Genomic DNA, 72,089 nt, shown 5'->3' with positions numbered 1-72,089 from the left:
ATTTGGAAGTATCCCCAGTTAGCGTGTGTTGGAACAAGCATAACTTAATCAAATCATCCACTAAAGAGTTGGATGAATACCACAAGTGATACATGGTAATATGAGTGGATGGATTCTCTCCAATATTTATTCAAATTTGGTGATATCAGAAGGTAATTTCACAGACATAGGTGACCACTAGTGATCAAGTCTAATGGGGTCATTTTTCAACTTGGCCAGATCCAGTAAATCAAGAGAGGATATAAATGGATTGTGAATTTGACTAAATGAGTCATAGGTAGGATAATTACTTGACCAAACTTGATGTCTGTTATGAAACCAACTCACAAAAATATAGAAAAGAGAGATCAACGCCTTCAAAATAAGCCTGTTTTAGGGGGAAACCTCCTTTCATTACACAAATGAATAATTCTTACATGATACAAATGACAAGACCTCCTTTCTATATATCGAAGTCTAAGGGGTCATAATATAATCAGAGCTGACATAAAAATAATAATGTAAGGGCACAACAATAACAATAGTGGGCTTCTATGGGGCACAATAATGACAATATGGGGACTACATGGGCACAACAATATAATAATGGGGTTTCACTAATAATAATAAGGGGTTACACTAGTAGTATAGGGACCTAACATGCCCCTCTCCTTCAAAGAGTGTTGTCCTCAATGCTTGAGTAGTTCTGGAAGCTTTTGTATAAAATTCTCTTCCTCCCATGTGCAATCTTCAGCGAGTAAGTTCTTCCACTTGATGAGATACTCTGGAATTGATCTATTTCATCGCAGTCGATTCCTTGTTTCTATGACTACTTTGGGTTCCAATATGGTTTTTCCTTCTTCGTCAAGTTATGGTAATATTGTTTGAACTAGGATCTTTTGCAACTTTTGAATGAGTGCCCACACTTCTTCGTCATTGTTCCATTCATCCTTTTCTTCATTTATCCAATCTAGTTGGATCATAGAAATGGCACAAAACAATGCTTCCACATCCTCATCCTTTCTTGAGAGTACATCTGCAACAACATTTTTCTCCCCTTTTTTGTAGACGATTTCAAAGTCATAACCCAACATCTTTGTGACCCATTTTTGTTGTTCTTCTGAAGATAACATTTTTTCTAAAAAGTATTTAAGACTATCATGATCTGTTTTTACCTTTACGTGTCTTCCCATTAAGTTAGGTCTGATGTTTGGAGGAACATTTCCTGGAATCAAATGAATAGCATGATCATGATCACAAATATGTGGGAGGCCTTTGGCAGTCTCAAATACCTTTTAATGATTCTCCAAGAATTTTTGGAGATCCGGAGAAATAGATGATTTCAATGTGGGAACCTCTAGTGAACATAATTGTGAAATTACGCCTTGTTGTTCATCCTTTAAAGCTTTGTAATTCAATTAGAGTTGATTATCTTTCCCAGCTTCCATGCGATACCCCTTAATTCAATTTCCTTTCCTTTCGAACATGAAAAGGTCTTGAAAATTAAAAGCTATTGTACCCAAGGATTGTAGCCATTGGACTCCTAGTACAACATCAACACCATCCATTGGAATGGAAATCATTGGGCTATTCAATACATATTCTCCCATGGACAACTTGATATTATGGAACTTTCCAGAGAAATTTATGGTTCCTCCACTTGAAATCGTCACTTGACACTCTGGTGTTGGATATAGGAAGCAATTCAATTCCTTGGCTATGTTACAATGAATAAAATTATGGATACTGCCTGAATCAATCAACACTGTTACCTTTTTCTTCTTGATATGTGCTTATATATTAATATTTTGAGGAGTGGTAATTCCGGCCAATGCATTACAAGATATGGTCAGATTCATTTCTTCTTTCTCGATATGGTCTTTCACTTCTTGAACCTTTTTCTTCTTGATATGTCCTTCTATCTTGAGAGTTTGAGGAGTGGTAATTCTTTCCAATTCTTTACAAGATATGGTCTAATTCATTTCTTCTTTCTCTGGGGTTGGTTCCTAGTGTATATCCTCTTCTTTTGATGTTTCTTGATCCTTTTCTTTCTCCTCTTCACAATATATGTAAAACAATTTCTTCTCAGCACACTTATGACCTTTGGTGTATTTTCTATCACAAATGTAACAAGGCCCTTTTTCTCTTTTTTCTTCCAATTGTTGTGGTGTAAACCTTGTAGGTTGTGGAAAGCTAGGAGAAAAAACACTTCCATATTTATAGTTGTGAGTGATAGGATTCCTTGTTTCCATAATTCCACTTTCAATTTTTCTTGCCAACCTGAATGCCTTCTCTAATGAATCAGGTTCCCAAAGATGAACCTCATGTTGAATGTTATCCTTTAAAGTCCCCATGAAGACATCAATCCTTTTCTTCTTTGAAATATCATTTATCCTTATATTCAATTTTTGGAAGTCCTCAATGTGCTCTGCTATTGAACCCTTTTGTTTGAGATTTATCAATTGGATAAAGAAGGTGTTTCTCATTGTATCCTCATAATGTGCTATCATTTCCTCTATGAGAATTGACCAGGTGACAAGTGGTTTATGAGAAAAAATCCCTCTATACCATACAAACGGATTTGGTTCTAAATATAAAGATGCAATATGTACCTTTCGTCATAGTTTTACATCATGTAGATCAAAATATTGCTCCATCTGTAGTATCCAATTTACCGTATCCTTGCCATCAAACTTCCTCATATCACATTTACTTGATTTTCTTCTATACCATCCATCTTAGCATCCATGCCATTCATCTTAGATTCCACGCCATCCATATTAACTTGCATTCTATTCATATTAGCTTCCACACCATTCATCTTAACTTCCATGCCTTTCTTTAAACCATCAATCTTAGCTTTTGTTACCTTTTGTGAGAGTGAAATTTGTTGCACTTGGTCTCGTAATTTTGATATATCATGTTGCATTTCTTCCTCTTATTCATGAGTCATTCTAGGGGAAACGACACTTCCATCCTTATAGTATTCATAACATTTGGTATCAGAGCTTTGGATTCTAGGGTTTCGCTGCTCCAAACAGGCCATCGTGGAATTTTCGCTATAAATTTTTTTCTACGACGTTTAAGAATCTAAAAAAACCCATTTGAGTCAAAATTGTTCTGAACCTTGGATCCGAATTTCAGATCTTATATCTCTATATGTTCGAAGATATGATATGAGGAAGTTAGTGTTTTTGCAGACTCCCGAATTACATTCCAAATAGGTGACCTTGGGAAAATCGTCATAACTTTCTCTCTGAGAATTAGATTTCAATTTCGTAAGAAGTTACAAAAATGGGACGGATTTTAGTTTTCCGTGTATCCTTTTTAGATCCGAAGGTCAAAATATTGACACGTGGCACGTCGTACAAGTTTTCTCCACTGAAAAATTATATAATCAGGTCATCGTGGGAGGTTGGACATAACTCTTTCTTGGAGAATCCAATTTTGATCAGACTGGTGGAATTGGAAAGAGGACTCAGAGGGGTACCTTAGGAAGCAATTTTAGATTGTGGAGATCCGCAATTATAGAGATACAATATATTCAATATCGAGCTTCTACGAAGTGAAAAAAGGTGTTTAGTTTTTTTAAAATTTTACATAAGTTTGAGTTGAAAAATTAGTTTGAATTTCAAAGGGAATAGTGAAGCATAATTATCATTAATTGGTGCCCTGAAGAAAGAAAATGGAAACACATAGTAATCAACCTGAAAGCTCTGATTCCAAATGTTATGAAACCAACTCACAAAAAGATAGAAAATAGATATCAACGCCTTCAAAATAAGCCTCTTCGAGGGGGCAACCTCCTTTACATTACACAAATGAATAATTCTTGCATGATACAAATGGAAATACCTTATTTCTATATATGGGAGTCTAAGGGGTCATAATATAATCAAAGCCGACATAAAAATAATAATGTAAGGGAACAACAATAACAATAGTGGGCTTCTATGGGCACAATAATAACAATATGGGGACTACATGGCCACAACAATATAATAAGGGGGTTGCCCTAGTAATAATAAGGGTTACACTAGTAGTATTGGGACCTAACAATGTACCCCCATATAAAGAGTATGATGTAACTATTTTTGGCTTTGGTAAGGTTTTGTCCCAACATATAAATGATGTGGGCTAGAATGAATGATGAAAGGATCCTCCCCTCAGGATAAATTCCCCCAGAGAGTATTAGACCCCCAAGAGCATGAATGATAATAGCGTTGTACCTAACAGGAAAGGATGTACCAACTTGAGTAGTAGCATTGACATGAGGGTAACTCATAGAAGTTACGATACTAGCAGCAGGGTTTCCCCCTAGTAAACTAACCATTATAGGAAAAGTATTAGAAGTTGGAATCCATCCAAACAATGAACTGTACTAGGATTGTGACATACTTGAAGCAATGTTTCCCCTAGGCTGGCTAGGATCAACTGATGAGCCCCCCCACACATTTCCAGAAGTTACCATTCCTGACTCAGAAATAAGAATCATAGGTTGAGAAAAGTTAGGGGAGAATATTCCCGAACATATAGGTTGACTCAGATTAAAAACCATAGCTGGTGTAGATGAAGGAGTTGGCATGAATCCTCTAGGGAAATTTATGGGAGCTATAGATGTGATCTGTTATGCAAACTTGAAGGTGATAAAAAATATGCAAGTAAGATGTTATGTCTTTTAGGCAATGGATCACTTTTCAAAAGCACATAAAATAATTGTTTTAAAACTTAGTTAAAAACATAAAAATAAAGACAAATATACCATATCAGAAACATAAGACAACAAAATGATAAAGGAGTTCACCCATCTCCTGGGATACATCTCCTAGTCTAGCTTCCAATGTTGGGCCTCTTTCATTAAGTGCTAAAGTGCTTAGAATGTAAAAATTATGCCTCCAATGGATCCAAAATAGTAAAAAACCCTAATTTGGGCTCTTGTTGGGCTCAATTTGGCCAAAATTTGAAGTATTTATGCTTTATAGAAGTTTTTCTACTAACCTCTCTACAAAATGGATTGCTCTGCTCGTTGTTCTACGAATTCTACAATTCTAGGGTCCGTTGAGCGCCATTGTCACCTAGATTGGGCAATATTCCCGCCGGTTTGGGTGCAATTTTTTGGTTCCTTTAAATGCGTAATAAGTTCTATCGGCAGAAAATTTGGGCCACATGGGGCCATGCACCCGAGGGATGGGGCTAATCAACTGCCCTCATCAACATAGCCCCCAGGTCCATCATTATTAGGTTCCATGGCACATATAACCTGAGGTTGGTCCCTACATTTCTGCACCCACTTACAAGCACCCCATGCGATCCGCTTCCAGTTACATGACTATGTTTAGACCGCGGGATGGTGCTAATCCATGAGCCCTTGGTGGATCCACCTATGCTCTCATGGGTCATAGTGACCAGGGGCCAGAGGCTTAGCCTCGGACCCCTCCACAACTTCAAACTGCGGAAAATTCAAATAACATTTCACTACTATGGTTTACTAAGTAACACCCTTGGCATTGCGGTAGAGTGATGTATTTCGTGTTCAGAGGTCCCGTGTTCAAATCTGGTCAGGCCTTCAACCAACCCATACCAAAATTTTACACTGTGTTGGGATGTCACATGGCAGTCCATGACTGGGCCACGTGGCATCCCACCATTTGTCCACTTAAAATCTCCAACCACAAATCAGAACTTTCCAAATCAAACCAATCACATGAGGCCACCTGGAAACCTTCCATTGGTCCAAGAATCTCATTCAAATTGCACAGTCAACTTGTTGAGACATCGTACAGACTGCCCAGTCAGCAGTCCTACACTCAACCTAAAAAAATTTCACATGTTTGGGAAAACGATTAGAATGCGATATCGGGATCATACGATATCGGTTTTGAGTTCAAGTTGTGTTTGATTTAGGCCATTGAGATCTATGCTTTGGCACTAGTTTCAATCACTTTTGAAAACTTTACTGAGCCCTTGGATCACTCCACCCCACTGGAAGCTTTTGGACCTCCAAAATAATATTTTCACTCAACAAACAGATGAGGGTACAATTCCCTCACCCTTCCAATATCAATCCATTTGGCTTTGCTTTGATTTTTAGCTTTGAGCCCCACACAAAGGTACTCCACATTCCCTCCTCTTGAAGTTCTTAGTTTTCTGTCAAGGATAGTATCTTGTTGCAATTATTCAAGAAATTCAGGAGAGAAATATTTTATTGAAGGAATTTGAACATTCTCTCCTTAATCATTAATAAAAGGAGGCTCATATAATCTCAAATTCTCAACATTAACAACTACATACATTTGCATATATGGAGGAAAATCCAACTGGAAGGCATTATTACCAATCTTTTCTAGAATCTTAAAATTCCCATACCTTATTGGTTTCATTTTTTTACCTTCTCCTTGCTAATGTAAATCCAAACTTCATCTCCAACCTGAAAACTATGGTCAACACGATGCTTATCATGCCTTGTCTTGTACTTGGCTTGACTCTTTTCCAGATGTTCTTGAACCATCTAATGCACCAATTGAAATCGTTCAATGAATCACTTGGCCTTATCAATGTCACTATTTCCATCAATAGCAACATCTTATAAAATCTAAAGGATATTTTGGTGAGTATCCAAAGCATGCATCAAATGGAGATGCTTGAGTCGATGAATGCTTGGCCCTGTTGTAAGCATGCTGAATGTAGTATAAATGTTCATCCCAAAGCTTAGGATGTTAACTATAATAACCACGAAGAATATGTACTATTTCTCTTTTCACCACTTCCATCTGACCATCAGTTTATGGATTTAATGTTGTACCCTTTTTTAACTTGATGTCTATGAGTCCCCATAAGTTTGACCAAAATTTCCTGACAAATTGAGAATCTCGATCATAAATAATGGATTTGGGTAACCCAAAATGCACCCATACATTTTGAAAGAACATTTGTACTGCTTTTTCAACTGTAAACTACTTCTTACAAGGAATAAAAATACACATTTTTCTTAAACAATCCACCACAACATAAAGATAATCATGATTTTTTCTAGACATAGGTAGCCCTCCTACAAATTCCATAGAATCACTTTCCCAAGGACATGAAGGAACAAGAAGTGGAGTATAAAATCCTAAATTTATATTGCTAGGCTTACTAGTAGCACATAAATAACATACTCTTATAGATTGTGACGCACTTTCATTCATACGAGGCCAATAACAATACCTTTTTAATTGTGCCACCGTCTTGCCTACACCAAAATGGCCAACAATAAGAGAAGTATGTGCTTCCCTTATGATGTTGACTCTTTCACCCTGTGGAATGCATAACTTGCTAATATGATACAAAATTTTATCATGAACATGGTAATATAATTCCTCTACTTGGTTTCCTTGACACAAAGTTGCATATACATCTTTAAAATCTGCATCTAAAGCATACTGTTCAACATAGCTCTCATGCATGATAGAATTATGCTTAAGAATAACTGATGCACTAACAATTGGTCTAGATAGCATATCAACAACTTTGTTATAGATACCTTTCTTATACCTTATCACCAAGTGGAATTGCTACAAGAAACCCATCCATTTGAAATGCCTCGGTTTTTGTAGCTTGGTTTGTGATTGCAAGTAGTGCAATGGTTGATGATCATTGTTAATGATAGTTTCCTTTCTCATAAAATAGTGTTTCCATTTTTTTCACACTTTGCACCAAAGCATACAATTCTTTTTCATATGTTGGATAGTTAACTACTGCACCATTAAAATCTCCAGAATGGTAACAAATGGGCTTACCATGTTGCATCAAGACCGCTCCCATATAATAGTCACTTGCATCGGTTTGTATATCAAATGGATGTCTTAAATCAGGAAGTGCAAGTACTTCTACTTTCCTCCCCACTAAAAAACCTATTTCACACTTGTCAAGCCATGTAATGGAGCTGCAATTGACGAGAATTTAGAAATGAACTTTCTCCAATATTGGGCTTCTCCCAAAAAGCTCCTAACCTCTGTTACATTATTGGGTTTAGGCCAATGAACAATGACTTTTACCTTTGAGGGATTTATCTTCAATTCATCCCATCCAACAATATGACCCAAATATATCAACGAGGTTTTTCCAAATTCATGTTTAGACATCTTTAAAAACAACTTTTCTTTCTTTAAGACATCTAGGACTTGCCTAACATGCTAGACATGTTATTCACGAGTTTTGATAAAAATCAATATGTCATCTAAGTATACTATCACAAATTCATAAAGAAAATCTCTTAAGACATCATTCATAACTCTCATTAATGTTGCAGGAGCACTACACAACCCAAATGGCATAACAAACCATTCCAACAAACCTTGCTTTGTTTTGAAATCTGTCTTCCATATTTCTCCTTCAACAATCCTAATCTAATGATAGCCACTTCTCAAGTCCAACTTATTGAAATAAACAACATCTTTCAATTGATCAAGTAAATCATCAATTCGAGGAAGAGGGTAATGATTCTTTATCGTAATCTTGTCCAAGGCTCTGAAATCCACACACATACACCATGTACCATCTTTCTTTGGTATTAAAACAATTAGAGACCCACATGACAATGTGATTGGTTTGATGACCCATTTATCAAGCCCATATCGGATTTGTTTATTAAGTTATGCATTCTCCATGACTGACATCCTGTACACGCCAATGTTTGGAAGAGGAAAATATTGCTGTAATTGGATCTCATGTTGGATTCCTCTTTTAGGAGGCAATCCTTTAGGTTCCTAAAACATCTTACCATAGGTGTTTACAACCTCAATAAAATCAGATTTAATATTGCATCACATCCTTGGAAGACTTCATTTCCAACATTCTCTTTGGGTTTTATCATGAAGAGTACAAAATTATTACTAGAATTAACAAGCCTCTTCATTTTTCCAACATTCACAAGCGATAAATTCAATTTCTTTCTATGTGCTCTAAAAATGTACTTAGTCCCATTTTTAAACAAGCGATATTTTTTCTCATGGCGATGAAAGATGGCTCTCCTACATATAGATATGGGCTTCCCAAAACAATACCATAAATGTCAAGTGGAATTATATCAAGCTCTACCTCATCTATAAAGTTTGCAGTGATGGAAAATTTTAGTTTACATCTTTTCGTCACATGCAATTTTTCATTGTCACATATCCAACCTAAAGGATAAGGTTTAGGATGAGGAATGGTTTCCAAGTTTAATTTATTAACAATGTCTTCATAAGGTTTTCTTGTGGTCCACTATCAAACAAAGTATCTATCGTGGTATGTTTTGAACTGACTATAATGTGGAAAAGCTCTATTTTTTCTTTTTCATGTTGAGTTCCATTGAGGTTACTAGAAGAACTAGTACTTGTAATAGAGTACTTACGTTTAAATCCCATGGATGTGATCTTTGTTTCATCCCCAAAATTGGAACCTAAATCATGTTGTTTAGTTGCAACAATCTTTTGTTTCCCTTTGCTATTAAACTTTTTGGGCAGGATAAATTTTCCAATAGTGGTCTTCATCATGGCCTTCTTTTGAACAATGTTTACATGAGAGTTTTTCTCCCTCCTTCTTGCTTTTAAATGAGTTGCCTATACACAAACTTCATCTAGTTTTGTAGGGTTAAACATGAGAATTGTATGTCTCAAATAACTATGTAAACCTCCAATGTATTTCAGTAGAGTGTCTTGGTAAATATATACCCAAAATCAAAGCTCTTTTCCTAAATTCTTGAGTATAGCTTTGCACATTTTGACCCTTAGCTTGCATAAGTTTTTCCAATCCATTATAGCTTTTTACATGTATGCTGATGGATAAAATTGTCTTTTTATTGCAACAAAAAATCATTTCAAGAGGATAAAACCTTACCACTTTTCTTCATGTCCTTTTGAGTTTTGGCCTCCCACCAAATGAGTGTTTCACTTTCCAACCTAAGAGAATCAAGCTGAAATTTGGTTTCATCATCATTGGCTATTTGTATCCTACAATACACTTCAATCTAACAAACCCAATTATCTAATTTCTCAGCATTTACATCTCCATTGTACATAGGAAATTAAAACTTTATGTAAATCTTTAAAAAAGGAGTTTTACCATGTCCCTTTGGAGAATTTGGAGGTGTTTATGAAGGGGTAGAAGTAGAAGAAGATGATGATGATGATGGAGGTGAAGGTGGTGGCTTGTCACCATTCCCCTTTTGGAGGTTTGTCTCCTTTTCCTCCATATCTTTTTATAGGTTTTGAGCTATCTCCTTGCAACCTTGAGTTCCTCTCCTCATAAAGAAATTTCACCATTTCAAACATTTCAAAGAAATCTTTTCTGAAAGTTCTCCCATCTTTAGACATCCCTTCATGAAATTCTTCATGTGCCATGATTGGTGAAGATTGAGATATGTGTGTTCTCCTTGAAACAATTTGAGGCCTTGGATCCAAAAGTTCTCCTTCTCCTCTTTTGATCTTCAACCTTGTAAGCATCAACCTAAATACTTGCAAACAAAACAAAACCTTCAAAATAACCTTGAGCTCTGATACCAAACTGATATGTTATGCAAACTTGAAGGTGATAGAAAATATGCAAGTAAATTTTTATGTATTTTAGGAAATGGATCAATTTTCAAAAGCACATCAAATAATGGTTTTAAAACTCAATTAACAACATAAAAATAGAGACAAATTTACCATATAAAAAACACAAGACAACAAAATGATAAATGAGTTCACCCCTCTCCTGGGTTACATCTCCTGGTCCAACTTCCAATGTTGGGCCTCTTTCATTAAGTGCTAAAAAGTGTGTTTACATGGATTTAAAATGCTTAGAATGTAAAAATTATGTCTCCAATGGCTCCAAAATAGTAAAAAACAAGCTTGACTCTTGTTGGGCTCAATTTGGCCAAAAACGAAAGAAGCTATGCTCTAGAGTAGTTTTTCTGCTAATTTCTCTACAAAATGGATTGCTCCGCTAAATGTTCTACGAATTCCACAATTCTAGGGCCCATCGAGCGCCATTTTTGCCTGAGATTGGCGAGATTCCTGTCAGTTTGGGTGCAATTTGTTGGTTCTTTTAAATGCACAATATGGTCTATCGATAGAAAATTTGGGCCACATGGGGCCATGTGCCTGGGGCTAACCGCCCACCCTCATCGGCATAGCCTTTGGTTCCGTCGGCATTCGGATCCATGGCGCATATAACCTGGGGCTGTTCCCTACATTTCTGCACCTTCTTTCCAAGAACCCTACGCGATTCACCTCTAGTTACATGGCTATGTTTAGACCATGGGCTGGGGCAAAGCCCTGAGCCCTTGGTTGCTCTGCCCGCAGTCTCATGGGTTGCATAGAGTGCTTTATTGGTTGTTTAGAGGTCTCATGTTTGATCCTGGTTGGGCCTCCCACTGACCCATACCAAAATTTTACACTGTACTAGGGTGCCATGTGGCAGTCCATGACTGGGCCATGTGGCATCCCACCATTGGTCCACTTAAACTCCAACCACCAATTAGAAGTTTCCAAATCGAACCAATCACATGAGGCCACTTGGAAACCTTCCATTGGTCTAAGAATCCCCATCAACATGCATAGTCATCCTACTGATTCATTGTATGGATTACCTAGTTAGCAGTCCTCCAACCAACCTGTAAAATTTTTACCTGTTTTGGGAAAATGATCACAATACGATATCAAGAGCATACGATATCAGTTTTGAGAGATTCAAGTTGTTTTGGATTTAGGTCATAAATTTCTACACTTTGGCACTAGTTTCGAGCACCTTTTAACACTTTCAATTTTGAGCACTTTACTAATTCCTTGGATCAAGATGAGATTGGTGGAATGCTCCAAGAAGATGTGAGTCGAGGTGTGGATGAAGGAGTAGGTACAACCATGCTAAGTGGTGGCAATGATAACATGGTAGCTGAAACTGCCAATGCAGAAGGTAAAGATGACTCAAAATCCTCCATAAGATAGAATATTGATAAAGGAATGTAAGTATAGGTAGGTTTAGAATCGTCAGGGTTCAACCACAATAACTCAGGTCTTAGAGGATCAGTTAAAGGTGGATTAGCATGAGAGACTAAATCGTCTGCCAATATTTCAACGAAAAATAAAATTGCTACCTGAAGGACTAAGTATAGGCTCTATAATTATGGGTTGATCAGGATCTTGAGCACCGAAAATAACTCTCCGTGTAGGAGTAGAAAGTCTACCTCGTTTAGGATGAAAACCGTGAATAAAACGTGACTGATAGCGACTATATTTAGCCAAGGTGAATAATTTTAAATTAACAAACTTATGTTAGTACAAACACCCTAAGGCAAAGAATATTGAATTAGACCAAACTACACGCGCTAGAAAAGTCCTAGAAGGTAAACACACACACAAACCAATCCTAGTACTATGTTTCAGATGGCCTTCCAAGATACTTCTTACTTGCGGGGTCGCAATTATATAAGAAGAGATGTCTAGAGGAAGGTAAGGAAGAGGTATGGTTACCTCCCACAACCACTACCTATAGGGTAGTTTTTCAAGGAACAGCCACTATATCACCTCCATTCCACGAGGACACACAAATCTTGAGCTTCTTGGTGATCAACCAAAACATGATATTCCCTACCATGAGGTGGATGACATCAAGGAGAATCACTCAAACTGTGACCTAGCCTAACCCCATTTGAACTAGGTTTCTGACGCGCTCCAAATTTTCCATGGGATGATGAAGGATTTTTCACTCCTTAACTAAAGCTGCTAAGTTTTTTATGTAGTCTTGGAGCAGTTGACTTACACACTTATCTCCAAGACTCTAGCCTAAGCTAATGTTGGCATGCTATCAGAAAAAATAAAAGATGAGTCTAGTTTCTTTTGTTATCGCGCTAATTTTAAATGGTCGTTGTGTACATAGCTGGGATGCAACGTGAAACTTAGATGGTGTGAATGACTCTTGTTAGTAACTGACGGGCCTCCAAATTAGACAAGAATTAAGGCCCATATAACCTTTCCTAGGCATATAAAGGTTATATTAAATCTCTCCTTCTACACTTAATAATTTTTTTATAGCTTTAATATGTTCTTAGGAAGGTTTAGAGATAATTTCATATTATGTGCCTAATATTATTTATTTTTGCATAATATTGAGAGAATATGGAGAAAATTCTGAATGAGATAATATAGGGAATTTCTCCATACTATATGATGGACCAAGATTGAATAAAAAATGAACTTAATTTCATGAAGTTATTGACAAATTTTGGTGCTCCACTGATTGAGAAAATCTAGGAATGTTTTCCCTATCATTTAATGAAGATTCCTAGTTTTGAGAACCAAATCCACTTTTTGAGGGATTTTGGAGGGGAAATTTGCTTCCTTTCAATGATAATTCTTCCTCATCACTTTGTATAAGTACCAATTCGAATTGGCCCCTAGAGGAATGTATTTCTTAGTATTCTTGTGGAGAAAAATTGTTATTTAGTAGCTCCACTTTCATTTCTAGCGGGGATGTACTTGGATTGATTCAAATAATGAAGTTTGGTTCCATTTTTAGCTTCTAAAGCTTAGTTTCCTTAATAGGAATATGATTATCCTTGGTATTGGCCATCCTAGGAGCCTAAAATCCCTCTTGTACAATTTCTTTATTTCCTTTGAATGTCTTTTCACTTGCATCTCTTATTTCTGCATTTACTATTCATGCTTCTTTTGTTGTAGGTCATATTGGTTAAATTATTGAAGTGAGTTGTTTTTTAGGCTATTTATGATTCAAAAGCATTATGAAACCTTATAACATCTTTGAAAAGTCATATTCATCACTAAGCTACTTGGAAATTTGGTTTACTAGTTCACAAATCTAGAATTTTTGGAAGTCCCTTGTAGCAAAATAGTAGCAATTTTCTGCTATTTTTAGAATGTGTTAATGAGCTTCATTTGAGTTAATTTTGCTTGTATCGGGATCATAAAAACATTCAACTTAATTAAAAAATTTACCCCATAGAATTTTCACTTGATTAGGTGAAGCATTTGGTAGGTTAACTAGCTCACTAGTTCTTGAATTTTCAGTTTTTAGAGTAGTAATTGTTTGCTATTTTTTAGCACGTGTTAACAGGGGTATTTTGGAGTGGTTCCACTTGTAATGGAGTCCTAAGACATCCTAATTAATAAAAAAAATTCCCATCACATTTTCATTTTATTTACTTGGGAATTCAACAAGTTATCTCACTCTTGTAGAAAAACATGGCCTCCTATAGCATGTGTAAACTTGACCATATCTACTCCAAAATATTGGTTTTGTTCCCTTAGGATTGAATAATGACCCCTAGGATCCAAAACCATGAGTGAGTAAGACCAAAAATCTCGTAAGAATTGCCTCTAATCCATGGAAATTCACATCTGTAGTTATGGTTAATGAACAGATTCATGACTTGAAGAGCATAATAATGGTTTTCATGAATACTTTATGAAGCACCTTATGAACTTTGTTGATAGCATCTATCTTGAATGCAGTGATTCAAGAATTATTTAATTTTGTTTCATACATATTAAGCTATGGTTTCCATTTCCAACATTTTTATTTCTATTGCAAAGACTAGGATTCCTTTTGATGCCATTCACACTCTGCAAATAGGTTAATGTTTACATTTCTGCAAATAGGATTAACATTTACATTCATGCAAAGTAGAATAGCCTTTAATTTTTGCAAAATTAACTAGGATTTCTCTTTGAAAAATTAATTAGGTTTCCTTTCCATTGTTTAGGCTTAGATTTTATGACATTCACTTCATTGCATCAAATCAACGAAAGCAAGACACATTTCATGCTGCACATATAGTGTCGACACCTCTTAAGTTCGTATGAACCTTGGGTTGATAATTTAAGTTGGTAGATTTTGGAGTTGTAACATTCTTGTTGCAATACTAGGTCTCATCAGTGACCCTGATGCAATTATATGAAATTTATTCTTTTCCCTTCGATGAATGATAACTTCAAGAGGTTAAGAGTTTCCACAACACACCAATGCCTATGATGATGCACCTCTCTCTAAATTATTAAATGTAATTTGAAAAATTTATAATTTTTTGACCCAACACAAAAAAAAGAAGACAAAGCAACCGAAAAAGAGGCCAGGGAAGTCCCCAAGCTAGAACAGAAAGCACTTCAAAACCATCAAAGCTAAGAAGTCAAAGACAAAGAAACAAGTACACTCAAGCAATCAAAGAGAAAGCTAAAAGTGAAAAGGGAAGGAAATGTCAACAAGCAAGGGCTATATCATAATGAATTAACAAGAGCCAATGTTATACAAAGGTCAAAATGAGACCCAAAAGGTAAGAAGGCTTAAATAAGATTAAGTGGGAGTGATAATAGACAATTAAGAGACACCCAAATAACCCTTTTTAAATGAAAACAACACAGGAAAACACAATACCACCAATTGTGAGAAAAACAAGCAAAGACAAAGGAAATCACTCAAACACAAGTGATGAAAGCCAAACAAAAGAAACAAGGTTGTAAAGCTAAGATGAAAAATGGATTTAAACTATCACTCAAGCAACCAAACAGATGTGCAAAGATGATATATCAAGATGAGGACACCAACCCCAACCTAAGCACAACATATCCTCAAGGAAAACTTTGAATAACACAAACAATGGAAGGCCCCAAACACACCAATAAATGTGGCTTCAGACTAGAGATGTACCTGAAGCTAAAAGTGATAGAAATCATAGATCCAATTGATCATTAGAGATCAGAGAGAAAGAGAAAGGTGGAAATCTAAGACACAATATGAAACCCTTCTCAACAATGAAAGGTCTAATCCAAGCAAACTAGTTAACAAAACCAAATCTAAAACAAAACTAGACTGTAGACATAAGACAAAACATAGGATCAAATCTAAGACAATAGGTATCAGAGAGAAATTTTGGGTCTTTAGGGTTACAGGCACAACCACATGAATGAGCCGTGCTAAGTGCAGTTATAACCACATGCTTGCTACTAGAAAATTTTATTGGTAGACTCATAATCACACAAATGATGTTTAGTGCATGAGGTTGGGGTAAAACCAAATTTCTTCCAAAATTCCTGAACAAAAGATGAAATTGTAACAACCCCATGTTAAAAGTTCATGTAGTAATATTAATAAAAGCAAAATAAGACCAAAGTCATAGGATATGTATTCCAAGTTGAATGTTGGGAAAAGCATTCTAGTGGGTGTTCATTCAGTTTATTATGGCTAAGGGAAATTGGAAAAGACATTAACAAAGGATTTGGAAAGGAAAAGAGGTGTTAAATGGTATTTTATTTATGAAAACAAAAGAAAATAGGAGAAAAGGGAGATGAAAGGTCACATGTTTACATGTGAGTAAACTTGAAGGAAAAATGGATGAAATTGAAGAAAGTATAGGCCTCAATGATAAAACGGCTTCTAAGGATCAATTCACAAGCTTTTTTCAGTTTTAGCTTTGGGCTCTCTCTCTCACGCTCTTGGACACTTAGAGAATTCTCTGAGCACTCTAGCATTGGAGAAAGGAAAGCAAAGAAGGGACAAGAAATTAAAGGAAAGAAAGGATCAAGAAAGGGAAAGTGGGATCAAGCATCTTCAATAGGAATACTTGCAGGTAATAGGTTGTATGTATGATTTCTTAGATGGTTTATGGATGCATGGTACATTCATGTATGTATTTGGTTCTCTTGCTATTATTAAAATGAATTTTTTCAGGTGTGACAGTGGTTTCAATCTTGCCTTGAAATTTCCAGATAGCCATGGTGTATTGAGGTTCTTTCATTTGGTTGAGCTTTGGATTTCTCGACAGTTTTGGAATTGGGTGAGATGGTCTCAGGAAAATTCCCAAGGGACTAGGAACCCATTTATCAGTAATGGAAGGATTGTGGTAAATATTGAGGGTGGAGATGGGAAATTTCCTCAAGGTATTGGTGAAGAAATCCGGAGGCATCCAAGCTTGTTTGGTCCTAGGAATCCCTTGACTGCTTTTGGTGGGATTGCAGTAAAGCCTGGTAGTGTATGTTCTTGTTTTGGGCCTAGTGATCCCTTGATCTGTTTTGGCAGGATTGTGGTATAGCTTGGTTGTGTGGGTGCTTATTTTGGGCCTAGGAGTCCCTTAACCAATATTGGCAGGATTGTGGTAAAACCTGAGGAAGCCCTGTTTGTTTTTTTTGTGAATTCGACATTCACGCTGGGAATATGGCACAAGGGTGATTGGATGAAAGAAAGATTTGGTTCAACCCAATCTATGGTCGGCTGGTATGTGGAAGTACCTAAATTTGTTGGCTTTTTCATATGTTAATAAGAGATATTTTCCTCTTGTATTTCATAAGTATTTGTACCTGTTATTATGTGGCTTTGATGGTTATTCGATCATTATTATTAATCTGGTTATATGTTGGTTATAAGCATGGTTTCATGGAAGATTCTAGTTATGGATCTTATCATGTTTTGATTGGTAAATGAATGGTTATTGAAAGCAATAGACCTTATTGATGATTCTCAGATAAGTATTAGACCCGTATGTTTAGATATGCATTCATGGCCTATAGATTTCATGTTCTTAATATGTTTGACGAAATGTATGTCTTGGTTAGGCTTGGTTAGGTCTATCCCTTGATAAATTTTTGTGTTATAGGCTTTTTCCTTGTGTCATTTTTCATTCTGGAAAGTTGCATTAAGTTCTGGGTAGTGGTTTGGATACAAGCCCTGAAAAGGTGGCACCAATTCTATGGTCGCAGGCTCAAAACTCAGAAATTGGGACTCTAGTCACTACCTTGTAGGTTGATGCATGTGCCTACATGTAGTGTTATGCTTGCGGTTGGGAGTCCAGGTCAGTGAAAAATTAATCTGACTTAGGGTTTGGACACCTAGAGGGGTGGTTTAGCTCTTGGGGGCCCTGTAGCTCTTCAGGAAGGTTAGTAAAGTTTCAGTTTATCAATTCCACTTCCTTAATTGTACTTAGGAGGTTGAGTAATGTAATAATAGAACTCAATTCATGTTTACCCCGACAGGTTGGTGAAAGTGGGTAAATTTAGGAGGAGGCGTTACAGGGTGGTATCAGATCATGGTTCAAATCCTTGGATTGTATATGGTAATGGCTAACCCATTCATCCCATCTGGCTAGATGCATGTTGTTATGCATGCATTGTCATGGTTATGGTTATGCATGCATAGTAGGTCAAACATCCATCATGGTGGTCGTTATGTAGTTTGTGTCATCATGATGCTATTGGTATGTTATGATGTTGATATGTTGGCTGAGATGGATCAGGATATGTAGATCATTAGAGGTATGTTGCAGGACTAGACCTAAGGGTAAGAGAAGATCGCCATACAATTTTGTATGTTGGACATGCAGGTATTTTGGTTAATGGTTGTTATAGGAATTATGGTAATGTACACACCTCTTATTCTATTGTTGTTGTGATTGCATGCATGATAGATGTTAGTTAATCAGTGTGGTCATATGCACGTGCATCAGTTAGCCATACATGATAGTTAACTTGTTTTTATATGTATTTCGATCGTATGCATGATGTTTATGTTCATTACAACTAAGATCTTGATCTTATATGTATTGTGCTAATGTGAATAAACCTATGTAGATGGTCATGGTTATGATATTTAGGTATGAGTTGACATACTTGTGATATTGTATCATGCTAATTTGGATTGACTATGGAAATGTGACAACCTCCCTAGAGAGACATTGAGGTATGAGTGTGATTATGTCGTCTGTTTGGTTTCTCTAACATGGTATGTTTATAGGTTGTCCGAATGTTTTATTAATTGCATGATATGAGTATGCGTCTATAATATTGCATGAAGGAATGATATTTTCTTAAGACAATTGTACTAATACAATATGCACTGAGACAACTCATATGCACTTGAGTGTAAGTGGGTGCTAGTTGTAGTATTATGATTAATGATTGTGAGTTGATTATGGCATGAATATTAGTCTTGGTAAAGGTTGATTTCAAATTAATAGACATGATGCATTGATCTTGGAACATGTGAGTGGCATGTGTGAGAAATTGCAGGGAAACATGCTTGGTGTTAGTGTGGCAGGGTAACAATTGATTTTTTTACATAGCTAACAACTGGGTGATGTGATAGCATCAATAAGACTCAATTACGAAAAGGTAAAAGTTAAAAGAAAGGAATTGGGTGAGAACTCCTTTGGCTATGTTTGGAAATTGCAACTCCAAAGGAATGAGTGCTTTGCATGAATATAAGAATTCTTCTTAACCTTGATTTTGTATAGCATTATGTGGATATGTGCTAGATTCATGAACATGTATTTGATAGGCATAAAAATTGGTTTCTAGTTATAGATGGATCTGTAAAGGGAATTAGAGTCCCTTGAGAGATGATGTGGATGTGTTTAGTTACAAGGCAACGTGCTTGGCAGAACAAGGTAAGATAACTAGTATACTGCCATAATTATTTATACACTGGCAATTATGTGTTTATGGTAGTATGATGTAGGGATTGCATGGAAAATAAAGACTTCCATGAAATATTGAAGAGTCTTGGGTTGACGTTTCCTTAGGAAGCAATGGGAACCCATGGGGTTTATTTATGGTGTTTGTTGCTAGTTTTGTGCTTTTGATGATTTGTGATTTATTTGTGCTTGATTTGTAGCTTGCTTATGTCTCGTGCATGACCATGCAACTTTGTTTGTGGTGATGTATTGTTATTGATTTTCTTCTTGTTTTCCTTCTTATTCTTTTCTTTTATGTTTTGAGCGTCTTGGGAATTGTTTTGGGAAAGAGGAAAGTTAATGGACCTTAGGGAGAGTTGTATGTAACCCAACAGGTAATGTGAGACCGGGATGAAGATTGGTGCATGAGTAAAGGGAAACTGAAGGTAACAATATGATAGCCAGTTAGATTTTTTGGGTCCATGGAGATGAATGGACAGTGGTGGGACAGCCATGAGAAAGGTAACATGAAAGGTAAAGTAAATGGGTTTAAGGTAACATATGCCTTAGCTAAGTTGGGAATTGTTGTTCTCAATGTTCTGCATGCTATGCAGATAAATGGAGTTCTCTTAACCTAGATCTTATGATATCTGGTAATTATGTTGTGATCATGATTATGCTGATGATTACATGTATACATGTGTGTATGCAATTGTCTGACAAGATCGTCAGGGATCATGATTGTTTTATGCTAGTGTTTACATGTGTATATATATGTATGTATGTCGTTGTCTGACACGATAGTCAGGGATCATGATAGTCTTATGCTAATTTTTATATGTATATATGTATGTATATATCTTGTTGTCTAACATGGTTGTCAGGGGTCATTCTTGTGGAGGAATGATTACTTAGGTACGTGAATGACATGAATATATTCTTGAACTTATGAGGAATCAAGTAGGGAGAGTAGCCCTAAAAAAATATGAGGTCAATATCATGTGGATATGAATTGATGATATGTGCTTATACTCTACCTATGTTATGTTATGGACAAGTAATGTTGAAGAATACATCAGCAAAATGAAATTAGTGTGCTCTGTGACACGCTAAGACAAGCATGGATAGTATAAAGACATTAGAAGCATGGTTTCTTGGTAGAGACGATGTGGTCTCTAGATGCGCAGTACTAATGTTGTGTATATGTTGTACATGTTGTACCTGTGATCTTGTGTACATGCGATGATGTGAATATATGCTGCTATGTACATCTTTTATATGCGGTGCTGTGCATATATGGTCCTATGTACATGTTGTATATGTGGTGTTGTGTAAGTGTCGTATATGTAGTGATGTGTACAAATGGTGTTGTGTACATATTGTATATGCGGTGTTGTGTACATGAGGTGCAGTGTACACGTTGTACATATGGTGCTGGGCATATATGGTGTTGTGTACATGTTGTATATTTAGTGTTGTGTACATGTGGTGCTATGTGCATGCTATACATGTGGTGTTGTGTGCGTGCGGTGATGTATACATTTTGTACATGTGGTGTTGTGCACGTGGTACTGTGTACATGTTGTGCATGTGGTACTGTGTACATGTGGTGTTGTGTACACATTGTGCATGTGATGCCATGTACATATGATGTTGTGTACACATTGTGCAAGTGGTGTTGTGTATGTGTGGTGTTGTGTACACATTGTGTAGGTGGTGCGATGTACATGTGGTGTTGTGTACACATTGTACATGTGGTGCTGTGTCAGGTGGTATTGTGTACATGTTGTACATGTGGTATTGTGTGCATGTATTACATGTTGTGTTTTGTACATGTGGTATTGTGTATGTGCATTGTGTAGTTGTGATATAATGACATGTGTATTCATTGTGTACGTATTTGTATTATGTTGTACATTGGGTGTAGGTGTAAACATTGTGTTGTGGTGTACATAGGGTGCAAGCGTATGTGTTGTGTTGTACATTGAGTGTAGGTGTATGTATTATGTTTTGGTATACACAAGGTGTAGGTGTATGTGTTGTGTTGTACACCAAGTGTAGGTGTATGTGTAGTATGCCAGGTGTAGGTATATGTATTATGTGGTGTTGTATGCATGTGGTGTATAATATGTGTATGTGTACGTGATTGAAGAGAAGTGAAGACACTAGGTGCTTGTTAGGTGTGGCAACTGATCGGTGTTGTACACAAAGAACAAAAGCAGAAGCAAAAAACAAATTGAAGGATAAGCATAAGTATTTTATTTCAGTTTTAACTATGCATTTGATCTATGATTTTGATTTATGATGGTTGTGTATTGAGATAACCAGATGTGATATGCTTATACATGATGATTTGATCAAAGAGCTAGTTTGACTTGTTGTGACAAGAAGTAAACAAAATTGCAGGTGTACCTTATTGACAAGCTACCAATGAGTTATGATTTGAATTTATTTCAATTCATTTTGAGTCTAATGAAAATTATGTGATTGGTATAGGAAAGCATGGAAATACTTAGTTAGGGTGGTTGGATTGACTGCTAGAGAATTAGATGCAACAAAAAAAAGGAATTGGAACAAACAACCATGTGTTGGTAAAGCATTTAGGAGTAGGCCATTGTGGGACACTGGTACCCAATAGTGTCCATTGATTTCCATGAGCACACTATGATTGATATGATGGTTTTGAGGCAGGGATATGCCTTGGTTTTTGGACGTTTCGATGTGAGAAAACCTTGCCAAGGGATGGATTGCCTGGGGAAGGGGTTGCCAGGGAACTTGGAAGGTGAGTGACTACACAAAAGGGGGTTATCAGATTGCCCGAGGGACTGTGCTGTGTAACAAAGAAGGGAAGGCCAGGGGATGGATTTGTTATGGTCATTAGAATTTCGAGATGGAATCAAATGCAAATTGGGAGTGTGCCTTGGAACAATGAGCCAATAATTATTCACTGAGAGAACAAGTAGCACAAGGATCATAGCATTCGATATTGGATGCGGACTTTGACTTTGGCAGTGGATTTTGGACTTCCTGGGAAGGAGTTGAATCCCGGTATTACTTTGAGGGTGGAGGTGTGAACCTATGGATTCCCTTGTTGCTGATGTGGGCTATGTATCCTTCATTGTTTACTGGTTGAGGAAAAGGAATTTTGGTATATGCACATATTTACGTATGGTTTTTATTGTAAATACCATAATGAGTTGTGTTATAAAGATCTAGTAAATGGTATGATTGTCATGTTTTCAGCAAGATGTCATTGTAAATACTTCAATAAGATGGGTTATAAAGATCCATAGGGAGTATGTTTTGTTTTCAGTGGGTTTCTAGTCATAGGTGTCATTAAACACCGAGGATAATGCTCCCCTAAGGGGGAGGGATCTGTGACAACACCAAGTCAGAAGTTCATATAATAAAGTTAATAAAGGGGAAATAAGACCAAGGTCATGGGGCACGTATTCCAAGATGAATGATGGGGAAAACATCCTATTAGGTGTTCATTTGGTTTATTATGGCTAAGGGAAATTGGCAAAGGCTTTGGAAAGGAAAAGAGGCATTAATTGGTATTTTATTTATGAAAATAAAGGAAAATAGGAGAAAAGGGAGATGAAAGGTCACAAGTTTGCATGTGAGGAAAATTGAAGGAAAAATTGAGGAAATTAAAGAAAATAGAGGACTCAATGATGAAAAGGATTCTAAGGATTAGTTCACAACCTTTTGTCAGTTTTAGCTTGGGGCTCTCTCTCTATTCTCTCTTTCTCTCATAATCTTGCACACTTAGAGCATTCTTGGAGCACTTTAGCATTGGAGAAAGGAAAGCAAAGAAGGGACAATAAATGAAAGGAAAGCAAGGAATAAGAAAGGAAAATTGGGATCAAGCAGCTTCAACATGAATAGTTGTAGGTAACAGGTTGCATGTGTGATTTCCTAGCTGGTTTATGGATGCATGTATGTCTTTGGTTCCCTTGTTATCATTGGCATGAATTTTTTTAGGTGTGACAATGGTTTCCACCTTGCCTTGATATTTTTGGATAGCCATGTTGTGATGACATTCTTTCATTTGGTTGAGCTTTGGATTTCTGTATGGTTTTGGAATCGAGTGAGGTGGTCTTAGGAAAATTCCCAAGGGCCTAATAATCCCTTGACCGATAATGGCAAGATTGTGGTAAATCCTGAGGGTGGAGTGATCTAGGTGGATATTGGTTGCCACCTTCCTATTCCACCTATACTTCCATTCAGTTTCATCTATTTCCTTGTTTATTTCAACATTTAATATTTTTAGTAGTTTTTCGGGTCCTGAACTTCTGAAGCAGTTTTGACCCCCTAAACGAAATTTTTTTGAGGTATGAAACAAGCCATAGCCATGGGAAAGGACCTACTACAAATCCTATAGTACTCGGGGAGACCTTTCCAACAAGGTATTGTACATGCTAAACAAAGATAATATGACCAAGTTATGACCCTGGGAAGTTAACTGCCCAACTAACCCAACATGGCCAACAAACTCTTGGCGTTCCATCTCCTGGGGTTAGGATTTTGGTTGTTTAGGGTTTCCCCTTGTTGTTCAATAATAAATAGGCCCTTGAGCCTCATTGTGACACAATTCAGAGGCATGTAGCCACCACATCTATTCTCATAGATTAGCTACCATCACTCGAGTTAGTTTATTTCCATTATGTTTGTAAGCATATTTCAGTATTATGATATTAATGAAATAAAGTGTTATTTTTGTTGCATCTCTGTATTTATGGTTATATCGATAATTTTATGTGTTCTTGCTAAGTTTGGATCAGTGGTATCAGAGCGGTCTGCGCTCTCACTGTTTTTCTTTGCATGTCCCCAATGAGGTCAGGGTATAAGGGGTTAGGGCTCGATCTGGTTGGACCTTTGCAAGACTAGGCTCGCAAACCACGATGACCTCCTAAGGCGGAAGAAAAGAAAGATGAGGGGGTAGGAGATCCTATCAAAATATTTCTCGAGGAAGCCCTTGCGAGACAGAGGAATGCAATGATGGGTAACTTTGCCCAGATCCTTCAACAACTACCCACAGGCAATTCATCTTCATCCAACAACCACTCTGGAGGTGCCACTCCTTTTAAGGTACAAGCCAAATTTGACATTCCAATTTTTTAGGGCTAGATAGGTGTAGACACCGTAGATAAATGGTTGAATATGTTGGAAAGATATTTTTCAGTTCATGATTTTTCCAATCGAGAAAAGATTACTTTTTCACTTCTCAAAGCCACCCCACACGTCAAGAACTGGTGGGAAACCTACTGTGAACAAAAGGAAGAGAGGGAATCCTCACTATTTTCTATTGCACCCACTTGGGATTCTTTCTAATATTCCATCAAGGAACAATATCACCTTGTCGGGAGCTATGAAGATAAATACATAAAGTGGACCATGCTACTGCAAGGAAGGACCAAGATGTGCCAGAGTTCACAAATGTTTTCTATACCCTCTGCATAAAATTGGGTATTAAGAAATCTGAGCAGCATTTGGTACTAAAGTACAACAGATGCTTGCACAAGTTCATCCAAGATGATATGGATTTCTTGGAAATCTCCTCACTCGGCGCGACATACCGATACACTGTCAAGATTGAGTAGACATTTAAAGAAACGAAGCAAGACTTTAGATTTGTGAATCTGAAACAAGGAAAAGGCATCCCCAAACCACAAAGAAAAGGCCAAAGCTAAGGCAGGGTGACCTAGGACAACCCACCAAAGCTGCAAGCAAAGAAAAACACCTCGAAGATAAAGAAGGACATGGAAAAATGGTGTGAGTTCCATAAGAGCTCCACTCACAACACAAGTGAGTGTAGGGCCAAGCAGTCACTGGTGGCCAAGCTAAAGGCTTTCGAATCAAATGCATGTTCTGACTCTGAGTTAAAACCCGACAAGGGGAAAGACAAAGGGAAGTATATCATTGACGTGGAGACCAATACCACTGTGGCCATCACTAAGATCTAGAAGAATGAGCCTGAATATCCAGAGGAGGGGGAACGCCTCTTCCACTCACAAAAGTGGGTGAAGGGTTCTCCACTGCAGTTCATTGTCGACATCGGGAGCCAAAAGAACCTCATTTTAGTAGAGTTCATGAAGTGACTAGGCCTACCAACGATAACACATTCGTATTCATACATCATCTGGTGGCTTCATCAAGGACGATATCTCTGCATCAACCAGTAATGCCACCTTCCCTACAGAATCAAGCCCTTCACGGATGAGATATTGTGTGATGTTGCTCCTCTTGAAGTTTGAGATGTATTATTAAGACAAACACACTTGTGGAAGTGACATGTTGTATATGAGTTTACACCTCGCTCTATGATTATTACTTTGGGCAATAAGTTGTACAAGATACTAGAGGTAGCCCCGCATACCACCATCTCTTTGATCACTATAAAGCAATGCAATAAGATCATTTCCCAGACTAGGAAATTTGATTTCCTTATGATTCACCCTTAGGTAAAGAAGAATTTTGTGGCCACGGCTTCCAGACATGGCTCTTACGCACATTAACAACAGAAGGACAAGGTCGTGGAGGAGTACAGGGACATTTTTACCTCACTTGCAGGGGTACCTCCGCATGGTCATGTCAAGCACTCCATAGATCTGACCCCGAGCGCACTACTACCCAATGGACTGATCTATCGACGCTTTGTTCTAGAGAATGATGAGATCAAGAAGTAGATTCAGGAGCTATTACAGAAAGGGCACATCATGCCAAGCTCATCACGCTATGGGATCTCGATTGTATTGGTACATAAGAAGTACGGGACCTAGAGACTTTGTATTGACTATTGGGTTCTGAGAAAGATCACTATTCAGAATAGGTACCCAATCCCACAGATTGATGACGTTTTGGACCAACTCAAGGAGGTCAAATATTTCAACAAGTTTGACTTGAAGTCTGGTTATCACTAGGTGCCTATAGAAACCTTTGATGTGTGGAAGATTGCCTTCAAATCCAAGGAGGACATTTTCGAATGGTTGGTCATGCCTTTTGGGTTGACAAATTCCCCCACAACCTTCATGAGATTGATGGATGACATCTTGTGACCCTTCACAAATGCATTCACAGTGGTGTATTTAGATGACATCATGATATTCATCTATAGTTGGGAAGAGCACCTCCACCATATTCGACAGGTTCTTCAAACCCTGCGACAACACAAATGTGTGCCAATTTGGACAAATGTACTTTTGGCATGACCTAGGTTCAATACCTGGGGTACATAATTGATGAGCAGGGTGTGCATGTGGACCCAGCCAAGATATAAGTCATTTGGGATTGGCCAGCCCTAGCCACTCTAATAGAGCTCCACAATGTTCTGGGTCTTGCCAATTTCTACTGCAGGTTCTTGTTTGGGTTCTCTCATATCACTTGGCCTTTAAGTCGAGTCACCAAGGGCGAAGCGAAAGAAAAGTTTTTTTGGTCTGAAACCCAAAGGAAGGCATTTTCCGAGTTGAAGCATCACCTCTACTCTGAACTAGTGGTTAAATTACGAGACCAACAACCACCATTTGAGATTGAGACAAACGCCTTCGACTATGCTATTGGTGAAATTCTTACTCAACAGGGGCATCCAATGGCTTACCACAGTGAGACACTTTGAGACACAGTCCGAAAGTATCCCACTTACGAAAAAGAAATGTATTCCATTGTGCAGGTTTTCTGTCAATGGAAGCATTACATTACGGGGAAGGAAACAGTCATCCACACAGGCCACCAACCCCTGCAGTTCATACAAACACAAGGGAAGTTGCAGAACGATCACCATAAAAAATCGTCCACATACCTACAAAAATTCCATTTGAACATTAAGTAAAAAAGGAAAACAACAATAATGTTGCAGACTGCCTCAATTGACCACCATTCATGGCGCTAATCACTGTGTTCGACTCCTGTGGGCATGAGAGTTCAGGGTGGCCGCATCTTTACAAGAGTGATCCAAAATTTGTTAGCACATACTAGACACTCCTGGAAGGTAAGCAAGTTCCAGATTTTCACCTCTAGGATGCACTGTTATTCCACATGGGACACATATGTGTTCCTTCAAGTGAGCATGCCAAGATTATTTGGGAGACACACTACAATCAGGTCGTTGGATGTCTCGGGGTAGAGAAAACAGGGGTAGTATTGCAGAATTATTTTTATTGGCCAAGCCTTTGCCAGGATGTTGAGAGGTACATTAAATCCTACTGTTATCACACAACCTAACCCTGACAAGCTCCTGATCAGGTAGACCTTGAGTAACTGTTTCAAACCAAATTTTGGCTGAGGCTTAGCCTCCTCAACCTAAGAGGGCTCTCTCACTAGGTTAAAGATTTTGATAATGGATTAGATGGCTAACTCTATGAAACAAATGAATGAGTGTAAATGGTTGAAACACAGTCAATAAACATCCATTGGGCTTATGGAGTCAGAAAATGCTTAGTATGACAACAATATCAGCTAAACATGGAAGTCAGGGCATCAAAAGTTAAATATATCAGTTAACACATAGAAACATGTAGGAAACATAGTCTACAAATGTATGAAGGAAGTTATAGCATTGCCAATGAGTTCTAAGTATCATAAATTCATACTACTGCAAATAAGGAAATGAGGACAAACATAAAACAAGCCACCATTGAACTCTTTCTGAATCCTGAGAAGTAAAGCCAAAGTCTGTATTCATAAAAACGTAATCTTCTACAATGACACAATATGAGTGTTTTCTCTAAAAATTTCCAACCCTTGGTGCATTACAACTCTTGTCATATATAGAGTTTCCTTACAAGCTTGAATTCCTTCCTCCAGCAAGAGGGGAATTCGAATTTATCTAGACCTGACACCTATTGAACTTTAAACAAACTATTAATTACAACTAGCTGTTAACTGACAGTTCTAGAATCCTAATACAACTAGGACTGTAACTCCTTATTATGATAACAACAACCTAATATAGGAATTAAATTCAATGCTTGACTGCTGTGTTGAGTAGTAAAAAGGGTCTTTTTCACCTCTATTTACCCTACATTAATTATCAATCCAGGAACGATTTGTTATCTCAAAAAGCGTACTCAGTTTGAGGTGGTCATTTGTCAGAGTAATGCTAGTAGTATAGTGCTTCAAAAGTAACTAGACACTAGAAACAAACTTCTAATGTAATGGCAAGAATTGGAAATGATTGTAACTAAATCATTCAATGAAGAAACTACAATACTTCATCAGTCAAGGGTTCAGTAATAATAACTCTTCCCTTTGTAAACTGATAATTGAAAAGCAATAAAAAAGATCATCAACCTGGGAACTGGACACAATAGTCAGTGTTCACTACAGTTTCAGATCGTTCTACAGACCAAAGCAATGATAATTCAAATAAAAAGAAATGGAACAACAACTAATTTATTTAACAAGATTGAACAACAAATTCTTAACCTACAGAAATGAATGAGGCAGTAACTGTATTCTACAGGAATTAAGCAACGATATCTACTTTAGGAATGATAAACGAAATGGGACAGTAGATGAAAGGAAATGAAATATTGAACAACAACTTGAACCAAATGTAAATGCATGGAAAACCAGATCAAATATGACACACAGCGCTTCTATATTGAAAGGAACAGTAATCTGAGTTTTGGTACAACTGTTGTTAATCACAGTTATAAAGAAACGACAATTGTGATCACGAGGGAACACAATCCCAAATGAACAACAATCATGTTTGGAAGTAAACCATGGATAAATACACACTAATGCTGATTTATGAATGCACAACATTGTTACTATGTAAATGAACAACAATGGCAATCTGGAAGGAACATCAATGTCATAAGATAATTTCAGTTTGTTAAAGGAACAATGATGCGATATAAACTTAGAATGAATGACATAACATTCATGTTGCAGAGAATAACATTACTTATTCAAATAGAATGATATGTGAAATAATAAGGAATGACAAATTATTGAACGGAGCGAATAAGAGAAATCAAACCACACACGAATTGGAAAATAATGGTACAGGAGCAAGTGATCCACCAAGGTCGGGCCCGTAGCCTCCAGCGATGCACTGCTTAAGATTACTCCAGAATCAAAGATGGAACAACAACCAGAGTTTATATATTAAGCATCAAAACGGAGTTACAGTAATCGCTCTTTTAGAGAGAGTCGATGATCAAAGTTCCAATTACAATAGTAAATTTCATAAAAACAACAACAGTCCATCCCTTGGGCTAGCAATGCTACCTCTTCTTATAGTAGTCGAGTGGAGATATCAATGATACAGGGAATCGTTAAGGTAACGATCCCTTACTTATCTTCTTGTTCTCTTGCGCCGATTTGGTATCTCCTCTTCCTTTTCCTGGCTTATACACTCCAATTTGGATTGCCTCGTTTGGATGCAGTTCCCTGTCAAAGGGACAACAATTAACCTTGTCTTGTATTTTCCTTTATAATGGCGATCTTCCGTTTTCTCCTTTTTTGCATAGAAAAAGGGTAATTATTAGTCATTTTATGTTGCACACAAATCTTCTAGACTTTATCATAATATTTCACCATATACTTATTTCATAATGTAAAGAATTTATGAATTTAAGGAAAATATGACAAAAATAAGTGGTAATTACATACCTTCTCTAGTGCTCAACACACCCCCCTGCTTACCCTTTTTCATGCCCTCATTAAAACATTATAATTGACATGCAAGGCAATTAGGGAATAGGCTAGAGAAGGGATCTCATGAGGTGGTCTACAACCATGATTGCTAGCTAGGAATTCAAAGAAATGTCTTGTCTGTCCTTCAGGAATTTCATATAAGGCTTGATATCCTGGTGCAGGGTGCCAAATAATTGGAATCTTGAACCTACAGCCTAACCAAGACGGGCCTTCTCTCAAAACGAGGTCACCGTAGATACCCAAGCGGTCAACTGCTAGCTTAAAGTTCTCATAATTGAATGGTTCTTGGTTTTGGATGTTCGGATTAGAAGTCTGGTATCGAAATTTGGCTGCTGCTATGGCAAGGTATTTGATGTTAAAGAAGTATTATATTCCTTACCGTATGACTGCTGTGTGGATAGGTCCCAATGCTTCAATCACTCACTGAGTTCTCATTAGGCTCCTATGTTTATTCCATATTTGCTGTGGGTCTCTAGGTTCTCCTCTCACCCATAAATCTAATCCATTCTCCTATCTTTGAAAGACATTGTAGGCTTTAAGCCACTTTATTTGATTAACACCAAAAGAAATAAATGCGTGCAGTTGGACATCACCCACAAAAGGGCTAGGGTTCTGATCTGTTTCTCCATCTAATACAAGATTGTGCAAATACACATAACAGTCGCTGAAATTTCTCCCTGTAATGCTTACAACAGTTTATGAAATCAACAATGGTGTTTATCTTTATAGGTACTCCTGCTTTGACAACTTTAATTTTCAAGTGTAAATATCTTTCCATTAAAAACAAAGCACAGTTCCTAGTAGGTGCCCTACACGCTAGAACGTCAGTATATAGAGAGCATAAGGTATCCATTTTTTTGATGACTACGTCTAGTCTATGAGTTACCTTTTTGACCCTTTCTTCTTCCTTTCGCCATCCTTCAAAGGCCTGGCTTTCGGATAGGTTAACGTTCCTCAGCTGTTGTTGTAATTTCTCATATTTTTCTCGAGAGACAGTCTGTTATGTAAGTTTCTCTATTGCTTGCTGGGCTTGTACCAAATCCTTTCGCAGAGTTATTGTCCTCCACGGTCATTATCCAACATATTAGTTGATCTACTTGGATCTTCTTATCACAACGTCTCATCTTTATGGTCTGAGTTTCCTTAGAGGATGGTGCCTCTGGCTGAATTTCCTTATCACAGGATGATATGTTATTTGTTTGTACTTCGACATGGACAGCAGCCAGATGTTGTTCCTTTCGGTTTTGAATGGCAGGTTGGACTTGAGTCCTCTTGATCTTTTTCTTAAGGGGTTTTGTCTGAGTGGTTGCACGCTTTACCACAGAGGTTCCTTTTGAGTTTCCCCATCTTCAAAACCCTTATCTGTTGTCGAAGTTGCTTAATCACATTAAGAAGTCTCTGTTGTTCCTTTCACAATTTTTTAATTTCCTTTGTTTTCTTGGAAGGAACAACCATTCAATTACTAGGGCCTGGGCTTTGTACGTCAAGTGTTGTGCCTTTGTCTTGGCCAATTTCCTTATTTTCTTCTTGGGGTGCTTCCTCACTGCTATGTTGATCCAGTTATTCAGGGGTAGAAACCCTAGCTTGCTCCACTGTTTCCTGAGTAGCTTTTTCCTCTACCTCCTCTTCATCATGAAATTCTTCTGGAGTATTTTGACTAGGAACAGATTGTTCCTCTTCTTCATTCTCATCATTTTTCTTCCCGGATACACTCTCATCATGGGCAGAGTGATCCTCTTCTCCTTCCTCTTCGTCGCACAGTTCTTCGGATGCACTTTTGTCATGAACAAAGTGCTCCCGTGGTCCTTCTTCTTCATCACACAGTTCTTCGGATGCACTTTTGTCATGAACAGAGTGTGCCTACTGTCCTTCTTCGGTGTGGGGCTAAGTGGGCTATGAGCTTGGGCATATTCACCCATATTGGCCAGAATCTGTGCCAACTCATCTTCTTGCAGCAGGTTTTGCAGTGGACTTCCATTGCGTTGCTCTGCTTCCTCTTCCTCCGGTTCTCCTTTACCATCTTCCTTCAATTCTTTTTCATTCCCACCTTCCAATTGTGGGGGTTCTTCGTCTCCTGAATCGTGTATCTCTACAGGCTGACCACTGTCTTCCTGGCGATTCCTCAACATTCCCCTAATCCTTGCCAATATAATAGATTTCCTTCATTTCATAGGCCTGCTCAATGTATAGGCAACATGTTTTTGTTTTGGGGCTGGCAAAGCCAGTCCCCCGTCTATTGCGAAAATCAGTTCTTCCCAACTGCTCTATTGTTAAGCAAGGCTGTGGTTGACTATCAGTCATATTAAGCCATGGTGACTTACTACTGACTCTAAATGGCGAGATTTCTTCATGCTTTGGGCAACATAATGTAATAAAGAATTTAAAAACATAGGAAAATTCACAGCGCCTTTTGCTTTAACACAACTAAAAGTTTAAGATGTCATGGTCTTACCACGTCTTTCCTGCCGTCACAAGTGATGTAGCTCTGGATAATTTTCGCCAATTCCGCCCATGGATCTCCCAAGGTTGTTGGTAAAACTCCCTTCCCTTTTACAGTCAAGTTCTGCCCTTCATCTTGGAAGATTTTCATGGTGTCCCACAGTCTCACCTTTTTCAGAGTCCACACAGGTCCAGTGGTTGGAAGTCCTGAAACCTCTGCAATTATATCGTCAGTGACTACTATCTGTCTCCCTCTCACCATGGAGTAATGTTCATACAGGTTCTGTAAAAACTCAATTGTCACCGTCTCATTGGATTGTTGTAGACAGTTAAGATAAACTATCCATCCTGCCCTCACTAGGATCTCTTGTGCAACATCCAAGACCATCAACACCTGTGGCTCACTGCGAATTGATCTTCCTCCCATGCTTAGCACACTGTAAAAATGCAGAGATGATAATGGAACATCAGGTTGTTCAAATTTTAGCTGGATGTTAGGAAAAAATAGAGAAGATGTCGAAACAGCAAGCTGTTAGAATTTCAAACTTACTGCTAATTTTTGCAGACCAAAACACGGAAATAACTTCGGAACAATAAGCCATGCACATTGGGAAACAAAATACCGTTAAGCGTTTGGGAAACAAAATACTGTTAAGCGTTGCTATTCCCAAGTCATTAATTCTTCCAAATGATAAGCTGACACGTATGTCAGCGAATTATGGGGATTACCTGTGACACCCCTGCAATGTAATAGGCCATCCTCAGCCGTCAAATGAAGGAGTAGCGTGATGAACCACCATAGCACAGAGTCATAAAGGAACAACGTATACAGAAATGCCATGTTTACAACGACGAGCGGATTACCGAAATCGAGGCATAGAATAGAATCGCTTAATAAATAAGGAAATGTCGTGATATGATGCGAGAATTGGAGGATAGGATAGCTGACGTGCATAAAAGGTCCTATGCGGTCATTATCAACTTTTACCGTCATAATTGATTTGTAATTGATTTTCATGTATCAAAGGTTCAGAAGGGTTATATACATAATCTCATTTGAATGATTTATAAAGATATAAGAAGAAGGGTTTTATAATTGCTATTGGTGTATAAGAAATATGACTTCAATACCATCAACAGAGCTCTGTTGCCCACAGGTTTCCATAACCTTGACAGATTTGTTTATTTCACCCTTGGAACCATAATCCTTTGTGTATGCCTAGGAAAGTGCTGTGCAGTGTTAGAATGGAGGCCATTATGCTGGCTTGGTAACCAGAGGAATCATAATGCCATTCACTAGGAAGGAGTGAAAGGTGGGCAGGCCAGCTCGTGATGAGACCTCCTGTTCCAAGGACTTTTTATTCTTCTGATGTGCCCCTTGGATCATATCCTTGGTGTGGTGGCCATAGTGGGAATGCCACTTCACTTTCTTCCTTATGATCATGGTAGGCTGGCTCTTGATGAGACCCCCTATCCTTCATCTGACAAACCATATTAGCAATCATATAAACATTTTTTTTTCCTTTTTCTTTTTCTTTTATATAGCACTTTTCCTATTTATATACAGAGGGTGGTTCAACACTCCTTAAGAATAGGGATGGTGGAAGAAGCCTTAACATCTCAATAGAGAAAAAATTATACCCTTATTCTTATTCAATACTAATGATCAAAGAGAATTATGGGGATTTAGAAAGAACCATCATGATAAAAATAATCAATCATATCGGTATTAGTAAAATAATGACAACAATGTGATCAATAGTTGTGTCCTTTCCTCTTTTCTATTATCAATTCAAAGAAATTTCTTGCAAAGTTTATGATTTTTATGTAATTTGTTGATTTCAGTATCCTCTAGTTTTTGTATTTGTTGCATAAATGTATGGTTGTGCTTTAAATGACCATGACTCTCAAAAATGATCTAAATGGTAAAATACACAAAGAAGAAAATGCGCTCTAAAAATGCTATTCTCAGGATAGAACAACTACTGTGCACAAAACCACAAGAAAAAGGAAAAATATACTCGAAACTGCTATTCATTGAGAGGAACAACAGATGTCCCTTAATTGGAATAGCAAAGAAAACAACTGCAAACAAAAAATGCAAAAATGTTGTTCCTTTGGAAAGGAATAACAGAAAAATGAAGGTGTTGTTCCTTCGGAAAGGAACAACAGAAAATGAAAGTGTTGTTCCTTCAGAAAGGAACAACAAAAAATGAAAGTGTTATTCCTTCGGAAAGGAATGGTAGAAAAACAAAAGTGTTGTTCCTTTGGAAAGGAACAGAAAAAATGCAGAAGTGTTGTTCCTTCGGAAAGGAACAACAAAACGTAAAAGCGATGTTCCTTCGGAAAGGAACAACAGAAAGGTGGAAGTGATGTTCCTTCGGAAAGGAATAGCAAAAATGTAGAAATGTTGTTCCTTTGGAAAGGAACAACAAAACGTAAAAGTGTTGTTCCTTCGAAAAGGAACAACAAAAAGGTGGAAGTGATGTTCCTTCGGAAAGGAACAACAAAAATGCAGAAATGTTATTCCTTCAGAAAGGAACAGTAAAACGTGAAATTGTTGTTCCTTCGGAAAGGAACAACAAAACGGTAGAAATGTTGTTCCTTTAGAAAGGAACAGAAGAATGCAAAAGTGTTGTTCCTTCGAAGAAGGATAAGAAAAATGGCGGAACTGTTGTTCCTTCGGAAAGGAACAGCAAAGTGCAGAAGCGTTGTTCCTTCAAAAAGGAACAGCAGAACGGTGAAAATGTTGTTCCTTCCGAAAGGAACAGCAAAATGCAGAAGTGTTGTTCCTTCGAAAAGGAACGAAAAAATGATGAAGACGCTATTCCATCCAAAAGGAACAACAAAATGCAATAATTGCAGAAATACAGAAATATGTACAGAAAGTAATTTATAGAAACAAAACAAAGGAATTATATATAAAATGTAAAAGCAATCAAATCACTTAATGAACCAAAGGTGAGGAAGATTTTTCTTCCTCAATGAGAATCTGCATGTCAAAGTCTTTGCGGAGTTGCTGGTAGAAGGATTACCAAGTAAGTGGTTTGCGGTATAATCGAACTCGGTCGCTGTTTGCCTTAAAGGTATATCCCGATCCATCAATGGTGGTTAAAGTAATGGTTCCATTATCATGTACCTTCTGGATTTCGTATGGTCTGAGCCAACGAGTCTGGAGTTTCCTCGGAAAATCCTGAAACCTAGAATCGTATAGGAGCACCCAATCTCCTTCGTGGAAGACTTTCTTTTTTATGAGGGCATCGTGCCATTTGGCTCTCTGTTGTTGGATCAATGCAGTATGTTGAAGAGCAGAGAGCCTGATTTCGTCTAGCTCGTTAATCTGCTGTAGTCTATTAATCTAGGCCTTGTTTAAATCTAGCCTGACTTCTTGTGTTGTTCTCAAGGTCTGCATTTCGAATTCTATTGGAAAGATGGGTTCCTTTCCAAATACTAGCTGATATGGTGAATAACTAGTAGTGCTTCTCCATGTTGTTCTGTATGCCCACAAGGCTTTCAGCAGTCTTGTAGCCCAATCGTGTCTGTGTGACGCAATGGTTTTTGTCAGTTTTTCTTCTATTACTTTGTTCGTGCTCTATACTAGGCCATTTGCCTGTGGGTGGTATGGAGAGGTAATTTTATGCTGAATATGATAGTTTTTCAATGTTCAACAATTTTATTACTAGCAAACTGCGGTCCTCCATCCATGATTATGTCTCTTGGGAGGCCATATCGCACAAATATTTGGAATAGGAACTGAATGACAGAATCCTCTGTAGCTCTTGGAAATGCCTCTGCTTCAACCCATTTGGTGACATATTCTGTTGCTACCAAAATATATGTTTTCTAGTTTGATGATGGATTGATTGGGCCCACAAAATTGAGTGCCCAACGTTTGAATGGTTCAATGACTAGCTGTGGGTTTAGAGGCATCTCATAGGACTATCCAAGGCGTCCTTCTCTTTGAAAACTGTCACAGGCGTGAACAAATTTCTTTGCATCTTTGAAGATCGTGGGCCAATAATACCTTGTTTGCAGAACTTTGTGACCAGTTCTTCAATCTGTGAAATTTCTGCCACACCGTCCGTCATGACAAGCTTTCAAAATGTAAAAAAATCGTCTTCATGGATGCATCTCATGATGTGCATATCTGCCCTTGTATGAAATAGGTAGCCCCCAATCCAAGAAAATCAGGTACTATGCTGGACAATCTGCTTTTGCTCATTAGGAGTCAAATGTTTAGGTAATTTTCCTACTACTAGATAATTCACAACATCAGCATACCAGGGTGTTTTGATAGTAACAACGAACAAATGTTCATCTAGAAATTGATCTTCGATTGCTGCTGCGTCCACTGGCTTTAGCATTCGTGAGAGAAAGTTAGCTACAGGGTTTTCTTTTCCAGGTCGGTCTTTTATTGTGATGTCGAATTCTTGCAATAAAATCAGCCATCTTGTTACTCTACCATTTGTAATTGGTTTATTACTAAATATTTTATGGCAGAGTGATTTGTATATAAAACAACAGGATATCCAATGATGTAATGCCTAAATTTATTTATAGCATGTATTACAACTAAAAATTCTTTTTCAGTAACAATATAGTTCAACTCAGCAGGAGACAAGTTCTTGCTAACATAATAAATTTCATATGGTTCTTTGTCTTCTTCTTGCCCAAGGACTGTTCCAATAGTTGTGTTTGAAGCATCTGATGAAATTTGGAATGGCAAGTCCCAATTTGGACCTCTGAGTACTGGTGCTATTGACACAAGATTTTTCAGATCCTCAAAAGCACGGTCACATTTATCTGTCCAAACAAAGTCAACATTCCCTGTTAGTGCATATAGAGGTGCAGCAATGTGAGAAAAATGTTCTATAAATCTTCTATAATAACTAGAAAATCCAAGAAAACTGCATACCTCTGTCTGTGTGGTGGGAGTAGGTATTAACAAGATTATTTGAATTCTGGCTGGATCTACCTATATTCCAGCTGCTGAGATGTAATGACCTGGGATGAGGCCTTCGGTCATCATCATATAGCATTTTTCATGGCTCAGGCAAAGCTTGGTAGCGATACATCATTGCAGCACCTTTTCCAGTGTGTCTAGTGCTGGGTCGAAATCATCTCCGTATGGTGTGAAATCATCCATATATACTTCGAGCCCTTCATTTATTAAATCTGGAAAGATGCTAAGGATAGCCCTTTGAAATGTGTCAGGGGCATCGCATAGGCCAAAGGGTAAGACTCTGTAGGCAAACGTTACCCAAGGACAGGTAAAAGTAGTTTTGTCTTGGTTTTCAGGGGAAATTTGAATTTGATTGTATCCACTGAAGCCATCTAGGAAAGAAAAGAACTTATTTCCTGCTAATGTATGTAGAAATTTGAATTATGTAACACCTATTCACAGAGATTATCCTGATTATACACTATTTGTGGAATACATGAATAATACATAACCTCATCTACCATTGATCATCAATTTACGGAATTAAAAAACAATCGCATGCACACATTGAAACATAAATCACACATATCAACACAGTATGTAATGGGGAAAGCATACAGCTGAAAACCCCCAACTATCTGTATATTATAATGATAGAGAAAATGTAACAATACATAGTACAATACTCCTCACAAGTACTCAGTACTATCTCCACATGCTACACACAAACTAGCTCAGATCTGAACAAGTTACGAGTTCAAATCTCCTCCACTTTTTTCCTGCCTCTACTGTTGAATCCAAGTCGAGAATAGATCAGATCCAAGTTTGAATTCCCTTGGCTTGTACTGCGCAATCCTCATTGGCAATCTCAATCAATGATTGTGCAAATCTCATGCACAGCTATAGTCACAACTGATAGTGGTCTCACCCTTGCACCCACCTCTAACACTTGTCTCCAATGAATTGTCCATGCACTGAGTTAACTAATGTATTATTTAGTTGATTTATGAGTTAATAATTAGTGAATTAATTAATAATTAATTCACATCACTCATCACTAGTGTATTTGGCAGTTAGACTAAATACAACTAGTTCAACTAAGTCAAACTGAACACAACTCCATCAACTCCTCAATCAACTCCACCAAACTCAATCACTTGAGTTCTAACTAAATTCCATCATGCAATAGCTCAACTAAACCATAGGAAAAGCGTATTTCCTTCTGGCAGTTGCATGTGCCACCCGTAGCTCGAACTGAAGTGCTGCAAGAGGATAAGATAATGTTTATAGTCCAAATATTATTAAGAGCTAATAATATTCAACTGTTCTATTTTTGACTGGCAATCTAAAAATAGACTCCGCCCATATGTCTAAAAATAGAGGTCCATCTATTTTTACCAACATGACCAATCATCCATAAATAACATCCTGCAACTCATAGACCATGATCCATATGTCTAAAAATAGACTTTGCGCCAAAAATAGCCTGCGAGCCCACTTAGTGAAGGCGACTTCTTTTCACTAAGCTCCATCATGTTGTTGCATTTTCAACACTCCCTCTCAACAAGATATGGATTATCTGCAACCCCTATTCTGCCTCTGTGGTATTCGAATTTGCTCCTGGTGAGCGCCTTCGTCAAGATATCACCGTCCTGATCCTCCGTGGGAATGTATGAAAGTAACATGATTCTTCGCTGCACACAATCTCTGATATGATGGTATCTGATGTCGATGTTCTTCGATCTATCATGAAATACTGGATTAGTCGAGAGTTTAATGCAACTCTGGTTATCACAATAAATCACAGTAGGTTCCAAGTGTGACCCGAACAACCCGACCAGGATCTTCCTCATCCATATAGCCTCTCATGCAGCCAAACTTGCTGCCATATACTCGGCCTCTGCTGAACTGAGTGCCACGGATCTCTACTTCCTGCTATACCAAGAAACTACTGTCGACCCGATACTGAAGATCCCTCCAGATGTGCTCTTTCTGTCCGTTGGGCTCCCTGCCCAATCTACATCCGTGAAGCCACATAGCTTCACCTCATCCTCCTGTTTGTACCACAATCCATATCCCGATGTGCCTCTGAGATAACGCAATACATGCTTGCCTGCCTTCCAGAAGAGCTCGGTTGGCTTAACCATAGCTTGTGAAAGCTGGTTAACAGCATAACATATATTGGGTCGTGTATTGACTAGATACATAAGCGACCCCACCAACTGTCGATAAGCAGTGGCATCCACTACCTTTGCTAAAGTAGCATCCTCCTTCCTCCAACCTCCAGGAAGAGGAGTATATATAGGCTTGCAGCCATGCATGTTGAACTTCTCCAGTATCTCTCGGGCATACTTACCCTGAGAAACAAATAGTCCATCACTGCGCTGCCAAATTTCCAATCCCAGGAAATAATGAAGGAGGCCCAAGTCCTTCATCTCAAACTCTCTAGCAAGATCCTCCTTGCATGAAAGTATTAACAGCTCATCTCCCGTCAAAATCAAATCATCTACATAAAGTACAATGATCAGCAACTTACCCTCCACCACAATGTGGTATAGGTTAGGATCCGCCTCACTCTTGGAGAATCCAAGTCCGGTGAAATAACTGTCTATCCGTGTGTACCAAGCACGAGGTGCTTGTTTCAACCCATATAGCACTCTCTTGAGCCTGCACACATGCAACTCGCTGCTAAAAATCTCAAAACCTTTGAGCTGCTCTATGTACACCTCCTCCTCAATGACTCCGTTGAGGAACACAGTCTTCACATCCATATGATGGATGTGCCACCCCATCTGTGCTGAGAGAGCAATAATCATCCGTATGGAAGAATACCTTGCGACAGGTGCAAAGGTCTCCTCATAATCGATCCCCTCTATCTGTGAGAAGCCTTGGGCAACAAATCTTGCCTTGTACTTCTCCACACTCCCGTCAGCTGCCTGCTTCACTTTGTAGATCCATCTCGAACCCACCACTGATTTCCCCTCTGGTCTTGGAACAATCTCCCATGCACTGTTTCTGACAATCGAATCATATTCTTCCACCATGGCATCTACCCATGCAGGATCCTCCACAGCTTCCTCGAAAGAGGATGGCTCAGTCACGACACATTTTCTCACAAGAGCCATGTATCCAGTGTACCGATCAGGTGACTGTCTCTGTCTATGTTGTGCTGTAGGTGGTCCTACAACCTTCTCTGCATATTGAGCCAGTCGCTCAGCTTCTGTAGTGCGTTTTCACCCTCTTATGGTTGGCACTGCATGAGTGGTCTCTTCCACTCCATGAACTTCATCTTGTGGCTGATCTCCATCTTGAAGCTCATCCTTAGGAACTAATAGCTCCTCATCTGCATGCAAGTGTGGCTCCCTCTCAAGCGAACACTTCATGGCTTTCTCCTCCTGAAATTTGATATCCCGTCATACAACAGTCTTGCGACTGTCTGGAAAATACACACGATAGCTGTGGGGCGTATCAGTATACCCCACAAATATCCCAACCTCTGTGGTCAGCTCCAGCTTCTTCCTGGCATCCTTCGTCACATGCATGTAAACACAAGAACCAAAATCCTCAAATGGGAAATATCAGGCCTCTTACTAGAATAAGCCTCCTCGGGTGTACTCATGCCAAGTATCTTGTGAGGACAACGATTCTGCACATATACTGTAGTATTGCATGCCTCCGCCCACAATTGAAGGGGTAGGCCCTGATCATGCAACATCACCCATGCAACACCCATGATCGTTTTGTTCTTCCGCTCAGCAACTTCGTTCTGCTGTGGGTTATGGGGAGCTATGAGCTCTCTTCGAATCCCTTCTGCGATGTAGAAGTCCTTGAACTCGCCAGAGATGAATTCACCACCATTGTCGCTCCTAAGAGCCTTCACCTTCTTCCCCGATTCCTTCTCGACCAGTGCTTTGAACTCACAGAACTTTGAGTATGTCTTGCTCTTCTTCTGCATGAAGAAGATCCATCACTTTTGAGAGAAATCATCAACAAAGATCACATAGTACTTGTGCTTTGCTGTCGAAGCTACTGAGAAAGGTCCACACACGTCTGTGTGAATTCTCTCAAGGATCTTTGTGGCGTGACTATCCTTCTCATGAAAGGCGGCTTTCACAAATTTTCCCAAAGTACACCCCTTGCACTGATCTGACTGCGCAACAGTGCCTTTAGGAAGCCCAGTAGAAATCTGTTGCAGTATCTTCAAGGCTCCATGGTGAAGGTGGCCCAATCTCCGGTGCCACAGCTCGCCATTATCTCGGCTCACCAATCCTTCTACCTCGAATGCCATTGCTGCGTAGCCATCTACATGCAATTGATAAAGGTTCTTGACTCGAAACCCTATCTTCCGGGTTTCTCCAGTTGTCTTACTGTGCAGGAAATCCTTTCCCTCGCTGAAGACAACATCATATCCCTTGTCTTCTAACATCGCCACAGAGATAAGATTCTTCTTCAATCCTGGAACATGCATCACTTCCTTCAATACGAAGGGTTTACCAGACTCCCTCTCAAAGGAAATGGTACCGATACCGATCGCACTGTATCTACCATCATCACCCATCTCGATGTGCACTCCAAGATCTTTCTCCTCCAGATCAAAAAACAAATCTCGATCTCATGTCATGTGAAAAGACGCACCACTGTCCAAGAACCATACCGATCCCATCACACTTGATACTAAGCATGAGATCAGTGAAAAATCCAGCTCAAACTGCGAGGCTAAGGCCTCTCCCGCTGCAGATCTAGCAACTTGCTTATTTTTCTTCTTCTGCGGACAATTTGTTGCATAATGTCCATGCTGGTGACAGTGAAAGCACTTCACCTTGGACATGTCTTGCTTCTTGCCTTTCACACCGGAATGAGAAGCTTTCTTGTTCTTCCCCTTCTTTTCTTTGGCAGCCAAAGCACAATTTTCTTCATCAGATGCCTTTGATGAAGATCCGTCCCTGGTATTCCATCTAATCTCCTCTTGCACAAGATCAAACCAAAGTCTCTCCCATCCTGGCAATTTCTCCCGACCATTGACAAAGTCCTAATAGGAATGCCAACTCTTCGGAAGACCAAGGAGAGCCAAGCTCACCAAGTCCTCATCATCGACAGCCACCCCCACACTTCCCAGCTCATCCTAGCATTGGGTGAACTTCGTGAGATACTTGGGCATACGGTCTCCTTTCTCACACTTAATGTTTCTGAGTTTATCCTTGAGCACCAACTTCCTCTGGTCGCTCTTGCTTTGGAATAAATCTGTCAATGCTTTCCACATCAAGTATCGAGAAGCCTTTCCATGCAGGCTGGATACAATGTGATCCTTCACGCCCTCCAACAGAATCCTTCGACACTTTGCTATCTTCTTTTGCCAAGCCTCAACTTGAGTAGCATCAGTAGGCTTTGGGACCTCAAAATCTATGAACTCCTTCAACCCATTGTCATCTAACACCACCTCTATCCTGTCTTTCCATGCAATATAATTCGAGCTGCCTTCAAGGGCATACTCCAATCGCAATCCGTTGAAAGACATTTCAATTTCGACACCAAGAAAACACTGCCGCAAATTCGAATTCCACCAGCTCAAAACTCAACCGCTTCTAATCTAAAATTTGTGAGAACAAAGTATTTCTCGTACAGAGATTGACTGTATGGGCATTTACCGGATATCTTCTCTTCCAAAAGAAGGATGAATCTAGAGGCTACCTAGCCCGATTACAGACTCTGCTTGAAGAAATAAAATGTAATCACTTTCTGAATAATAGATCTGATGATCAACTTTGCTCTGATACTATGTAGAAATTTGAATAATATAACACTTATTCACAGAGATTATCCTGATTATACACTATTTTTGGAATGCATGCATAATACATAACCTTCTCTACCATTGATCATCAATTTGCAGAATTAAAAAACAATCGCATGCGCACATTGAAACATCAATCACACATATCAACACAGTATGTAATGGGGAAAGCATACAGCTGAAAACCCCCAACTATCTGTATATTATAATGATAGAGAACATGTAACAAGAAATAGTACAATACTCCTCACAAGTACTCAGTACTATCTCCACATGCTACACACAAACTAGCTTAGATCTGAACAAGTCACGGGTTCAAATCTCCTCCACTGTTTGCCTACCTCTACTGCGCAATCCAAGTTGAGAATAGATCAGATCCAAGTTCGAATTCCCTTGGCTTGTACTGTGCAATCCTCATTGGCAATCTCAATCAATGATTGTGAAAATCTCATGTACAGCTGTAGTCACAACTGATAGTAGTCTCACCCTTTCACCCACCTCTAACACTTGTCTCCACTGAATTGTCCATGCACTGAGTTAACTGATGTATTCTTTAGTTGATTTATGAGTTAATAATTAGCGAATTAATTAATAATTAATTCACATCACTCATCACTAGTGTATTTGGCAGTTAGACTAAATACAACTAGTTCAACTAAGTCAAACTGAACACAACTCCATCAACTCCTCAATCAACTCCACCAAACTCAATCACTTGAGTTCTAACTAAAGTCCATCATGCAATAGCTCAACTAACCCATAGGAAAAGCATATTTCCTTCTGGCAGTTGCATGTGCCACATCTGTAGCTCGAACTGAAGTGCTGCAAGAGGATAAGATAATGTTTATAGTCCAAATATTATTAAGAGCTAATAATATTCGACTGTTCTATTTTTGATTAGCAGTCTAAAAATAGACTCTGCCCATATGTCTAAAAATAGAGGTCCATCTATTTTTACCAACATTACCAATCATCCATAAATAGCATCCTGCAACTCATAGACCATGATCCATATGTCTAAAAATAGACATATTCTAAAAATAGACTTTGCGCCAAAAATAGCCTGCGGGCCCACTTATTGAAGGTGACTTCTTTTCACTAAGCTCCATCATATTGTTGCATTTTCAACAATGTATCTAATACCTAGTCAATGAACGGAAGGGGAAAGTGGTCCTTCTGGGTTGCTTTATTTAATTCTCTATAATCTAGACAAATCCTCCACTTCCCATTCTTCTTTGGCACCACTATAAGTGGAGAGAGCCATTTTCTATCAGAGATAGGATAAATAAAGTTTACATCTAAAAGTTTTTGTAGTTCAGCTTTAACAATGTCTTTTAGATGAGGGTTAAGTCTTCTTTGGGGTTGGCGAATAGGTCTTGCATCCTTTTTTGTATAAATGTGATGTGTACATAACTAGGGATCGATTCCCTTCATATCCAGAGAATCCCATGCAAATGCTTCCTTGTATTTTTTCAGTAGTTGGATCAGTTTCTCTTCTTGTTCAAGAGTTAGGTTACTATTAATGTTTAAATTTTTTCCTGGCTCAATCTCTACAATTTTGCTATTTGAAATAGAGGTAGTAGGTATTGTTTGGTCATGAGTGTCTTTGAGAGGATCTTCTTCCAATTCATTATCAAATGTTGCCTCTATCATGTGACATTGTATGTGGGATCTAGATTTAGCTTGGTTAATGAAGTTGTTAATAATATCATCCTCTGTTTGATCTTTGAAATCAAGGGCATCTTCTATAGTTAATGGGGATCTAATATTTTCAGTAAGGTATGATACTAGATGTTTGTTATTTTTTATTATTGTGACACTTGGCTGGGCTAGAGGGTATAAGGCTAAATTTTTTATATTAACCCCTCTAGTTATGGTCATACTGCCTTGTCGACAGCCAATGTAAGCATCAACAGTTGCAAGCCAAGGTCTGCCTAAAATTAATGGGTGTCCATCAAGTCGGTTTTTGGGGTTTATGATCAGAAAGTCAGTAGGATATTCCCAGGAATCAACGAATACCATGACATCATGTAGTGTACCTTCAGGCCTAACCACTGATTGGTCAGCCAATTCTAATAAAGTGGAAGTTGGCTCTACTGATGTAATGCCCAGTTTTTGACAAGTGGTGGTCGTTAAGATATTAATTGTAGCCCCTAAATCAACTAAGGCATTTTAAAAGGTTTATCCATTGATTTGGATTGTCACTATTAGATTTCCTGGGTCTTCATATTTGACAGGTGCTTCTCTACCTGATAATAGGTCAGAGAAGGTGCCAACTACTTGGACTGTTGGGTTATTTGTTATTCTCCTCCTTGGTCTTTTTATACATAGCTCTTTGATGGTCTTGGCATATATTGGGATGTCTTGGATGGCTTGGAGGAGTGGGATTTTTATGTACAGGTTCTTAAGTTCTCCCAGAATATCAAAATTAGGATGTTCTATAGGTCGCAGTATAATTAATCATTCTGGGAATGGAGGAGAAGATGTGGTTACTTGATCATGAGTTTGTTTTCTAGCCACATCTTCTTCTTGTAATGGTTGTTCTATAGGTAACTGATTTTCAACTTGGACATTTTTATCTCCCTCAATTTCTATAATGCGCCCATACCTTAATTGAAGGTCATTGCATTCCCTTAGATCGGTTTCTACCTCTGGTGTTTCAATTATTTGAATAGATTGAACCGGTATATTATTTGGATTGGGATTGGGTTGGGCTGGGAGTTGCGGTCTTAAGTTGGACTGGGGGTTTTGTTGCAATGCTGGCAGTGTAGGTTGAGGGAGCGGAATGGTTCCTACTGGCTGATTCATCGGTCTTTGCTAGTTTGTCTACCAGGCTTGACTCTGTGAAGTAGGAGGGGACCATTGTGCTAGATATGCATTGTTTTGCCAATATGGTGGGGCATAGGGAAAATTTGGCCAATTAGATTGGCTTGTTTGATTCGGCCATGGTGATGATGAAGGAAATGGTTGTTGTGGCCAATTTGAGAAAGGAGGTTGATTTTGCCACATTGTATTATATTGTTGAGCATGATATTGTGGAGGCTGAAAAGAAGAAGCTGGATCGGGGAACATACCTGATTGTTGCGGCTGCCATTGACGGCGCTGATTAAGTAGGTACACCAGTTCTGGTTCTTCTTCTGCTTCTTTGTATACTACTTTCAAACCAGGAAGTGAGGGATAGCTTTCTGTAGAGTGGTATTTTGTACAAATGGCGCAAACTTGAACCACATCCAATGGGCACTCTTTGTGGCTATGTTTCTTTTTGCATATGGGATAGAATATTGCCAAATTTTGCTCTGCCTTCGCTTGTTTCTGCTTGGCTTGCATAATATCGAGCTGCGTTGTCAGAGTCCCCAATATGTCAGTTTTGAAATTTTCTAATAAATTTCCAATTTCCGTGCGAGTTACTCCTTCTCCAGAGATCTTATTGTCCCTTGTAAACCTGTCATGTTCCGCTGGTCTTAGCCTTGTACTACCTCATGAGCTCCTGATACATAAACCAATGATGTTAACAAAACTTTCTTCATAGATATCTCCTTTTCCCATAATATTCATTGCTTCAATCCATTGTTCCTTCATACCTTTAATTAATGTTGTTTTTAATACATTATCAAGTAAGGGTAATGATGCATAAGGAGATCTTTGAAGATTATACTGAAAACGTTCAACAAATTCTTCTAGTGTTTCATTAGGTCTAGCCACCATCTGAAATATTTCATCTTTTAACTCTTTGGATCTACAATAATCTTGATATTTTTTCAAGAAAGCACCTTTCATCTATTCCCAATCATTTATAACACCTCCACCCAACCTCATAAACCATCGTAAAACAACTCCTTTTAATGTAGAGGGGAATAGTTTCAACTTTTGGGGATCAGTGGTATAGTCATATCCTCTACACAGCACATTGAATTCAAACAAAAATGCATCTGGGTCTTCCGATGTTAGGCCATGAAATGTAGGGATATGCTGGAGAGGAATTGCCTTCATAGGTGCATTGACTCCACTTTCCACAATGGGATATTGCAGTGTGGAGGTTTGAGTGTTTGGTTGGTTCTAAGACATTTGGTCAAATATGTGCCAATAGCCTTTCAGGATTTCTAGGAGGGTATTCCTAGGTTGGCCAGATGGAGTAGAGATGGCTTTAATAAGAATGGCCTTAACATCACTTCCTTTGTCTGGGATGATGAGAGTTCCTAATGTTTGGGGGGATTTCGACTCTTAAGGTTCTTCAACTTCGTTATGGATTATTTTTGCAACACTTCCCTTATCTGGGCTGCTTAATGGCTGAATTATTCCAAGAGGAGATCTTGGTTCTTTAGTTTCCCTTGTTTCTCCTCTTCCTTCGCAGAGGTTGCTAAGGTTACCTTATTGCAATGATTTTGGGCTAGAATTCTCAATTTCTTGAAAATATTGCTCCTCAATTTGGCTATGCACCTCAGTAAAGGCTACAGATGGTGATCCTGTGTCCTGAAGGGAACTAGTAGGTTGTCTAGAAGTAACTTTTCTAGGTCCTACTGAAGGCTGAGATTTTTCTTTCTTAAGGATTTCGTCTATAAAGGTCGATCATCCAAGGGTCACTGGCCCCTTAGCTTTATCAGGCTTGGGTAGTGGTTTAGGATTCTGTTCAGGCTTTTTCTACTTAGTCATGCACATAAATCAAATGCTGATTTATACCCAAAAGCAACAACAAATCTGCATGAAAGTGGGCAGAGGAGCAGGGCTGTTACATGCTCCGTACGCAGGTTCTTACCTTCCGTTTTTAAAACCCAATTCTCTCCTAGCAGGTTCTTACACTACTTTGAAAATGAAACAAATGGCTACACTCTTCTCTAGCAACGACGCCAAAATGTCGAGCAGTAAAAAGGGTCTTTTTCACCTCTATTTACCCTAAATTAATTATCAATATAGGAACGATTTGTTATCTCAAATAGTGTACTCAGTTTGAGGTGGTCATTTGTCAGAGTAATGCTAGTAGTATAGTGCTTCAAAAGTAACTATATGTTGGAAACAAACTTCTAATGTAATGGTAAGAATTGGAAATGCTTGTAACTAAATCATTCAATGAAGAAACTACAATACTTCATCAGTCAAGGGTTCAGTAATAATAACTCTTCCCTTTGTAAAATAATAATTGAAAAGCAATAAAAAATATCATCAACCTGGGAACTAGACACAATAGTCAGTGTTTACTACAGTTTCAGATTGTTCTACACACCAAATAAATGATAATTCAAATAACAAGAAATGGAACAACAACTAATGTATTTAGCAGGATTGAACAACAAAGCCTTAACCTATAGAAATGAATGAGGTAGTAACTCTATTCTACAAGAATTAAGCAACAATCTCTACTTTAGGAATGATAAACGGAAATGGGACAACTGACTAAAGGAAATGAAATATTGAACAACAACCTGAATCAAATGTAAATGCATGGCAAACTAGATCAAATATGACACACAACACTTCTATATTGAAAGGAACAACAATCTGAGTTTCGGTACAACCATTGTTAATCACGGTTATAAAGAAACAACAATTGTGATCACGAGGGAACAACAATCCCAAATGAACAGCAATCATGTTTGGAAGTAAACTATGGATAAATACACAATAATATTGATATATGAATGCACAACACTGTTACTCCATGAATGAACAACAATGGCAATCTGGAAGGAACAACAATGTCATAAGATAATATCAGTTTGTTAAAGGAGCAATGATGCGATATAAACTTAGAATGAATGGCATAAAATTCCTGTTGCAGAGAATAACATTACTTATTCAAATAGAATGAAATATAATAGAACTGATATGTGAAATAATAAGGAATGACAAATTACTGAACAGAGCGAATAAGAGAAATCAAACCACACACGAATCGGAAAATAATGGTACAGGAGCAAGTGATCCACTAGGGCCGGGCCCTTAGCCTCTAGGGACACACTGCTTAAGATTACTCCAGAACCAAAGATGGAACAGCAACCAGAGTTTATATATTAGGCATCAAAATAGAGTTACAGTAATCGCTCTTTTAGAGAGAGTCGATGATTAAGGTTCCAATTACAATAGTAAATTTCATAAAAACAACAACAGTCCGTCCCTTGGGCTAGCAATGCTGCCTCTTCTTATAGCAGTTGAGCGGAGATATCAATGATACAGAGAATCATTAAGGTAGTGATCCCTCAGTTATCTTCTTTTTCTCTTGTGCCGATTTGGTATCGCCTCTCCCTTTTCTTGGCTTATACGCTCCAATTTGGATTGCCTCGTTTGGATGCGGTTCCCTGTCAAAGGGACAACAATTAACCTTTTCTTGTGTTTTCCTTTATATTGGAAATCTTTCATTTTCTCCTTTTTCTACATAGAAAAAGGGTAATTATTAGTCATTTTACTTTTCACACAAATCTTCTAGACTTTATCATAATATTTCACCATATACTTATTTCATAATGTAAAGAAGTTATGAATTTAAGGAAAAGATGACAAAATAAGTGGTAATTACATACCTTCTCTAGTGCTCAACAAGCTACTCCTCCTTAACGTTGACCTTGGTGATGCCCATAATCCTCCAGATAGCCTTTAATAATTTCTCCTTCATCTGTCCTGAAAACTAGGAGATTGTCCCCTGCTCTGTTCTGGATGAAAAAGAGGTGTTGAGACAGAGATTTTATCTCCTCCTCAAAAATGTATTTTGAAAAATTGGAGGCTTTTGTAGACCAGTCAGTGCTGAACAAAAAATTCTCTTGGTTTTTTGCAATACCTTTCCTACTGCCCATAAACTGTCTTTGAATATCAGGTGTAAACTAGAAAATTCTGATTTGTGAAAAACTGCTCCTACATCACTTTCGTAGCGCAAGTTGAGTCATCAACTTCTCCTAGCTCATAATGAATTTGAAGAAACTAAAAGAGGTTTTTATAGTTCAGTATGTTAGGAATAAAAACCTATTTCAATTTTCCAAAATATGCTTTCAGTTGCTTAATAAACCTCTTGGAAGTTGACTACTTAAAAAAGTTTTTTCTGCTAAAAAAGGTTGTTTCAGTGATTTCGTAGCGCAAAACGGGCTTTTTACACTATCTGCGCTACAAAAACATGGATTCGTATCTAATTTCAAAATTTCTTCAAAATGACTTGAGATGTGACTTCTAAACACAAGGTGAGACTTCTAAGACATGGAATAAGGTTGTCAAACTTTGCTTGGAAATGAAATATGACCTTAAAGACTTCTAACCCTATGCTCTAATTTCCTTCATGCATTTGTAGACTGTGTTTCCTACATGTTCTTATGTGTTAATGATATATTGAACTCTTGATGCCCTAACTTCCATGTTAAGCTAATATTGTTGTCATACTAAACATACTCTGACTCCATAAGCCCAATGGATGTTTATTGATTTTGTTCAACCATTCATACTCCTTTACTTGTTTCATAGAGTTAGCCATCTAATATTATACTAAAAATTTTGAGAATTTTGGGTAATTTTGGCATTTTTTGGAAATTTACAGGTTTTGGCTCCTCAACGGGTCTCACCCCCGGTGAGACCCTTTGTCATCGTAGCTCCTTTTTTCAAAAACTCAGCATTTCTAGATTTTTCATGCAAAGTTACATATTCCTATGGATGGAATTGAGTTTTTATGGGGTTTTGGGCCTCCAGAAGGTCAAAATACATGCAAAATTTGACTTTCTGCCCCTTTTTTGAGTTGCAGAAGCAGTCTTGGGAGAATTGAGTTTTAACTAGGCAAATGAGCTCCAAATCCAAAAATTCTAGTTGGGTTGGAAAGTAGATTCATATACCTTTCCAACAAACTATCCTGCGCCCAATGCTGACACCGGGAAGGCCTCCAAACAGAGCTCCAAAGTGCGCGACCCGTTGAGAAAATGTGCGCGACCCGTTGAGGAAATTGTGCCAGATTTGACCAGTTCAGCCCAGAAAACGCAGTTTGGCTCCAGTTTTACTTTTTGAGGTTGATGGTGGTCCTCTTGGATGTAGTTGTGACACTTTTTGGATACTTTTACTCTTGTTTAACTCTTCTAGAAGTTTCTTTCATGTAAAGGGTAAAAATTGAATGTATGAACTGGTTTCCAAGTTTATAGAGGCAAGTTGTTTTGACTGCCTATTTTGTAGTGCTTAGTTTAGAAGTGGTTCAAAAAGCTCCTATAAGGATGAGCTCGACCCCTAGAGGCAAGGGAATAGGTTGGCTTACCTATATTATGTATTTTCTTAATCATTTTCAGGGGTTGGACGGTTGGACTCTTGAGGGAGAAGCTATCATTGTATATTTTCACTGTATCTCTGCAATTTTTGGATAAGGAAGACCAGGGTTTTGCAGTCATCTTTGGGATTCTTGTGGACTCATGTGTTGATGGTGTGTTTTCTCATTGTTCTTGTAAGCTTTGTTATGTGATTCATTTCCTTTCTTTACTGCTGCACATTAAACAAATGAAGTGTTAAAGTATGAATTCATGCTAGCCATGCTCTGCTTTTAAATTTGTTTAATTTCAATGTTTTCTACTGTTTAAGGAGAATTCAAAGTATTATTTTCTCTCCTTAGCTCCTCACCAGTCTTTTCCATCCACTCACCTCAATCATAGGCATCAATACGGTTTCCTACCTCGCCCCAAAGAACCCCCTGTAGAAACTGTGTCCAATCCCCGCACCCAAAATTGCAATTCCTCAAATTGCCACAAAAAACCCAAAAAACCCTAAATCAACCTTTTTAATCAGTTTACTAGCCTAATATCAGTGTTACCTTGTTGGTCATCTCATCCCATTGAAGATCTACCGAGATTGACTGGAGAGAGCCTTCTCCTGCCCCATAGGGCTAGCTACGAGGCTGAATGGTTTGATGTAGCCTTGAGGTTTACCTTTCTCAGCCTGAGGTGAAATTTTGAGCGCTAACAAAACCAACTCACAAAAAGATAGAAAAGATAGATCAATGCCTTATAATTCAGCCTCTTCGAGGGGACAACCTCCTTTACATTACACAAATGAATGATTCTTTGATGATTCAAATGACAAAACCTCCTTTCTATATATAGGAGTCTAAGGAGTCACAATATAATCCAGCCAACCTAACAATAATAATATAAAGGCACAAAAATAACAATAGAGGGATTCTATGGGGCACAGTAATAATAATATGGGGACAATAGGGGCACAACAATACTAATAAGGGATACAACTACAATAGTAATGGGGTAATCACTAGTATTATAGGGACCTAAGATGCCCCTCTCCTTCAAAAAAGTGTTGTCCTCAACGCTTGAGTAGTTCTGGATGCTTCTGTATAAAATTCTCATCCTCCCATGTGGAATCTTCAGCGGATAAGTTCTTCCACTTGATGAGATACTCCGAAATTGATCGATTTCATAGTTGTCGAGTGCTTGTTTCTGTGACTGCTTCTAGTTCCAATATAATTTTTCCTTCCTCGTCAAGTTCTGGCAATATTGTTTGAACTGGGAGCTTGTCGCCTATAACCTTCTTTAAACATGAAACATGGAAAACTGGGTGCACTCGAGAAGCTTCAGGAACCTCTAATTTGTATGCCATAGTACCAATATTTTGCAACACCTTGTACGGACCATAATACTTTGGTGATAATTTATTATCCTTCTTAGCTTGCTTGAGGGACATTTGTTTAAATGGTTGTAGCTGTAGGAATACCTAATCACCTACATCAAAACTTCTTTCACTGCGATGTTGATCTGCTTGTTGTTTCATTCTATTCTGCACCAACACGAGGTTATCCTTTAAGAGTTAGAGGACTTGTTGTTGATGCTCGATGTGATGTTCCACTGCTTGAACCTTAGAATTTTCTCTTAAATATGATGTGATGGATGGTGGTTGATATCCATAAAGTTCCATAAATGGGGTCATTTTTGTTTCTATATGGAAGGAAGTTTTATACCACCATTCAGCCAAAGGCAACCATTTGACCCATTGTGTCTGTTTATCAGATACAAAGCAATGAAGATATCCTTCCAAACATTTGTTTACTATCTCAGTTTGCCCATCAGATTGAGGATGATAAGATGAACTATGAGCTAACTGAGTGCCAAGACAAGAAAATAATTCTGTCCAAAAATTTCTAGTGAAAATGGGATCTCTGTCACTTACAATAATCTTTGGGTTTCCATGTAGCTTTTGAATTGTTTCCATAAATGCAGTAGAAACTGTACTAGCTTTAAATGGTTGTGATAATGCACAAAAGTGTGCATACTTGGTAAGTCTGTCAACTACCACCATGATGACACTCTTTCCCTCAGACTTGGGTAAACCTGTGATAAAATCCATTGAAACCTCCTCCCAACATTGGCTTGGAATGGATAAAGGTTGTAATAAATTAGGGGTCTTAATTGTTTTAACTTTGTTTTGTTGGAAAACCAAACATTCTGCCACAAACTTTTGAATATCTGATTTAAGGCCATCCCAAAAAAAATCCTTCTTAACCCTGTGGTAAGTTTTTAAAAATCCCGAGTGCCCTCCTAAGGGAGAAGTGTGCAATTCCATAAGAATCTTTTGTTTGAGTTGGGAATTCTTACAGAGGTATAAGCGATCTTTGTACCATAACAAATCATTTTTCCAGCTAAATGTATCAGATGTACTAGAATCTTGTTGTAACTTTTGAATAAGTGCCCACACTTCTTCATCATTCTTCCATTCCTCCCTTGCTTTGTTTATCCAATCTGGTTGGATAATAGAAATGGCGCAAAACAATGCTTCCATATCCTCATCCTTTCTTGAGAGTGCATCTGCCACCACATTTTGCTTCCCTTTTTTGTAGATGATTTCAAAGTCATAACCCAAAATCTTTGTGACTAACTTTTGTTGCTCTTCAGAGGATAATCTTTGTTCTAAAAAGTATTTAAGGCTATCATGATCCTTTTTTACCTTGAAGTGTCTTCCCATTAGGTAGGGTCGCCATTTCTTAAGTGCATGTAGTATTGCCAACATTTCCTTCTCATAAATAGCTTTGTGTGAAAACTTTCCCTTGATTGGACGACTTTCAAAAGAAATGGGTCTTTCATCTTGCATTAAAACAACACCAATTCCATTTCTTGAAGCATCACATTCCACAATAAAAGTTTTTGTGAAGTCCGATGTAGCTAAGACCAGTGCTTGGCACATTGCCTCTTTAAGATGTTTGAAGGCCTTGTTGCTTCTGGGGTCCATGAAAATGCATCTTTCTTCAATAATGTTGTTAGAGGTGCTGCTGTTCTCCCATAATTCTTAACAAAATTGCGATAATACCCTGTTAACCTGAGAAATCCTCGTAGGTGCTTTATGGATGTGGGGATTTTTCATTCCTTAATGGCTTTAATTTTGCTAGGGTCTACCTTAACTCCTTTATGAGATACAATATGACCCAGATATTCCACCTCTTGTACTCCTAAGAAACATTTGGATCTTTTTGCATATAATTGTTTCTCCTCCAATAGTTGTAGCACCCTATCAACATGTTCAACAAGATCCTTCCAAGACTTGTTGTAGATTAGTATATCATCAAAAAATACTAACACAAATTTTCTAAGGAAGGGTTTGAAAATGGAATTCATCAAACCTTGAAATGTAGAAGGTGCATTGGTAAGGCTAAAAGGCATGACCAAAAATTCATAATGACCCTCATGAGTTCTAAATGTTGTTTTCAGAATGTCTTCAGTCTTCATTCTGATTTGATGATATCCTAAACGAAGATCCAACTTGGTGAAGTAAATTGATCCATGCAATTCATCCAGTAATTCATCAATGACAGGAATGGGAAATTTATCTTTAATAGTGAGCTTGTTGAGCTCCCTATAATATGGACACATGCGCCATGATCCATCCTTCTTGTGCACCAATACTACTGGAGCAGAGAAAGAATTTTGACTAGGTTGAGTTATACCAGCGTCTAGCATTTCTGCAACCATATGTTCAATTTCACTCTTTTGGGCATAGGGATATTTGTACGGCCTGATGTTTGGAGGAACACTTCCTGGAATCATATGAATAGCATGATCATGATCACAAATAGGTGGGAGACCTTTGGGAGTCTCAAATACCTTGGAATGATTGTCCAAGACTTTTTGGAGATCTGGAGAAATAGATTATTTCGATGTGGAAACATCTGGCGAACATAATTGTGCAATTACACCTCTTTGTTCCTTGTTTAGAAGCTTTGTCATACCATTAGAGCTGATAATCTTCCCGGTTTCCTTGCAATACCCATTAATTCAACTTCCTTTCCTTCGGTTGAAAATTTCATGAAAAGTTCTTGAAAATAAAAGCCAATGTACCCAAGGATTGTAGCCATTGGACTCCTAGTACAACATCAGCACCTCCCATTGGAATGGAAAGCATTGGGCTAGTCAATATATATTTTCCCATGGATAGCTTGATATTATGGCACTTTCTAGAGTAATTTATCGTTCCTCCATTTGCAACCATCACTAGACACTCTGGTGCTGGATATAGGAAGAAATTCAATTATTTTGCTATCTTACAATGAATAAAATTGTGGGTACTTGCTGAATCAATCAACACTATTACGTTTTTGTTAAATTGGCAACTAGGATCAAACTCCATGTGGGTCAGCTTATTTATGGCAGTTGATATTTTTATTGGATCCCTCTCGTCGAGAGGTATAGGATTGATCCAAAGATCATCCGATTCCGATAAGTATTTCTGGAGGTATGAATTTATTTTGTTTATGTAATTATTATCAAGCCGACCAGCACTTATGTAGGCTCTAGAAGCCCAACCGACGTGTCTATTCAACCCCTACAAGTTAGTATAAATAGAAGAGGATTTGAAGTCATTTGGCAACTCACTTCAAGTGATCTCCTCTCCACGTCTTGGGTTTTTGGAGAAGGAGATACACTATGGATTACGCTGGCCTATGGTGCCCTAACTGCTTTGATACCCTAATTGTTGTAATGCCCTAGCCAGCCGCAGGCTTATGAGGATGAAAACAAACCTTATACGCTGGACCTTATACGCTGTCCATGGAAACTTTTATACACAGTTTATGAAGCCATAGTAAGACCCTATGTGAAATGACAGAAACATTCATACGATGTCATGTATACGCAGAATAACATAGCCATGGTCAACGTTGTTATGTATACGCAGTATAACAGTCGTGGAAACACAACGATGTCATGTATACGCAGAAGAACGCATGTCAAAAGCAACGCAGCTATGAAGAGCCGCAGTCATATGTGGAACATAGTCTATACACGCACAGCTGGAGCACTTAGCTGTTGTCCACATGGTAGCCATAGTGATATAAGAAGTCGTTGTCATAAAGGGTAACCACAGCTGCTGTGATATGGAGAGAGCCACAATCAAGCCGCAGAAAGCCGCAGTGATGGAAAGGCAAGGCCGCAGTTAAGTGCAAGGGTGCCACGTAACTAAGGTGAGCCGCAATTTTGATAAAGACTTATTAACACGCTGTTAATAAAGGGTTTATACAGTTATGAAGAGTCATACACGCAGTTCAACATGATACGTTGTTTCATAAGGCACTTATTTCTTATGCCCAGAACTTTTCGTAGAGGCAACTCATCATATAGCAAAGACTGCAAGGTAACTTTCAAGGTGACTGTCACATATATCTATTGTTGTATCTATCTATCCACTGCCAAATATGTCAATAGTACTGTGTAGGCTGGATGTTACTGTTGTAATAGCTTTGTCAAGAACAGTCTCTTTACTGTTAAGAAAAAGGTCGAGTGTATCACTGTGTTATCACCCTACAAGAGGCGAAATGTATCATTGTGCAAGGAGCCAAGAAATGATATTGTGGAAGCACTTGAACAGGCCGAAGATATCACTTGTCCAACAACGTCGAAATATGTCACTGTAGTAGCTTACTATTCCTCCTTGACCACAATACCAGAGATAAAACAAGTCCCATAACAAGTTTCCAAATCACAGAGTTAGTAGCAAGCTTTCAATAGGAGACAATATTGTATTCACATGTAGCCTAGAAGATAAAACAATTTTGCATTTCATTGAAGTGGCCCAGATTTCTCATTGTGTTTGCCAATTAGATGACACAATGATGTATGGGCAGTGTGATGTAGATCATGGACATCGTGATGTATGAGATCATGAGCAGCATGATGATGCATTGTTGCAGCATGATGAAGCAACTAGAAGGCAGAGGCAACAGCATGGTGGGCAGCACTATGAGATCATGTGCATGGGCAGTAGTATGATACATTAGCAGGGGCAGCAGCATGATAATGATGCACATTAGTCTGAGAAAGATCATGGACCTGGACAGCAGCATGGGGCAATATAAGGACGAGATGCAGCGCGATGATAGGTATCAGTTGAAGCAGAATGTCTTCAACTGATCTCATCGTTATAGGAGATGATCTATGCTTAGATCTAGATAAAGTCAAAGTGTTGACTTCTGTTGCAAATGTACTCTCTCTCTCTGCTGAATTTTGAAGATAAAAGAAGATTTGATCAAAGGGTTTCCCCACACATTGTGGGGTTTGTCCCTGGCTCGCGCCATATCTTGTGTCCTCTTGTCTTGGCTTGTCTTCTGCGTTTTATATTTATGTTCTATCTGTAGTTTATCATAATGCTGATGTGATTGCTAACTATGAAAATTTAAATAAATTTCTCTAGCATAGAACATATCGAAAGTTAACAGTTTTTCTTCGTGATTTTTCCTTCTATCCTGATGGTTTTAGGAGTGGTAATTCCAGCCAATGCATTACAAGATATGGTCGGATTCATTTTTTCTTTATCTAGTCTTTGTTCTTGGAGTATATCCTCTTCTTTTGACCTTTCTTGCTCCTTTTTTTCTTCCTCTTCACAATCTATGTAGAATAATTTCTTCTCATCACACTTATGACCTTTAGTGTATTTTCTATCACAACTGTAACAAAGCCATTTTTCTCTTTTTTCTTCCAATTGTTGTGGTGTCAATCTTATAGGTTGTGGAAGGCTAGGGGCAACAACACTTTCCTCTTTATAGTTGTGAGTGGTATGCTTCCTGGTTGCCATAATTTTTCTTTCCATTGTTCTTGCTAACCTTAATACCTTCTCTAATGAATTAGGTTCCCAAAGGGAACATAATGTTGGATAATATCCTTTAAAGTACCTATTAACACATCAATTATATGCTCCTCTGGAATATTTTTTACCCTTATGTTCAATTTTTGGAACTCCTCAATGTGATCCATTATTGAACCCTTTTGTTTGAGACTTATCAATTGGCTAAAAAAAGTGTTGCTTTTTGTATCCTCATAATGTGCTGTCAATTCTTCCGTAAAAATTTCCCAAGTGATAATTTGTTTATGAGAGAAAAGCCATTGATACCATACAAACTGATTTGGTTCCAAATATAAAGTTGCAATACGTACCTTTTGTGTGTTTTGCACATTATTGAGATCAAAAAATTGCTCCATCTGTAATATCCATGTTGCGGGATCCTTGCCATCAAACTTCCTCATATCGATTTTTGGAATATGGTGGGTCTTCGATCCAACATTAGAGTCTATGAAATCATGATTAACATTTCTTTTGTTCTCATCATGAGTTTCCTTTACTACCCTTTCACCATTAGTAAGCATTTCTTGTAGAAACTTTGTCAAATCTGTCTTCAAATCTTCCATGCCTATCTTCAAATCTGTCTTCAAATCGTCCATCTTAGCTTCCACGCCATTCATCTTAGCTTCTACGCCTTTCTTTAAACAATCCATTTTAGCTTCTATGCCTTTCTTTAAACCATCCATCTTAGCTTTTACAACTTTCTTTAAACCATCCATCTTAGATTCTGTTACTTTTTCTGCAAGTGTCACTTGTTGCACTTGGTCTCGTAATTTTGATATATCATGTTGCATTTCTTCCTCTTCTTCATGAGTCATGCTAGATCTTTCAGGTTGCTTACTAGGTGTTTGGATTTTCTTTCCTTGGGGCATAAATTATCGATAATAATGCTTTACTATGCCCTTTGAATTCCTTCAAACTAATTTTTCAAACCAAGCTTATGCAAAAATAAAAATAAAAACTACACACATTTTTTCACTTTGTAGGAGCTTGATATTGAATATGATGTATCTATGTAATTTCAGATCCTCCAGTTCTGAAATTGTGATTTGCAGTAGCCCTTTGCATCCTCTTTCCATTGCCACCAGTCTAATCCAAATTGGATTCTCCAGGGAAGAGTTATGCCAAATCTCCCACAGTGACATGATTTTAGACTAGTTCAGTAGAACGAACTTGTATGACATGCCACGTGTCACTGTTTCGACCCTTGGCTCTAAAAAATATATACAAGAAACTACAGTCCATCCTCTTTCTATACCTTCTTACGAAATTTCAATCCGATGTTAAGAGAGAAAGTTATGACTATTTTCCCCACGTCACCTGTTTGGAATGTAATTCAGGAGTCTAAAAAAAGACCAACTTCCTCATATCATATCTCCATAAATATAGTGTAAAAAGCTCTGAAATTTGGACCCGAGGTTCTGTACGGTTTCCTCTCAAATGGGTTTTTTTTCACTTTTGAAACATCGCAGAAAAAAAATTATAGTGAAAATTCCACGATGACCTATTTGGAGCAGCGAAACCCTAGAATCCAAAGCTCTGATACCAAATGTTATGAAACCAGCTCACGAAAAGATAGATCAACGCCTTAGAATTCAGTCTCTTCGAGGGGGCAACCTCCTTTAAATTACACAAATGAATGATTCTTTGATGATTTAAATGACAAAACCTCCTTTCTATATATATGAGTCTAAGGAGTCACAATATAACCTAGCCAACCTAACAATAATAATATAAAGGCACAAAAATAACAATAGAGGGATTCTATGGGGCACAGTAATAACAATATGGGGACAATAGAGGCACAACAATATTAATAAGGGATAAAACTACAATAGTAATGAGGTAATCACTAGTATTATAGGGATCTAACATCAATGAAAAAGCAATTTGACTCAGGGTTTGGGCACCTGGAGGGGTGGTTTAGCTCTTGGGCATCTTGTAGCTCTTGAGGAAAGGCAGTAAAGTTTCATTTTGTCAGTTCCACTTACTTAACTGTACTTAGGAGGTTGAGTCATGTCATAGTAGCTCTCAACTCATGTTTACCTCGACAATTCGGTGAAAGTGGGTAAATATGGGAGGAGGTGTTACAGAAACAAAAAAGATAATATTTAGAAAAATAAACCCCAAAATAGCCGCAAATGATCAAAAAAATTTGGGAGAGCCCCAAAAACTAGAATAGGAGAAAATCAAAGAAATACCAAAGTGAAGTGGGCAAAGAAAAATAACTCTCTCATTGAAAGCACCCATTATGTTGTCGTAAATTCTACACACAAGGAGCTATTTCTCCAAGATCCTATGGCCAATTAAGATCACCAAACAACAAAAAGCATGGCTAAGTCAATTCAACAAAAAATCCCAAACCAAATGGCCATGCAAGCGGCTTCCATGCAATTTCTAATGCTGTAAAGGATGAGAAAGTACCTTGCCTCCTTAGAGGCCTATGCAGGGTTTTGGGTCTATTGTAGAATCCTTGCACTCCACTAAAGTGATCCTTTTCATCCACTTTTGATCCAAAGCTTGCACACAAACACAAACAGACAAAGACCAAAAGTGATATTCCATAGAAGATCATCAACTCAAAACATTGATAAATTCACATGTAAATAATTGCAAATTCTGATATAAGGAAGGGAATATGAATTTCTATTAGCAATATAAATGAGAATACATCAATATACCTCTAACTTCGATACTCTTCTCCTCCTTCCGACAGTGTCTCCACACTATAATGAAGAAGGAATCATAATGGCATGAAGCCCTCAAATATGAATACAAAGGAAATATAGACTCTTTGAAACTTATTCTCCAAATCTATGGCCATTCAAAACTCACCTCACCTTCTAATATGGCTTATTATAAATAGGAAGAAGAAGACTCCCATGAGGATGAATGTAGACACTTAGGACTAAGAGAAGTTAGAGAAGCTTCTCAATAATGAGTCCTAGCCAGCTCAAATAGATAGGATAAGATGATGAGTTGAACTGATCTCCTAGGAACCATAAGTCTTTAGAACAGGTTCCCCAACCACATGCACAAAACAATGAAATTTTGGTTATAACTACATGGACAATGTGTCTTCCATGTGGTTGGAAGGTTCTAACTACACACTTAAGCTGGGCTCCATGTGGTTGTGGCATAACATTGGGAATGTTCAAGGCCCAAAATAAGGGCAATAAACATAATGGCATAGAGGTACTAACCCTAGAGAGTAAAATAGGTTAATAATAAGAATCATCAGGATTCAACTGCAATAACTCTGGTCCTAAAGGATTAGTCATAGGTGGATTAACGAGAGAGAAAAATCCATCTACTAAAGCTAAATGGATATCAAATCACTACGAGGAGGATCAAGAATAGATTACACAACTATAGAATGGTCTAGGTATTGAACAATGATAGGCACTCTTCGAGAAGGAGTGACAAGTCCATCTTAGCTAGGAGGAAAATCATGAATTTGATGTGACTGATGATGACTTGGTTCAACTAGGGTGACTAAATGTAAATTAACCAAATTAATTTAGTACAAACAACCCTAAGGCCAAACTACTGACTCAGGCTAAACAACATGCACTAGAAAATTCCTAAGAGGTAGTCACACACAAGCCAAACACAAAGAAGTTGGATGTGGGACAATTATACTAGTGACATGCTTCCTAACCCTTTTAGCTTCAAACTCAATCCAAGTGCCCTTATTAGTTGTGGGTCATCTCCCGAGAGGACTGAGAGAGTATGACTAATATCTGTCCTATGTATAAAGAATACGAGCCCAACGTTACACTTGTGTATGAGCCATAAAATAATGGCTACTAATGTTACCAACAACAATAACATGTCCTTGGGGTACAATTGTCCAAATTCACACGAAAGGGTAGAAAAAATAAGTCCAAAACCCCCTTTGAGAGTTTCCTCCCAAGTGGCACCCAAGTGCTACAAAAAAATGCTAATAACACCATTTCTAATACATTCAAATTCTAAGATTTGTGCCACCCAAAACTAAGCGAAATGGGGTATGTCACCTCACCTAGCCCAAGTTGACCTTGTGATTAACCTCATGTTAGAAGGCCTTCCCAAAATGCACTACTGTAAGTGGATTTAACTCCCTACTACAGGTTTCTAAGTTGGTTTTGTAGTCTTGGAGAAGTTGACTCACACACCTATCTCGAAGACCCTAGACTAAGCTAATGATGGTGTACTACCAATGAAAGAGAAAGATGACTCTAGTTGTTTTATTATCATGTTGATTTTAAATGGCTATTTTTTACACAATTGGGATGCAGCGTGTAACTTAGATGTTGTGATAGACTCTTGTTAGTAACCCTTATGCAATTTTATGTAAGTTCTTCTTTTCAATTGGATGAATGCTAACTACAGGAGTGTAAGAGCCTTTCACTTCAAAACACACAAATGCCTTTGCAAAATTCACCTATCACTAATTATTAAATTCAACTCCCAAAAGTTATAAGTATTGTGACCTAAAAAAAACCCAAAAGAAAAAGAACCAAAAAGAGGCCAAAAGAGTCCGCAAGATAGAACAAAAATCATTTCAAAGACATCACAACTAGGAATCCAAAGCCAAATAATCACTTTCAAGCAATCAACAAGAAATCCAAAGGTGAAAAGGGGAAGGCAATTTCAACAAGCTAGGGATGTAGCACAATGTCTAAATAAGAGCCAATGTTCTACAAAGATCAAAACCAAACCCTAGTGGTAGGAAGGCCTAAAGAAGATTAAGAGGGAGCGATAAAAAATATATAAAACATGCCCAAATAATATTTTTTTGATGACAATTGAACAACCAAAGAGAAAACACCACAACTCGCAAACAACAAGCACACAAAAGAGAAACAATTCAAGTAAAAGTGACAAAATCCTAGCAAAGGAAAAATGTTGCAAACATGAAATGCGAGGTAGATCTAGATTGTCACTAAACCAAACACAAATATCTGAAAAATGAGACCCCAAAATTAAGAAAATAGCTTCAACCAAAGCACAAAAACTCCCAAAGCAGTCAGAAAACGGAGGACCCTAAACAAGCCAATCTAAGTGGATTTAGATCAGAGGTACATAGAAATTGATATTAATAGTAATAAAAAATCAAAATAACAGATTAGTTCAGAGAGAAAGTGAACGATAAAAAGCCAAAATGCAGCAAGAAACCCTTCCAAAAGTAGACACTCAAATCCAATCGAACCAGTCAACTAGGACCAAATCTAAGTCAGATCCAGACACTAGACAAAAGGCCAAAAATAAGTGAGATCTAAGGAAAAAGGTTTCAGAAGGAGATTATAAGGTTTTTATGGTTACATTCTCAACCGCATAGATGATCCTTTCTCAGTGCAGTTACAACCATACACTCAACAAAGGAAAATTTCAGTTGAGATCTCAATACTGCACTACGACACACATTGTGCACGTGATTGGAAAGAAAGTCAGTTTTTCTAAAATACACGTGCCCAAGATGAAAAAAAGAGTAAAATCTAGAAAAATAAACCCCAAAAATAGCCGTAAATGCTTATAAAAATTTGGGAGAGAATGAAGAACCAGAATAGGAGAACAATAAAAAAGATTCCAAAGTGAAGCGGGCATAAAAAATGAATGTTGTCATTGAAAGAACTAATTATGTTTTGGTAAATCATACACACAAGGAGCCATTGCTCCATAATCCTATGCCCTATTAGGATCACCATATAACAAAAATATATGGCTAACCCAAGATAACATAATCCCCAATTCAAATGATCATGCAAATAGTCTCCATGCAGTTCCTAATGCTATAGGGATTGAGCGAGTACCTTGCCTCCTCGCAGGTTGGTGAAAGGATTTGGGCCTAATGAAAAATTCCTTGCTCCAATAATGATAACACTTCCTTTTGCTATGGATCCCAAGCCTACACACATACACAAACAAACAAACAAAGATGACAAGTAGTCTTTCAAAGAAGACCATTGGATCAAAACATCAAGAAATACATGAATATAAATCACTAGAAACACTAATATAAAGGAAGGGAACATGAATCTTCATTAACCATATAATCAAGAATACATCAATACCTTTAGCTTTGGTGTTCCTCTCCCAACTTCGAGATAGTCTACCCACTATAGTGAACAAGCAATCAAAGTAGCATGAAGCTCTCAAAATTGAATCGCACTAGTAGCATATGAATCTCTAGCTCAAGCTCTCTCTCATAGATTATAACTCCATAATTCTCCCTAGCCTAACCCTCTAGGATATCCCAGTATAAATAGGAAGAATAAGACTCCCAAGAGGATGAAGGTAGACACCTAGGACTAAGATAAGTTAGAGATGCATCTTAATAATGTGTCCTAGCCATCTTGAATATATGAGATAAGATCATGAGTCGAACTGATCTCCTAGGAACCATAAGTCTCTAGAACAAGTCCCCCAATCACATGGACAAAAATATGAAATTTTAGTCATAACCACACGAAATAGGTGTCCTCCGTGTAATTGGAAGGTTCCAAACAAACTCATAATCTGATCCATGTGTAGTTGGGGAGAAATGATGGGAAAGAGAGAAATCAAGGGTCGGGAAAAAGGTCAACAACATAGTGACTCAAGAGGGCTAACCCAAGGGAGAAAAATACGTTGATAACAACAATATTTTGGCACTATGAGTTTCTAGTGGTACTCTTTGGGATAACTAATGCCCCTTCCATGTTCATGTGTTTAATGAACAATGTGTCGTGTCCTTATTTGGACAAGTTTGTCATTGTGTTTGTTGATGTCACATATAGGTGTAATAAAAAACAAAGGAAAGAGCATGAAAATCATTTGGCTATAGTGCTACAATTTCTTAGGGAGCATAGGCTCTATGCAAAGCTCAACAAAAATGACTTTTTCAAGCCACAAATACATTATTTGGGACATATTATTTCCATGTAAGGGATATCCTTTGATCCAGAAAATATCAAGGCTATAATGGAGTGGCTAATGCCAAAGAATGTGAATGAGGTTAGTTCATTCATGGGATTGGTAGGTTATTACAAGAGATTTATTAAAAAGTTCTCCAAGATAGGCCATTCTATCACATCCTTGTAGAGAAAAGGAAATAATTTTGAGTGGACAACTCTACGTGCAACAAGTTTTGAACAAAGACACTAATGTTGAGAATCATATATCCCGAGTGTGCTATGAGTTGAGGAAGTGAAACGAACATGAGATAAATTATGTGGCTGATGATCTGGAGTTCGATGCCATCATTCATGTTATAAAAATGTGGAGGCATTACCTCCTTGGTAGAAAATTTACCCTTATGATAGACCATAGTGGGCTAAAGTATCTGTTTGAGCAAACCAAGCTGAATGAAAGACAAGCTAGATGAATGGCCATACTTAATGAGTTTGAATTTTAAATCAAGTACATTAAAGGAAAGGAAAACTAAGTTGTTGATGTTTTAAGTAGGAGGATTCAAATAAATCACTTGGCAGCTATAAGCTCTTACAAAGTGGACTAGTAGAAAAGGTCAAAAATGAAACACAACATGATCAAAAGTATCAACAAATAAAAGAAAACTTGCTACAAGATGGAGCAGATGAAGAATATCATCTCACTAATGATGGCTTGATTAGGGTTATAAACAAAATTTATGTGCCAAACAGTTATGGGTTAAAGAGACTCATAATGAAATAGTTTCATGTTATGCCTTATTCAGGCCATCTAGGGTACCAAAAGACCCTCACAACCATTAAAAAGTATTATTATTAGCCAAATTTAAAGAAAGAAATGGCTGAATTTGTGGTTAAATGCATAGAATGTCAGCAAGTGAAGGATGAATGCAAGCATCCAACATGATTATTACAGCCTATCCCCATTCTAGAATGGAAATGGGAGGTAATTTCTATGGATTTCATTATAGGTTTCCTAGAACCTCTAGGCAACACAACACAATCATGGTGGTAATTGACAAGTTGAGAAAAGTGGCTCATTTTGTAGTAGTAAAATCCACTAATTCTATTTGTAAATATTATATAGAGTTTTCTGTATAAATCTCCATAAAATAATATATGTTTTTTTTTTAATTTCCCTATGTTGTAGAAGAACATCGAGGATGATGTTCCCTCAAGGGGGATGGGTTTGTGACAACCCCAAACCAGGTCCCCTCATAAGAATGCAATGTAATGTTTTACATATATATATATATATATATATATATATATATATATATATATATATATATATATATATTAAAATGGGTTGAGTGTAAGGGACGCAAATTCCATAGCTGAGGGGATGGCTTGCTTGGGATATGAAAGGTTTTCTCATGTAGGAAATTTGGAATATTTTTGGGAAATCCATTAAAGGCTGGTTGGTGTATGTTCTTAATGGATTGGTTCCTAAATTTAAGTGGGATGCAAAGAGAAGTACACATGCCATGTGCTTGTGAACTACAACACGGAAGAAAGGACTAGAAAAATTTATGAGATTGGACACCTTTGCAAGGAAGAAAGGATGAGGAAGGAATCCCTGTGCAACAAGGAAAAACAATAGAGAGAAAAGAGAAGGGTTTGAATACATGGGGATAAGCATTCCGTAACTTGGATCATGCAAAATGAGTCACTTATTTTATCATTCCTCATTTTCTCATGCGTGCAGAGAAATTATTTGAGCAATAATTTGTTTGGAGCAGAGTAGAGGAGGAAGAATAGTAGAGCAAGGAATTTTGAAGAGAAGAGAAGAGAATAAAAGCGAAGGAGGTTGGTTCTCTATCTCCCTCGAGGCTGTGGGTTTAGCTACTATTCATTGGAGGCCTGTAATAAATTAGGATACCATGGAGGCTGTAAGTTGAGATAGAATCCTTGGAGCTATGGAACAACTTGGGTTCCTTGGAGTCCATGGGTTGAGATAGAAATATCTGGAGCCTCGTAACAACTTGAGATTCCCTAGAGGATATGGGTTGGGATAAAATATCTGGAGCCCTGTAATAGCTTAGGTTCCATAAATGTTGTGGGTTGATATAGTAGTCTATGGAGCCTTGGAAAGTTTGGGAAGAGAACAATCTTTGAGTTAATATTTGTAGACTATTTCATGTCCTAATTTTAGTAGCGAATTATGGACTTCTTGGGAAGAAGGTGAATCCATGGTACCATTATTGAGGGTGGAGGTGGTGAACCTTTGGATTCCTTGTGTTGAAGAAGGTTTCAACGTACTACTAGTGGGATTGAGGAAGGAGGTCCTCTAGAGTTCCTATTTCAACTGGAAATTGGTGTTTCAGTCCTTTGAGCAAGCCCCTTAGTCTCTAGGATCTGACTCGAGGGTGACAACTATATGTCAACTTGGATGCAACTTTCTATGGTTGGGTGGAGAGTATTTGTCCTAGACTTAATTTCCCAAACACATTACAAGACAAGTATTTTTTCTGTATTTGTAATGTCATTGAACATGTGTTGCATTCATTGAATGAAATGGTGTGTATATGTGTGATGAATATGTATTGCATTTTGGACTCAAATGTTGCTCATGAATGTGTCGAACAAAGTATAATGGTTCTCTGGGTTAAATTTTTATGTCCTTGATCTGCGTGACTATGCCATTAATGCAACATAATTGATTAACATGCTATTACTATGCCAAGAAAATGTTAAAAGTAGTGGAAATAGTCCCTATGGGTCTGAACCAGCCTATGACATAATAAATAATAAAAATGTGAACAGAGTAAAGGCATCAAAATGGTTCACAAGGATCGGGTCTAACCATTACAATATGTAACATTTATTACATAATAAAAGCTACAATCAAGGCAACCTGTTTGACAGGGTCAGCATACACAAATATTTATTTGTATATACAACTTATAATAGTTGTTAGACCGCGAATCAATTATGAGGCATGTGTTGATGTCGAGGATGATTTCCTCTTTTAACAATCTCAATATTTCGTGCTTTCCTGATGACTTACCCAACCTTTCATTTTGAACAACATGTATCCCTGCTTCATCGGTGTTGATGGTGAACCACCTCATGCTAGACACCATTGTCTATGCCATGCCTTGGGGCCAAATTCCCTAGAGGTCTTTGAAAAGCACCACAGTGTAGCTGGAGGGGGCACTACAAGCTAGAGAGCTTCCAACAACCCTTAGAGGCCTCTCAGCCATGCATTATCAACAACCCACAATCTCACCCTAGGGGTATTGATGAAACGGAATGTATGTCCCTTCTAATAGAAAATGTCCCGGAAAACGTTGAACGGCGCCATAGAGCCGCTTGCAGGCTTTCTTTGGAACATGGAACCCTAGTGTGTGGCAAGAGAGATGAAGTCCCTTTAGGAGTTCACTACAATTATTTAGCGGAGGGAGGCCAATAGATCCCCAATGCTGGCATGTGTGGGATTCCTTGACCCTAAATGGGGAATAATCAAGGGCCAGGAAATTTTTGGAGTGGCTTTATCACAAGATCAAGAGGATAGAACCATTTGGTGCTTAACATGTTGTGGTGGTCATGGCCAAATTCTGGGTTAGGACCATACGTACATAGAACCAACACAACCAAATCGAAAAAGAAACCATGCTTGAATGAGGAGGTCCTACATAGAGAAATTCCGCTATGAAGGAGAGTCGAGACCTAGTCTTATAAAATAAATCAGCTAACCTTATCCTTTAACTAGGCATAACTCTAGTTGTAGCAACCTAGCATTGGCACACCCCTCATTTTTCTCTACCATGATTGGTCAAAGGTAGTTGACATGGCCAAAATATTTTACCACGGGAGTTAAAATTGTATCGCAAATAGGATCAACAGGGATGACATCAACCGAGATGCGTTGGTAGCCATGTAGGTCTAATGATTTTGCTATTCGTTGGGAGTGGTGCCCACATGACAAATCATCCCTAAGGCCATGTCCCAGAAGTTTATTTTTTTCATTGAAATGAGGTATGCAGGGATGACAAGGCACTGAGCCAGGTAGGCCAACAATCGGTTGCGGAGGGGAGCCTTCCCATTGGCTGGAGAAAAGCCCACCTTCCAACTCATCCCTGGGGCCAAATACCGAAAGTATAAAGTGATCAATTACAATAGATAGGCTGGAGCTAACCAGCGATACATTGGGTATTTAATGCCCTCAGAGCAGCACACTAGTTAGCTCGATAACACGGGAGCAGGCAAATATTATTTAATGCCGAATTTGCCCGCTCCCGTGTTATCGCGTTAAGTCGCGCGCTGCTCTGAGGGCATTAAATACCCAATATATGGCTGGTTAGCTCTTTCCCAATAGATCATGGGATGATGTATGTCTCAGCCTCAGTGGTAGGCACGTGGCCCAACAACTACGCCATTAGCAGGGGATGGACCTATGAGACAAGTCAACCTTATGGATTCACACTTGGAAATTTACAAAGGCACAGACAGAAAGGACCGAGGTGGGAAGCACATGATTACGTGGTAGAGCCACTACGTATCCCAATCCAGAGCAAGAGTGTGACCCACTAAACTCCGTGTCCCGGAGGATGGTTCCCGGACGTATTAGGTAGTGGCATAATGGAGCAGTAGGGTTGAAGCGGCACTAGGCCAGTTAGGCCGACAAATTAGAAGTGCAAGAGCATCCCATTGGATGAGAGTGGAGCCCTAGAAACAATCTCCATGTGCCATGATGGCCTTGTCTCGGAAGTGAAAAGGGAGTGCATAGAGAAGGCGAGTGCTATTTCATGGACTATAGGATCATTAATGCACCAGATTGCCATCACCAGGAGAGCCCATAGCATGCATGGATGCATGGATGCACATCTCCCCGTTCCTGCCGGGCGCTGGTGTCCCTGCCCACCTCCGTTAGGATGCAATATACAATCGTACGCATTTAATGGCATGCGGATTTGAATTTGAATTTTGAGCTTGAATTTAAAATCCCGCCCAATTTTTTTTTTTAATTTCTATAACCATAACCGGTAGCTGATGTTCTTTCTTCCATTGTTATGGTGATGCCAGGAGGGTGCAGCGAAAGGCGGCCAGTCCCGCCCTCTGAACAAGTTTGGTATGAAAATCATGGAAGAGGCCACAGATCACTTTGTTTCTGATTCTACACCAACGAAGATCAAGAAAGAAGCGGCTTTTCCTGTTAAACTAGAGGCAGATGAAACGAGAACCATACACAATTTCAAATGAGATTGGAAGATAGAAAGAAGATGGGTAGCAGAATGGTTGAAGAGATTATAAGTGGCAAAATGGAAACACAGCCACACAGGCCGAGGGCCATCGATATGAGCTTCGCTGATTTCCTCTCCACTGGACAACTCATGGTGAATTAAGGTTGCTTCTGCATTATTTCATTCTTTCAGAGACAAAAAAAAAATTGTATTCATTTTTTCCCTGTGAACCTGTTTGCTCCCTACTTTGGCTCTGAATAAGGCCCCACTTATTTTGTCGCAGTTCATAAAATCTTAGGAGCTAGCAATGTATTCAAGGTTTTACTGCATATTCCCATGCAAGAATGTTGCCACGCAGTAGTCACCATATCGTATGAGACAGAGGCACGATTCCGACATCCCGTCTATGGCTTCGTTGCACACATTTACGCCTTGCAGCAATAGGTAACTTAAATGTTCACCGCATCTTGAGAACGTTTATACAATGTGTATATGTCGATAGCCTCTGCAGAAGCATTTTTTGTTTTTTATATTTGCAGAAATTTTCTTGCAGATGAATTTTTTGTTCTTTACTTTTGCAGAAATTTTCTTCTTTATAATTTTAAAAATCGATTCTGCAGGTATCTCCGGACTCAAGATATGTGTCATGAATGTATTACAAGTTGCAAGTTTGCAGGCGGAGTTGGTTTTCAAGCAAGCACAGCTGGCGAACTGCGTGTCATCCGGATCAGCGTCAGACTCCGCGATTTATCATGTCATGTCTGCTTCATCATACAGTCAGCATCCGCATCAAATCCCTGCACCCTACCATATGATCCCCCAGCCATATAACCCTCGAGTCCTTGGTGTGAAGGAGGAGAACGCCTGTGGTTTCGCTAATTCCATGGACTAAATTTTCCATGCCTCCCAGTGATAATTCGTCGGCACAAATGGAGGTCCTCTAAAGATGCAGAAATCTTGACAAAACTCGAGAAGATAGTGAAGAGTTGGAGGCTCTGGCCCGTGCTCTTCTTCTGAGAGGTTAAGCTTTTCCAAATTTAGCTAATAAAATCAAATTCAATTAGACACTTGAATGTATGATGGAATTCAAATTTGATGTTCATATTGGCATTTTTGGAAGATACAACTTATGTCATTCTCAATATTATAAATATATTTATATGCCATAACTATTTGGATTATGTTTGTCCATGTGCAAATTGTCATGGTGTGTATTAAATTCAAATTATTTTCTAGATTATCATACCATAGTAATTATAAGTTGCATAGTCAACATTACTCGTCTTTCTTCTCAAATCTACATTTGCTTTGTGTTTCCATTAAGTTTTGATCTAACACTAATCCCCTAAAACAATTTGGTTCTCTCTTTTAATAAAATCTACCGTTATCTCTTCTTATAAAACCTACATTTACCTTGTATTTTTAATAAGTTTTTATCTATCACTAAATCCCCCAGGGAAATTGGTTTATCTCCTTGTAAAATTTACATTTTCCCTGTGCTTTTAATGAGTTCATTGTAGTTTCCCTTGAACCTATTAACAAAATTCCAATTCGAGATCACGAGAAGCGAGATAGGAATTCTCACGCACATTTTTTGAATTTTATTGTTTAGAAATGTAAAAATTTATATTTTATAATAAGTTTATAGGAAATATGGTTCAGGAGACTTTTTGAATTTTGGATTTGAATTTAATAATAGAAATATTTAATTGATACTCATTTT

General features: G+C 38.1%; 1 pseudogene; it reads left to right on the top strand.

Moving 5' to 3' along the window:
- The first annotated feature begins 32,995 nt into the window (after positions 1-32,995).
- LOC149214379 (uncharacterized) lies at positions 32,996-71,391 on the top strand (annotated as a pseudogene).
- The last annotated feature ends 698 nt before the right edge of the window (positions 71,392-72,089 follow it).

This window comes from Pinus tabuliformis, chromosome 1_1 (genome assembly GCF_031772625.1).
Source record: "Pinus tabuliformis cultivar Carrire ecotype Pingquan chromosome 1_1, CPIR1, whole genome shotgun sequence".
In the NCBI taxonomy this organism is placed as follows: Eukaryota; Viridiplantae; Streptophyta; class Pinopsida; order Pinales; family Pinaceae; genus Pinus; species Pinus tabuliformis.
This window is presented reverse-complemented; position numbering and strand designations above follow the sequence as displayed.